Source organism: Pituophis catenifer, unplaced genomic scaffold (assembly GCF_029215685.1).
Source record: "Pituophis catenifer annectens isolate HBS135680 unplaced genomic scaffold, rPitCat1.0.hap2 SCAF_6, whole genome shotgun sequence".
NCBI lineage: Eukaryota > Metazoa > Chordata > Lepidosauria > Squamata > Colubridae > Pituophis > Pituophis catenifer.
In genome coordinates, this window is record NW_027256886.1 from 56,370,459 (window position 1) to 56,442,547 (window position 72,089).

Here is a 72,089-nt window from a genome sequence, read left to right on the forward strand (position 1 = left end):
TCCTATTTATGTTTATCTAAAAGCGCAGCCCACTGTAATTAACTGCATTGTTTCTCTTATAAACATTTCTGGAATTGTAAAAAAAATATACTTTTTATCTGGTTTTACTGCTTACATAGGGCTACCAGACCTGCCCTGTATTTATCATTTGGGGTTTTTTTGCAGTCCATTATAGAACTGTAAATTCCGAAATAAAACAATAAATCACTGGGACCGAACATTCTTTAGCAAATAAGTGGAAGCTCTTAGTAATCAACAGTTTATTCTGTGCAACTTTCTGGCAATGGTCATAAGATGACAAGAAGGGATTTTCTAATTAGAGCAATGCAATGAATGGGTCCTAGATCATGTAGTTCTTCTTTCAACCTTTTATTTTATTTTGAGTAACAGAAAATAACAAAATGACCCATAAGATCTTGAATCTAAGGTATCTTCCGTCATAGATGTATTCTAGCCATCATGGACTTTGGGAAATTATGAGTGTATTTAGAAGGCAGCAGGTGCAAAAGGTTGCTTTAGTGTTATATTTTATGGCATTCATGCCCAGGATCAATGGTCCACTGTATCATACTATAGTCTTCCTGCTTCTTCTGAATGAAATGGAGTATAAATCATGAAAACCTTAATTACCATATGGCTGATTATGTTGCTTAGGCATATTGGCCTTTATTCAGAGACCCATGGATTAAGCAGACCATAGCTAATAATTATGTGTGGTCCCAGTGTCAGTAGGAGTAGTTTTCATTTATTTTCAGTTAACCTTGGGTAATTCTCTAATCTAGTTGTTGGGATTGCCTGTGGATCTTTAGAGAGTTGCTACCCACTGATCCTTGAGTCACAGGAAAATTCTACTGGCATTACATTTACTCTGCCCACTGCCAATTTCTTCTCTGCCTTTATGCTTTTCTTTTCAGTCATTAATCATTTGTTCACCAATAACTCATAACATCTTGAGCCGCGGTGGCGCAGTGGTTAGAGTGCAGTACTGCAGGCTACTTCTAATGATCACCGGCTGCCAGCAGTTTGGCAGATTGAATCTCACCAGGATCAAGGTTGACTCAGCCTTCCATCCTTCCAAGGTGGGTAAAATGAGGACTCAGATTGGTGGGGGCAATATGCTGATTCTGTACACTGCTTAGTGAGGGATGTAAAGCACTGTGAAGCAGTATATAAGTCTAAGTGCTATTGCTATCTTTTGAAGTTATTCCACTATCACTCTACCAAGATAACAATAATGGGGACAGGATTTCTATTGTTTAATAATGGCTCGGGATGCTGTAAAGACACCATAATGTGACTACAGCCACTGTCAGTCTCATGATTTTGCTCCAAGGTACTGTGTAGCAATTCCTACATACCTCCAAGCTATTGGATGGTGTTAGAATAAAGAGGGAAATATTATATGGACAGCTAAAGTCAACTTAGGCTTAGAATGAAATGAAGGAAGTGTCACTGGGACAGAGCAGAAAAGAGATAATGCTAGGATTATGAGTGTGTCATAGTTATTTGTAAGTAATGATGCAGTCTGATTTCTAGGGCAAATGAAGTTGCTTAAATGCTGAGGCAAAACACAGCCATATCCTGTATGTCATGGCATCATTACACAAATAACAAGAATTGCATCATTTCTGCCTTTATGTGATGAAATTATAGCATACATGGCATCAATTATCCCTGTGTCCTTTCTGCACAAAACGAATGGCATCTTTTTCACAATTCAATCTAAACTGGATCCTCCTATTCAGGACTGTAAATAAAAAGTTGGTTTCATTCAAATTTTTATTCCATGTCATTTCTGGAATGCAAAGGTTTAGGATTAAAGCACACTAGCCAACCCTAAGAGGGAATTCAGGCTGATGGTTTCTAATTTGGTCAGTAGTAAGGTTAATTCAATTAATCGTGCTTAAGTTAATAAACTATATATAAACATATATTGCAAAAATAGCCACTTAATCTACCAGCTAATACAAACTGAAATGAAGAGTTGCCAATATATTGTCTTTCTAGACTTTTCTCTGCCCTTAAGGCTGAACTGATAACAAGAAATCATTATTACAACATAAGTAGGTTTACTTAAGAGATAGTTCTTCTGTATTTTAATGAATACCTTCCATAGAACTGGTCACACCTTCCTCGATCTGCCTCAGTTTTTGATAATACTTTCATAGAGAAGTTAAAGGGAAATATTTCTATTCCCCACCTATTTTTAGAGAGAAAGTGAACATTAGGTTAGACAAGGGGCACAACCACGAAACTTGAAATCCAAACCAAAGACTGGGTTTTTGGTTAAGGTTTTCGCAGAAGAATGCTCCACTCCCCTTATTAAAACACATCAAAGTTGGGATAGGAACTGTGATGGCTATTCAAGGATAAATAATTTTCTTTAACACAGGACACCGAACCTAAAAAAGCAGTAACTTCTTTGCTCGATGAGACGGAAAGCCCCTTTCTTCCACAGGCTTCGGAGGCAATCTAGGCCCAGCCTGCAGAGCGGAGTGAAGGACGATCCCTTACATTATGTTTCAATGCGAGGTCTTTCCGGGTTAATGAGCTGACATCATGATTAAAGCTGACCATTTGTAATGTGTCTGGAGCCTGTTGAAAAGCACTGAAAAGGTTAATGCGGTAAAACAGGACAGCACCTGCCCCGCACGAGGAGGGGAGGAGCCGGGCCACACTCCCTTGAATCAATTAGGGCCTTTAATGAGGCTCCTGCACAGCCAAGGAGTGAATGATCTCCCCGCCGTTGCTTCCACCGGGCGGCAGCTCGCTCCCCCTAATTATTTGATAAGCGCTTGATTCAATATGCCGGCCTTAATGTGGGGGAGGGGGAGGGGGGCTGGGAGTTAATGAAAATGTCTTGGGGAAGAATCTTGACATTTGTCTGTATTGATTGGGATCTTGCTTTTATCTCTTCTTATATATTTTGAGGAATGGGAGGGAGAATCACAACCCTTAAGAAAGCTCAGCTGAGTGAAAAATGGGTGGGACCAAAAGGAAAGAAGAACAGGAGTCCCTCCCTCCCCTCCTTCTCTCTTCTTGTCCAGGCTTCTTCCATCCCTGTGATTTGGGATGAAGAGAAGGGAGCTGGGTTGGGATGGAGGACATGCACTTATTAGTAAATGAACGCAGAACAGTACCCTTGGCCTGGTCATTCTTTGCCTGTTTAGTGTAACCACTCTGTAGTTTGTGCTGTCTGAACTGAGCTCCTTTCCTTTACCGATGGTTCCCTATATTCTGTTATCCCTGGCAATCCATGCAGCAATCAAGAGAAGCACCTTCTGCGAATCCTGGGTTGAAGCTCCGCTTGGAAATCACTGGGGTGTTGCAAGGCCATTTTCTATGAGAGAAAGAATGGCAGGAGTGACTAGGATCCTCCACACACACACACACACACACACACCCAAGCACTACATGTGAATGGGCTGGCAGAACACAGTAAGCATCCTGCAGTTGCTAGAAAGTCACGGGAGAGTCACCACAGTCTTTAGCTCAGGTTCAGAATCTGATCCCAGAAACTTCCAACAGATTCTGGATTAAAGTCTGGATTGTAATGCTTTGGAACGGATTTAAACATTGCAGAAGGGGAAAACACACCCTTGGAATTGGGAGAGGTAGGACATCCTAAGCCATAGATCCATTCTATCTCAAGAGATGTCACAATAATAAAAGCAGATGCTTTGGTTGAGTCTTGCACTTGAGCTCTGTGTGAATCATTCTCAGAACAAGCAATATTTTTTACAACTCTTTTCAAGATTGTACCAGGACACAATGCTTATCAGCCTTTAACACAGGGGTGAAATCCAGCAGGTTCTGACAGGTTCTGGAGAACCGGTAGTGGAAATTTTGAGTAGTTTGGAGAACCGGCAAATACCACTTCTGGCTGGCCCCAGAGTGGGGTAGGAATCGAGATTTGCAATATCCTTCCCCCAGGAGTGGGGAGGGAATGGGGATTTTGCAGTATCCTTTCCCTGCCATGCCCACCAAGCCATGCCCACCAAGCTACACCATGCCCACCAAGCCATGCCCACAGAACCGGTAGTAAAAAAAATTGGATTTCACCACTGCTTTAACATATACCATACTATGTTTGACTTCAGGGTACTATTAGTCCTGCCTTCACTCCAGACCATAAAATAGCTTTTTCCAAATCTAGGGATCTTTAAAAGAACTGAGCTAAATCTAGGGATCCACAAAAGGTTTGGAGTCCAGTGGAACATACTGTGAAGTTCTTGGTGCTTTCTGAATTGGTTGTTTGCTTGCAGCCATTTAGTTACCAGACTAGGTAACATCTTCAGTGCTAGAAGGGAGTGAGATATACTCTGTTTATAAATAGAGGTTTGCTTTCAGGTTTGCTCTCTCTGTAGAAACAGAGGGCAAATCCCACTTCCTTGTAGCACTGAAAATGTTACCTACTTGAATAGCTAAAAAAAAATAATAATCTGCATGCAAGCAACCAATATATGAGACCACTCAGGATTTCACAGTTCAAGTCTGAGCTACATATACTCTTCTTGTATTGGAATCTGTATTCTAACCCATAGGGAGATTTGCAGACTGCATACAGTTGTTAAGCAGCGAAAAGATCTTGACGATTACCAACAGTAATTCGATATAAAAGGGAATTTGCACCTGCCTGGAACCTTAAGTTTTGTTGTTTTGATTCATCCTGCAGTCCAGAATAGCTACCATAGAAAAGTCATTTGCCTTTCTTATGCCAGACAATATAAGAATTGGGGCATCTATGGATCTATTTATGACTTGTGAACTCCAACGGATAAATTTCAAGGAGGGTAACATTGCCTGTATCTGATTGAAGCTTAAAACAATCAAGTCTCTTAGCCTTTACAATTTAAATTGCACCATTCTGTATTGTAAGATGCAATTTCTAAGGCGATTTCAATGTCAAATCCATATAGCTTGCTTCAGTTGTATTTGAACGGTCTCTGATAGCATTTTCAAGCAATGAGTGCCCACACCCACAAGGAGACCATGAAGAAATAAGAATTATGCATCAACAAGCTTTTATTTCCAGGAGTATAAAATAAAAGCCAAGCTCCTTTATTTCTTATCCACCCCTGAGCATAGCCTCTGGTAAAGGAAATAAGCAGTCTGATAACACTGAGCATGCTCAATAGCCATGAGTTGTTGAATCGGTAGGAAAAAAAAAAGAAAATGTTCAGAAGAAAATGTTCAGAAGGTGAAATAGAATGGAGTGGTTCCTTGAGAATTGCTTGGTTGGTCATCTGAAACTAGGAATAAAAGGATTGGAATTGGTCTTTTTTGGGGTTAGGAATAGATTGCAACTCTTTTTGGTGAAGGCTGCTCTTTCGTTGGGTTTTTACTTTTTGATTTTATGGTGAAATCTTAGATGTCTTAGTCAGCAGTCCATCTAAAATTTGTTGGATTGCAACTCCCATCACCATGGCTGATAAGATCTGCCGTGCCAGTTGGGAAAGACTGATCCACGCTATCCAAATAATTAGTATTGGGGAAAATGATTTAGATATGTCTCCTATAGTTGTTAGAAACCAAGCACCCTTTTGCTCTGCAAATGTTATGAGAAAACATAACGACCTTTCTGATGCTTTTTTTTTTTTGTTAATTTGATTTATATGCCGCCCTTCTCCGGAGACTCAGGGCGGCTTACAATGCGTTAAGCAATAGCCTTCATACTTTTGTATATTTATACAAAGTCAGCTTATTGCCCCCACAAACTGGGTCCTCATTTAACCTACCTTAGAAAGGATGGAAGGCTGAGTCAACCTTGAGCCTTGGAGAGATTCGAACCAGCAGTAAATTGCAGGCAGCTGTGTTAATAACAGGGTGCGTAGACCACTGTACTATCAAGGCTCTTTTAGATGCAATCCTAAATTGCAGTAACAGAGGGATAGAATCAAGGTCACATGAAGTATTAGTACCACTTTATAAAGCCCTGGTAAGACCATACTTAGAATACTGCATCAAGTTTTGGTCATCATATTATAAGAAAAAAAAATTGTAGAGACTCTAGAAAGAGTGCAGAAAAGAGCAACGAAGATTAGGGGACTGGAAGAAAAACATATGAAGAACGGTTGCAGGAATTGGGTTGGTCTAGTCTAGTGAAAAAGACAAGAGGTGACATGATAGCAGTGTTCCAATATCCTAGGAGATGTCACAAAAAAGAGGGGGGGGAGTTTCCAATCAATTTTCCAAAGCATTGGAAGGCAAGGCAAGAAACAATGGATGGAAACTAATCAAGGAGAGAAACGTCCTAGAACTAAGAAGAAATTTCATAACAGTGAGGACAATTAACCAGTGGAATGGCTTTCCTTCAGAAGTTTGGGGTTGCTCAATCATTGGAGGCTTTTAAGAAGATCAGCCAGCACTTGTCTGGAATGGAACAGGGTGTCCTGTTTGTGCAGTGGGTTGGACTAGAAGACCTCCAAGGCCCCTTTCAACTCTGTTATTCTGTTCTTGCTGACCACGTGGCTCTGCTGAGGTTATATTTCATTATGCCATGCCAATCGGATACATATTACACACACACACACACACACACACACACACACACACACAATATCATTGATTGATTATACTAACGTGTACCAGTCTCACAATGCTTCTTCATCACTAAGTCAGTTTATCCAGGTGTGCATCTTCTGCCCTTCCTCCCCGCTCTCTAGAGAAAAGTTGCTGAAAACTTTTAGAAATCAAGATTTTCCCCTTTCTATCTCCCTCCCTCCCTCCCTTTTTACCCTGATCAAAGATGTACAAATCCGGAGGAAGCGGAGCGATAGTATTACAAGCGATGGAAAGAAGGTGTGTCAGTCCGAGTAGAAAGGCCATATAATTGCTTATTCTTAGATGGTCCTGATAACCATCCTCGTCCTGAACCCATCGGGAAAGATTACATCCCAAGGGGAAGGTTAGAGCTGGATCTGTCAGAGTTGGAGAAGAGAAGATAATTTCTCAGTTTGGGTTGCCAGCTAAGCCGCCGCCCCCCCCCCCGCCCCCCCCCGCCCCCATGCGTGCTCCTTGCCTAGGCATCTTGGCGCCAGGCAACTTGAATGCGCGTCGCCTGCAATCTCCCATCCGTGGAAAAGCAGTATCTTTGCCTGGCTCCCCCATCCCACCCCTCCACCCCCGTCCCTCCCTTGGCTCCCGAGGGACGGAGATGAGTGACGATCCCGCGCGCTTGAGGGTTTAACAGCGGGGTTCAAACGCTGACTTTCATTCACCGATGAAATCGTCGCGCTCCCGCCCCCCCCCCCCCCACTCCATCAGTTTTCAGCTAACCTTTTGGGAGTCGTGGGGGGGGGGGAAACGTTTTATTGCTACCATGCTATCTTGGTTTAAGCATTCATAGCAAGCTCTTCTCTTCGTTTAAATTATTGCAGCTCTATTCTGGAAATGAATTCAGAATAATTAAACGAGGCGCGAAGCGTGAGAAAATTTCTCTGCTCAAAATGAAAGTATAGAGCAGGGGTTACTAAAGCTTTTCTTTTCTTTTTCTTTTTTTTTTTATAAACACTGATAAAATGCAAAAACATCCCTGAATAGTTTCTGGAATCATCCGTAAACAACATGTACTTGGTAGTAAGCTTCCCTGGCGAGAGCTTCTTCGAGAGCAAGAAGGCAACCTCTGCGCTCCAGAAAACACCTATACCTGCCTGATATATGGGACTAAACCCTGGTTCTCGTTTACGGCAACCAAGATCTACGCGCTGCGAAGCGAGTTGGTCGTTCCAAGTTGGTCGTTCCAAATCGCTCCCATCTTTTAAACCAAAGAATTCAGGGCCATATAGATTCACTTAGATCACTTTATCCTAAATGGGTACAGGGCAGGCGCTGGAAAGGAAGAGGACGCGTCAAAGGGTTTGTTTATTTATTTATTTATTTATTTATTTATTTATTTATTTATTTATTTATTTATTTATTTATTTATTTACACACAAACGCTCGCTAAAAAGAAAAAAAAAAAAGCTTCTCACCGCTTCTAGTGGGTCGGTTTCAATGAGAAGGAGAGCTGGGTGTTCTGCGGTCAGCTGTCTGTCTCTGATCTAGAATTTTGAAACTTTCCGGGGCCGCTTGGCGGCTCGTGATTGGCCAAGGCGGAGGTAACCTCCATGCAAATGAAGCCCCGCCACCTCGCAGTCCGTAGATCAATAGAGATCCGAGAGAGAAAGGAGCATGCATTCAGACTCGGCAAGCTCAAGGAAAACCTGCCGAGGCACGCCAAAAAAGCCCCCCAAACCGGTCTCCCCAAAGCCAGGCTAGGCAGCTCAGCCCCTCCGGCAGCTCCCTCCGCTCAGACTTGACCCCTGCTCCCCAGAGCGCCTCTAACGCGAGCGGTGGACTTCTCTCGTTTCTTATGAGCCCAGGATGAGCAACAAAGAAGATGCCGGCAAAGGTTGTCCTGCGGCAGCTCCGGTCTCCAGTTTTACCATCCAGTCGATCTTAGGCAGCAGCACCTCGGGAGGAGGCAGAGAGCCCAGCTCCAAGCAGACCGCCTCCGCCTGGCCGAGCAGGAAGAGGAGCCTGTCGGTCTCTTCCGAAGAAGAAGAGCCGGACGAGAGCTGGAAACATCCCACTTGCTTCTGCCCCGACTCGCAGGCCCCTGAAGAAACGTGCCACAAGCATCAGCCTCTCGGTTTCACGTGTCTCAGTAAGTATTGGCCCGGGATGGCGGGGAATTGGGGAGTGGGGGTGGCGCAGAGAAGCACCCTTTGCTTCCTAATTAGGAAGAATGATCTCTAGGGGCATCTTATTTATAAAGGCGGTGAGTGTAATAACGAAAGCTCAGCCTGGGTTTTTTGTTTTTTACTTTGGGTGCACAGTTATCTACAAATCTGTTTTCTAATCTTCTTTTACTCTTCAGAGAAGGCGGTGGGTTAAATGAAGAGATCCGGGGGTGGGGGAATACAGTTTTGGGTCCCCCCCCCTCTCTCTCTGTGTGTGTGTGTGTGTGTGTGTGGAGACGATGCCTTCGTCGTGATAATTTCAATAATTGTCTCTGGTGTCTCCTCCCTTTTTAAAATAACGATTTAGGCAGAGCGATTTTTTTTTTTTAAAAAAAAGGTTACTGTATGTAATCATGCCGCCCCCATTTTTTTTGATCGATGTTTTTGGATTTTCTGGCATCTCCTAAAATAAGGGAGCGAGGAGCCTACAGACTGAGCTCCGAATATATATATATTTATTTTAAAGGGTGGTGTACTTTGTAAAAAGCAACACAACCGGCCCTCGTAATTAATTGGGAAAAGGAGAGTCTGAATAAATTCCACTCGATTTCCTTTTGTTCGCTTCTCTGAGCTCTGTAGCCATGGAAGGTTGGTAAGAATTGACCACAGCCCAGTGCAAGGCAGAACCTAGCGGAGAGCAAAGCCCAGCAACAGCGGTGGGACTTCCTGCCGAGAAAGCACGCCTGGGAGAAGGCTTGCGCGATCTAGAAAGTAGAAACGAATTTAAACAGGATGCGGCAACCGAGGAGACTCGGCTCGTGAGTCTAGAGCTGCACAATTGATCAGATCAGCTTCCCGGAAGAGCTACAAATAGGATCTGTACACAACCATAAAGAGATGAAGGAGTGGGGAGACCAATGCGCTCATCCCCCCCTTCTCTGAGGTGGATAGGTAGGTAAGTAGGTAGGTAGATAGACATAGATATAGACATATAGACATAGACAGACATGGATGGATGGATGGATGGATGGATGGATGGATGGATGGATGGATCACAACACAACACAACACAACACAATTTGTAAGGGTTAGGGTTTAAGCCCCAGAGGTTTACCCCCAGAGTGTGTTATTTGGGGTGGGCTATGGTGGGTTTCCCCTCTCCTCCGCCCAGGACAAATCGCAGTATCCATGCCCACTTCTTCTTCTCTTCCTCTTTACTCCAGGCAATTCCAAGGGGACCGGCGCGGCGCTCGGTTCCGACCGGACGCCCCCTTTCCTCTCTCCGTCCCAGCCGGATTTTAAGGAAGAGAAAGAGAAGCCGTTCGCTCCGAATTCGCCCGCCTGCTCGGCGGACCGGCCAAGGGACGGGGCGGAGAGGCAGGCCGGTTCGGCCAAGAAGAAGACGCGCACGGTCTTCTCGCGGAGCCAAGTCTACCAGCTGGAGTCGACCTTCGACATGAAGCGCTACCTGAGCAGCTCCGAGCGGGCCTGCCTGGCCTCCAGCTTGCAACTGACAGAGACTCAAGTCAAAACCTGGTTTCAGAACCGGCGGAACAAATGGAAGCGGCAGCTCTCGGCCGAACTGGAAGCGGCTAACATGGCCCACGCCTCGGCCCAGACTCTGGTGGGGATGCCGCTGGTTTTCAGAGACAATTCCGTCCTCAGGGTACCCGTGCCCAGGTCCATCGCCTTCCCGGCGCCCTTATACTACCCCGGCAGCAACCTGTCCGCCTTACCTCTTTACAACCTCTACAATAAGCTCGACTACTGAGACCGGACTCTGGACAGCCTTGGAGGCCAGGCGGCCCGACCCAGGACCCCCTCCCCCCCCGACCCTCGCGCCCTTTTCTTCACCCATCAGTCTGTTGTTGATCGGAAAGAAGAATCGTGCTTTTGGCATTGTTAAGAAATACACCATGTGTATTCATTGCTATTATATTATATTATATATATATATATATATTTAAAGTATTTATGGGAATCCTCTTTGGGGTGGTTTCTTTCGGTTTTGTAGGCTGGAGAAAGAATTATATGACTTCTGCCTTCTCTTGTTTGGTCTCGTTCCTGGTCCAGACGTACCTAAGCCAGCTTGTTGTTGCTGGGGGGCGGAGGGGGGGCTCCTCTTTCAACCCAAACGGGGGCCGTCTTGGTGCGTCGGTAGGCAAAGTCAGGGCGCTGGAAACCCTTTGCCGTTTCCCGAGGCTCTTCCCACCCTGCCGCTTCACCCCGAGCATTAATTATGCCTTGCGGGAAAGCAAGCAAAACAAAGGCTTTGGAGGGGAGGGGGGGCGCGCAAGAGAGAGGCATACTTCAGACCTGTACATATTTTTAAAGAAAAAAAATAAAAGAATTTTAAAGCGTCGTTGGCTAATTTGGGTTAGATTGCTTATGACGTAGCCTGCTTGGCTTTCTCTTGGCAAAACGCTTGGAACTTAGAGGTTGCCACGATTGGAGCAGCTCTGGGTTGGAAGCCCAAGTTTGGGCGCTGGGGAAAAGTTTTCTCTGAACATAAAGGGCTTCTTTTTTTGGGTGGGGGGGGGGAGAAGGTAGGGAGAGCAATCAGGGAATTTTGAGTAATCGTTGAGTAAAAAGCCCCGCAGCATTACTTGGAAATCAATAGTAGGCGGAGCATTGATCAAAACAAATGTGAAATATTAGTTATTTCGGAATTCACAGGGCCTACAACACAGCTTCCACAGACCCAGGTGAGGGTGGGGAGAGACAAGGAGAGGAAATTTGCCTCTTTCAGATTTCTTAGGTAACAATATTTAATTGTTTGGATCAATGAACTTGTCTTCTTGGAAGTGAATATCTCTGAGCTTAGCTTAGAGACCTACCTTATCTGACTCTTACAAAGTGTACTGTGTACGTCTAAGAAGTCTTACTTCTGAGTGGACATCTCCGTGACCAAATTGTTAGAATCCTTTTTATCATTTAAGCAAAGTGATGGATAAATACTGTATGCTCGCTCGATGGTTAAGGTTTGATATTTCACAATTAGGCGTTTTGGCTGGGTTACAAAAGATAGAGGGTTCTTCTAAAAACAATCTGTTTACATTTTGTGACTCAAGCTCCCTGATGGATTACATTAAGTTTAGAAGTCTTGTTTCTAACAATTTTGGCCGCATGCTCAGTTCATCACTCCTTCTTGAGTTTTAAATTCCCCAATCTATTCTATTCTATTCACCCAAATAGAATTTATTTGAAACTGGATCTTTTCTTTATTTATATGGTTTCCTTTCTTTCCATTTCACTTAGGTTAATTCCTTGATTTAGAGAAGTTATCATTTAAGCAATATAGTGCAACTTAATTTAGAGAATTCTGACGTGGATCATTTTCTGAAAAAATAAATAAATCTCAGGGCAGTGTAGATGTTGGACTAATATAAACCATTCAGTTGGAAGAGCTACCTTTTGAAATCAATAGGATGAACAGTTAAAGGTGACAGTTGATTTGAATGGCTTTAACCACATTCAGATGACTTAAACATGCTATTTTCAGCCAGTCGATTGATATTCACGATAGCATCTACGTCTATTTCTGTGCCCCTTTCCATAACCCCAGACGAAACTCTTGCTCATTTTCTGTTATTCTGTTATTATTAACAGCTATCGCCCCATTGAAATGTTCAGGAAAGTTCCATTGATAAACAGACGCGCAAATTTCAGCCGCCCCTGGATTGAAGCGGTTCCTGCTTTTCTTTATTTGAAAGGGGTGGGGTGGGGGGGAGATGTACCTTCTCTATTAAGTGATCCGAATTGACAAGTGTTTCCGGAAATGGGCTTTCTTCAGAATTTGAGCCGCATTCTGTTCAATGCCACGATCTCAGGTAAAGGACTTTCTCCAGGCCTTTTGAAACCAGAAAGTGACATTATAGCCCACCTGTGATTGATCTGAGCGTTCATTCAAGCGCTGAAAAACACCTGCAGCCTCGGATCTGCCGAAAGGAGACCGTTTAAGCCAAAAAAAAAAAAAAAAAAAAGTAAATGGTTCATCAAGTGTTATTTAAATCGTTACGTGGTTAATGCAGCCACCTGTTCCTTGGTTAGTTTCGGATTTTAAGAGGGAAGGCTATCTGAAAATGCAGCGAGTATCTCTGTTCTATCCAAAATTTACATTCGCGATGTTGTTTTTTTTTAAAAGGAGATGGGGGATTATTTAAAAAGTAGGAATCCAATCTCTCTTTGCTCAGATAAATAAAATATGCTAGTGAGATGCTTCATCTTAAATCCATGTATTCCCCTCCCCACAACAAATGGTAAATACTATATAGATTAGCTCTAAGTCTAGGTTTTCCAGTAGTAGCAATAAAATAAAATTAAAAAAAAAACATATTCATGTTTAGAGCCTGGGAAAATGTATTTTCCAGCCTCAGACTATCTTCAATAGATATAGGTGAAACATTGCTAGAAAGTTTGCTTTGAGGATAATTAAATATATAAATATGTAACGCTTCGGAAGGAATTCGTTTAAACTCCCCCACCTCCAGAAAAAGGATGTCCTATAGAACGGCTATTGATTCGTGAATATAACATGCTTCCAATATATGTGCTTAGTAGTAGGGTCTTAATGTTGACTCTCCTTCGCTTTCAGCCTTTTAAATAAAGGAATAGTGTATGTGTTTACTCATATGTCCCTCCCTTATCATCTAAAACAGAAGCCACAAAGTGGAGTTTTTATATAAATTGACTGCATTTTTATTGCATTTTAAATTGCCACTCCCCATTACTCACAGTACATATATTCCTTCTATCCCATGAATCAAGACACTAATTCTTGAATAGCAGAAAGATGTTTGTACATATATATACATATACATATACATATACGTATACGTATACATATACGTATACATATATACATATATACATATATACATATATACATATATACATATACATATACATATACATATACATATACATATACATACATACATACATATATATATATATGTATATGTACATGTACATGTACATGTACATGTACATGTACATGTACATGTACATGTACACACACACACACAGGGCTAGATCCACAATCTTCAGACCGAACCGTCTAAATCAAAACAAATATTGTTTCAGGTAAGGCAAGATGCTCATCTCTTGTCGCAACATCACATTGCAAATTAATCCCTCGCACTTTAAAAACTTGGGAGCTGATTGTGCTGGGTAGAACGGCCGAGATAAAGAATTAAACACTTTAGACCTAAAGCTTTTATGGAAATGACCAAAAGCTAAAGAAAACAGGAAAATACAGGGTCGCTTGCTTTGAATCAGTGACAAAACCAGTCTTTTGGGAGGAAGAACTATATAACTTTCTTTGTTAGGTGATGGATTTTTTCCCCATTAAAGAGCCTTTATAATTTATCTGTAAATGTGAAGTGTTCTGATTCATCCACAATCACAAAGACTCATTGAGCTGCCTTCTTTCCATGTGGAAAACTTTGTCTAAGTTTGTTTAAAATTAAATCAGGAGGGGGAAAAGCGCCTTTCCCGATATAAGGTATGAAACTTCTATTAATCAGTAGTTATTTCTCTTTAATTAGAGAACCATAGGTTTACGCAAAAGCCTCAAAACACGAATTTACAAAAACTACATTTTTATTATCAACGATAATAAAATTATTGTTTCACGTGGAGAAAAATGTGAAAATTCGGAGAAACAGAAGTAGCCCTTATTTATTTATTTATTTATTCGATTTATATATGCCGCCCTTCTCCGGAGACTCAGGGTGGCTTACAATGCGTTAAGCAATAGCCTTCATACTTTTGTATATACCTGCTTAGTAGGGCTTTTTGGCCCCCCCAAGTGGTGTTCTTTTTTATACAAAGTCAGCTTATTGCCCCCACAAACCGGGTCCTCATTTTACCTACCTCGAAAGGATGGAAGGCTGAGTCAACCTTGATCCTGGTAAGAATTTATTTAGGATTTATTAAGAATCTATACAGTAACCGCAGAAAAGAGGGATTAAAAAGTGTCTTTTTTGGAAGGCAAATTGACAAGTGTATTAATGGCCAATGAGATGTTTATTTTATACCCTGAAGACAATGAAAGAAAAAAGAAGAAAAAGTAGGATTTGCTTTGAAAAGATGTAATAGGAAATATGAATTCCTCGCGGAAAAGTCTGTGCCACTGTTATTTTCTTCTGCGCTGGAAGGCATATACTGTAGGCTTTACTGGAAATGCTGGGCTTCTCAAGACGAAAGGTGGCTTGAATGTGTGTTTTGCAGGAAGACATGGAAGAATAGAACTGGTTCTATTTGCCCATGAATTTTTAAACGACCTGATGGCAACGGGTAAAAAAGTCTACTCGTTCTTTTGAACCGAATTCTTACTAAAATCAAGGGAACCTCTGATCACAAGTTGGGGGTGAGGGTTAGGTCAGGCAGAAAGAGCTGCTTTATGTGAAATCTTCGCTCCCCAATGGGAGCATCCTGATAAAGTGTCTTTTATCTTGGTTAAAAGAAGAATATATTTTGCACCGGTGCTTCCCTTCCGTTTTCCAAGAGTCTGCTTCTCCGAATTAAGGAGGTTTGCAACCATGCTCCCCTTCTATGCGTCTGCCAATTAAGTAGATGGATGAGTGCACATTGGTTTGACATGTGGTTACCGGATTTCGGATTGAAAAAAATCGCAGCCAACACAGACACAACCTCTCTTTATTGCCGCCTAGCGATCCTTCGGATGTTTGCACTCGAGAGGCGCTACCACCACTTCATCTTTAGGCTTGAATGCCGTAAAGATCGTCCCGACGAAGGGGGGAAAAAAAAAACACCCGCAAACTTAAATCGGTGGTTCCTAAAAGTTCTCCCTCAGCTGCTTTTGTCCCGATGCTGACAGCGCCGCTTGAAACCACCGAGATCTTAGAAACGAGGCAACTGACATGGAAGGGAAACGCCTATTTCCCCGGCACCAAGCAAAGGCGGCCAACGAGAAGCTGGGGCGCAATGCATGCCGGTCGTTGTAGTCTTAGCTTCACGGAACGTGCCCATGCGTGCCGCTGAGTTATTCAAACCAGCCAATCCCGGCCAGGAGCTCGTTTGTCGGCGCTGAGGCTGCTGGGAGGGAGAATCGGTCCGGTGGATTTGCGCGCGCGCGTTTTGCCTTAACTCTACGTCTGGTGCGGAGCGGAAGGGTGGTTGGCGCGGGAGGCGTCGCTCGGAGTAACGCTGGAGGACAAAGTAAGCGGGAGGGGGAGAGGGGGAGAACCTCGTGGGGGGTAAGGGGCGAGGGGAGGGGGGAGTTCTCCCTATTAGTGCCTTCAAATCGAGAGAGCGCTCCATGAAAAACGAAGTAGGCCTTTTAATCCATCCCCACGTTACTGGAGTCGAGGGCCCCAGTTTCCTTTCCTTTTCCCTTTCCCTTTTCTTTCCATCCATCATTATTTCCTTCCTTTCTCCCTCATTTCCTTCCTCCCTTCCCTCCATCATGACTTCCTCCCTCCCTCCTTTCCTTCTTTCCTTCCTTCCTTCCTTCCTTTCTTCATGACTTCCTTCCTCCCTCATTTCCTCCCTCCCTCGTTTCCTTCCTTCCTTCCTTCCTTCCTTTCTTTCTTTCTTTCTTCCTTCCTTTCTTTCTTTCTTTCTTTCTTTCTTTCTTTCTTTCTTTCTTTCTTTCTTTCTTTCTTTCTTTCTTTCTTTCTTTCTTCATGACTTCCTTCCTCCCTCATTTCCTCCCTCCCTCATTTCCTTCCTTCCTTCCATCCGTCATGACTTCCTCCCTCCCTCCCTCCCTCTTTTCCTTCCTTCCTTCCTTCCTTCCTTCCTTCCTTCCTTCCTTCCTGACTTACTTCCTCCCTCATTTCCTCCCTCCCTCATTTCCTTCCTTCTTTCCTTCCATCCATCCATCCATCCATCCATCCATCCATCCATCATGACTTCCTCCCTCCCTCCCTCTTTTCCTTCTTTCCTTCCTCCATCCCTCCCTTCCCCTCCCCTCCCCTTACTTGCTTGTCTTTTCCTGCCTTCAAGGCTGCCTAAGTCAGGGCAGTCTTTGGGCTCTTTAAGTAAACATGGAGAGTATCCAACTGGCTGATTTTCTCCAATGGGGAAGGTAGGAAGGCCACCCAGGCATCCTACAGTGGATCACGGGCACTAAACGAGAAAGGTATACAGGTAGTCCTCAACTTCCAACAATCCATTTAATGACCATTCAAAGTTACAGTGGCACTGAAAAAAGTGATGTATGACCCTTTTTCACACGACTGTTGCAGCATTCCTGTGGTCACGTGATTTACATTCAGATGTTTGACAACTGGTTCATGTTAATGATGGTTGCAGTGTCTTGGGGTCATGTCATTAACTTTTGCAAACTTTTGACCAGCTAAGTCAATGGGAAGCCAGATTCCCTTAGCAACCATGTTACTAACTTAACAACTGCAATGATTCACTTAACAACAATGGCAATAAAAGTCAAAATGGGGCAAAACTCACTTAATAAATGTCTCACTTAACAATATAAAGTTTGGCCTCAATTGTGGTAAGTCGAAAACTATCAATTGTAAATCGAGGTCACTGTAATAAAAATGTTCATACTATGACAGATTTTCGTCATCTGAAGCCCTTTAGAAATTTTAGGGCTACCACTTCCAGAATCTTCATATTAGGAAAAAGTTTATCCAGAGTGATAAAAGACAGAATGAGTTTTAGAAGAAAAGGATTTGAATTTGAAGAGGTAAAGGGCTACTAGAGCTGGTTGTAAACATCTGGACAATTGGCAGATGGCCCCAGGCATTAAGGCTTTGCTGTTATTTATAGTAGGCCAGATTTAGTAGTAAATAATTCCACTACTAAAAGTATCAAAGACAAGACTTCTTGCTATGCATGTACATTTTTTGTTTTTTTTTTAAAATAAAGCCCAATTCTACTTGTTACTGTGGTTTTCTGTCCCCCCCTCCCCTTTTAATTCTTTTTATTTTAAGAGAATTAGTGGTATGACTAGTGGAATCACTTTGGTCTAGTGGTTGACTAGACTAGAAAGTGGAGACTGTGAGTTCTAGTTCCGCCTTAGTTATTGAAAGTCAGCTGGGTGATCTTGGGCCAGTCACACACACAGCCCAATTCACAGGGTTGTTGTGAGGACAAAAGAAGGCGAAAGGTGTGTTGGATATGTTTGCAGCCTTGAGTTATTCTTTAAAAATAAGGTGAGAGATAAAAAAAATGATTGCAGTGAATTTATTTGTGCTGATGTCAGGTAACCATGTGCAATATTGCCCACTTAAAGAGCAAGTTGGACAAGATATCTAAAGTAATTTGAGTGTTGAGTTTGATCTGGTGGTTTGAACAGTAAACCAACTGTATTTCCTTCTCTGACTGACAGCATTAAAGACCGCTTTGCAGGTTTGCTGTAAGATGCAAAATAACATTTCAGATGCTATTATTACAAGAGAGAATGCTCAGTGGTGGGTTCCACCCGGTTCCGTTGAGCCGGTAGCGGTGATGATATGACATCACCGAACCGGTTCTGCCCCCCTGCCCCCACCCCCCACCTTATTCTTACCTTTTATTTGGCCCCACCCCCAATCTATTGCTGCCTCCTGAGCCCCAGCTGATCGGCTAGAAGAAAAAAAACTGTTTAAACTCTTGCCAGGGGGTTTCAAAGGGCCGCCCTACAGCTGATCAGGGTTAAAAGGCAGTGTGCTGATAAACCAATGCCTCCAAAAACAAATGGGTAGACCGGTACAGCTCGGCAAGCAGTTAAAAGCCTGATAGACCAGTACCTCTGTTAAATCCTAAAGAATTGTCACATGACCATCAAGCCATGCCCACAAAATAAGCCATGCCCACAGAACCGGTAGTAAAAAATTTTAGAACCCACCCCTGAGAATGCTTTATAAAAAGATTTTATGTGTAGGACAGACCTGTCAAAATGGTGGCCCATGAGCCAAATATGGCCAATGCAGGCTATGCCCATTGCCGCTACGCAAAGGCAAAAAACATCCTGATACATCACGATACTGCCTGCAATGCAATTGGGTTTGACACCTCTGGTGTAGAATAATGCTGGATTCTTTTTATATAATTTTTTAGGTAAACGTAATTTCAATAATAACTTGTCTTTTTAATAATTGAAATAGTCTTTAGTAATATAAAAATGATCAATACATTTAAAAACTTTATGGCTAGAATGCTTTTTCTTTTTTTAGTTTAAATTATAACATAGTTTTTACAATATAAATGCCACACATATACCAATGGAGGAGAATATATGTAGCTCAGTGTTGAACTGTATGGAGTCCTTGGTGCTTTCTGAGCTTGGCTGTTTGTGTGCAGATATTTCATTATTCAACTAGATAACATCATCTGGGCCACTGGCATGCATATTAGTGACACTGATAATGTTACCTAGTTGGATAATTAAACGTCTGCCAGCAAACAACCTCAGAGAGCACCAATGACTCCACTGCCACAAATATGCATAACGTGAAATTGCACTCATAAAAATGAACAAGAAATATAATAATAATACTACAAAGTTCTTCAATTAAATTCATACTGTGCAGGTGCATGTTGTAATATACAGTTAAGAATTTTGTAATGAAATTACTAAATCAATAGTAATTGTACTTGGAAACATGTTTACCTAAAAATTTTAAGCAATAATTTTTTAAAGTATGCATCTAACTTTGCACAATCTTATCAGATGACTGGATCAAATGAATTTAAGCTGAATCAGCCTCCAGAAGATGGAATCTCATCAGTGAAATTCAATCCAAACACATCTCAGTTTTTGCTTGTTTCTTCCTGGGACACAACTGTTCGATTGTATGATGTTCCTGCTAACACCATGAGACTCAAGTATCAACACACTGGAGCAGTACTTGACTGTGCTTTTTATGTAAGTTTTTTCTTCTCATGTTTTGAAATTTGAAAATACCAGGAAAACACAAAGGAATTACTTAGTTCATCTAATAGGTGATCAGAACTTTGGGCTGGACAGTATTCTGAAATGTGTTAGCGTTTTGCACATATGTGGACTTTTTAGTTCTTCCTTTCTGGAAATAGTCTATATTATCATCAAAAATCTTTGCATTAACCTTAACCTTAGACTGGCTACTGTTGACCTCACCCCATTCCTAAGTGGTCTGTAAGGGGCGTGCATAAGAGTACCTGTGTGCCTACCGTCCCTGTCCTAATGTTCCCTTTAATTGTATTCATTTTATATATTCAATTCATGCTTATACTTATATATATTATCTAATACGTACTCAAATAAATAAATAAATAAAAATAAATTTCTACATGGGCTACTCTTTATTGCCTTCAATTCATTGGTGAAAATATGACCCAAGATAACAGTAAATTCTGGTGGTTCCTTAATAATAAAATAATAAAAGCAAACTTTTTTTTTTGTAATTTGGGGAATTGAAAAAAGGCAAGTTCCAGACTGATTATAAATAACAAAAGTGATCTTGTAAATTCAAAGATGGCAACTATCTAAGACATAAAGAAAAAGGATGAAAAGTTGGAGGAGAAAAACAAAGTTCTTCATACTAGTTGCCACAATGTTGAGCTGTAATTTTTTTCTTGTTTCATTCTTAAAGTCTAGATAGCAGGAAGAGTGAATGCCACAATTTAAAAAGGCTAAAAGCTGAAATCTAGATCTGTTCCTGACCTGCTTTTCAGCCTGGTGGAATTACTGTTAACTAATTGATAGTTGAGCAAGAACACAATGCAGATTATTTTTCAGAGGTGCTGGAATAATTTTCCCCTTGTTCTTTAATTGTGTAGCATGTTGGAATGGTTGTTGCTAGGTGACTGTTGAAGGATGATGAAAAGAGCTCATTTTAATAGGGGTGCTGGAATAACCTTATTTCCAATCTTCCCTTTTACTTTGCATCTTGAAGTGACTCCCAGATAATTGGCTTGTTGTATTGAAAATTTTGAAATAAGTCAGAATACAATATAGTAAATCAAAATAAAATTGAATTAACGACAGGTAACTTGTCAAAATTGGCCTGACCACAATTTTTAATGTACATTTAAGTCGGAAATAACTTTTTATGTTACTTTTCATAACTAATAATTTGTTCTTTCTCATATAATTGTTGGATCTTTGGTTAAGCTTATTTTTTGAATATGATAATCTTGGGAGAAAAACCTCTGAAATGTAGTTTTCTGATGATACTTTAGTAGAAGTAGCCCAAATTACATAAATAGTGGATAATTGTTTTAAGTTTTCCAGAACCTTTAATTGGGCAACGTGCTTTATCAGTAAGGGGAAGAAAAAGGCAAAACAGTTCAAAACTTTGGCAGAATCAAAGCCGTGAGATCTGTAGAGCAGTTAATTCTGAAATGATGACTCTTGACACAAAGAGGGTTAGATCTTAATCCAATTAATATTGTTGACAAATGTGTTGAATGAAACCTAACTTTTTAATCTTTATTTTTCAATGTGTTTGAGCCACTGATTGAAAGTAAACTCATCTCTAGTAAGTTGAACTACTATTCCTTCCTCATATAGTATGAGGGCCCTGTATAACTTTCCTGATGTTTTCTGCTTATGTGTCCTGTTGACATTACCATAAAATAACATGGGAACCCAATCACAATAATTAATAAGACAGCAACCTACTAATTTCACATGTATGCAACATTTATATGCTTTACAGATTTATATATATCATTGGAAGAAAAATGGCTTTTACTGTGTTTATTCTGTAACTATAGAACGTGTGAATAACTTCGTTTGTTTTGAAGGACCCAACACATGCCTGGAGTGGAGGATTAGATCGGCAGCTGAAAATGCATGACTTGAACACTGATCAAGGTAAACTCACCTGATAGTGTCATAGAGTCTGCAGTCAGAAAACAGAATATACTTGAAATGCTGAACCACAAGGGTACCAAACCATTACTTATTATCTGAGAATAAACTTCCATACAGTCCTTGGAACTTATTTCTGAGTCAAAATATGGAACTTCAATACAATTCAACAAAATAGAAAATTCTGGCCAAATTTCATACATTATTACTATAGATGTTTCTGAAAGAAAATGTTTTATTTTTTTTCTCTAAAACCAGCTGCAGTGTATTTTTTTTATTTAAACATCTTATTCATTTGTCTAACAAAACACGGGAAGTGACAATCAATATTATCTCTCATACTGTAGATAGTGATTGTTTCACTCATTCTCTCTTCTCTAAGTTGTATTCACAGCAATTTAATGTCATAGGCTTCTTTATCACAATATTCTATTTGCTGAGATTGTGGAAAATAGGCATTCATTCATCTATAAATTACTGAAATATCATGTCCGTGTGTATTTTCAGTATTTGACAGTTTCTTATTCCAAATTATGCTAAATTGTTCCTGAAACTTCTTTTAGTTAAAACAAAGAGAAACTTACAAATATTTTTTTAAAGTGAACTTTATATTTGGTTGACTTTTTCTTTGAAAAATTTTCATAAGAGATTTTCCTCATTTTTTTAAAAAAAATTGGAGGCTAATGGTGCAATCTGAAGAAAGCAGCTTATTAAATTTCTGATACATGACTATAGTATATAATTGCAAAATACGTAACTTGTTAAGAACGTATCTTGCAATGCCCATCCTCATTATTTTAAAAACTTTTATTTATTTAAATTTATTTTTACCTGTGTTATTGGGAACTATGATTAGACACTTAGATATTTGGAAGTAGACCAGCTGAATGAAATGACATAAATTAATAAAAACTTTCCATAGAATGTTTGCATATATTGAAGATGTTGGAAAGCTTGGCTGCAACTTTGAAGGAAAAAGCTATTTAAAGCAATAAAAGATTTTAAACTAAAAATTGTATTAAACACGGTAAAAGCTTCTAAACAATTTAATACTACTATGTTAATAAAATGAATAGTAATGTAGGAGAAGAGCTTATCGACAATAGTTTGTTGAAATTGTTTTGTATCTTAAATAGTGGCAAAGGCATGCACTAATGCTGTCGTGTCACATTCACCAATTATAAGCCGTTCATGTCTAGAATTTTCAGTTGTGTCTAGCAGTTAGGAGCGTAAATCTCTTTTATTCATTTGAAAATCTCTGCATGGGCACCAACTTCCCTGCTAAGCTTCTTTGAATAGTGAGTTGATACCTATTAGTCTACATTTAACACTTCAGGAGTGTATATCTGTTGCAAAGATTAGAGGATCAAGCATTCTTTAAAGGATGCCCCAGCATCTATATAGATTAATGAATGGCCTGTCAAACTTTGATACTTGTGTGTGAATATTGCCTTAATCCTTTCATTACATTTCACTATCCCTGAATCTAGTAAAGCTAAATGCATTGGTTTTTTTCCCCAAACAGAAAATCTTGTTGGCAGTCACGATGCGCCTATAAGATGTGTTGAATATTGTCCAGAAGTGAATGTAATGGTAACAGGAAGTTGGGATCAAACAGTCAAGTTATGGGATCCAAGAACACCTTGTAATGCGGGAACGTTTTCTCAGCCTGAAAAGGTTTGTTCTTAAATTATTTAGAGTTCTGTACATCATTTCAACATGGATTAATTCTACTGATTACCATAGATATCAAACGTATAATTACATAGTGAGTTAAAAATAACGAGTGCAATAGAGAGGTGCAAAACTTTTCTGTGAATGAAACATTTGTAGAACAACATAATTGGGTGTTCCAAACAAGTATGATCAAGAGGAAAAATAGAATGTTCAATATTGTCAAGAATGTTCACTTGGAACAGTTAAGTTTGCATACAACTAAAATGTTTTTGAGCAATTAAAATATTTCCCAGATTAGGCCCTTGTTTTGAGATTTTACATTGTGAAATTTTCTTTTCCTATTCAGGAGAAAATGGTGGGAGAAAACTGGAGATTTATCCTTGGCTAGAGTGCTTATTTGTTTGCATGTTTGTTTTGTCTTGTGAGTCAGAGTTGATCCCTGGTAAATGGGAAAAAAATCGATGCAGTTCTTTAGGTAGCACTTTGAGAAGTTGCTTGCCATCGCCTTCTTCCTAAGTCTTAAGAGAGAGAGAGAGAAAGACTGGTCTAAGATCACCCAGCTGGCTTTCACAATTTCCTTGCTGCTAGTCCAACATCTTAAATAAGTAGATCAAACTGGATTTCTTAAGGTGTATTGATTAGCTCTAAAATGCCAGACATAGAAGAAAATCGTGGTTTAAGCTACTTGATTTGCACATTAAATTTCCATTCCTGAGTTCTAAATTGTATTTTTTCTATTCTTAAAGAAATTAGTTTGTATAAACCAGTAATATAGTTAGTTAGCCAAGGTGTAATACTCAGCATAAAAGTATTCTTTAGATACAGTAGAAACTGTAACATTTTCCCTCAATCCCTTAGTTAAGTCTTTATCAGACTTTTGCCTATTTTGGGTCCATCTCTTGGATTCTTTTTTTTAAATATATTTTTTATTTTTTTATATAATACACACCATACATATTTTGTGGACAGTGTATTGACTGTCTTTTTTAAACAATGCTAATACAAATAAGTATGCATAATCCTGATCTTCCAACTTCAACAGTACCATTCTCTCTTTATAATTCTTTATCATTTTTTCCATTAATTCATTTAAACATAAAATTTCTTTGTGCCTACTTATTAACCCTTTCTCTTCATTATCTTTCTCTTTTTGCATCTCGTTTTGATTTTTCCTTCCACTGCTTCTAATTTTTTATCTATTTCCTGAATATCATGTTCATCTTTCCCCCCCCCAATTGTTGCGTGGCTTCTACACCCATTTCTTTATCTTTAGACAATCCCCTTGTCTCCTTATTGTTCTTTATAGTTTCATGCATGTTTTTGAGCATCAAAATTATTTCTTCATTTGCCTCTATTACCCCCTGTAGATCCATTTTGTAACAATTTAATAAAAATTCTTTAGGGGTTGGTTCTCTCACTCTTGTTTCACTTCCACATGAACCATTGAGAAAGATCATCTGTCCATTTTGGGTATCCTGTCATGAATATGACAGAGAGCCTTGATAGTACAAGGGTTTAGTGCACCCTGTTATTAACACAGCTGCCTGCAATTTCTGCTGGTTCAAATCTCTCCAAGGCTCAAGGTTGACTCAGCCTTCCATCCTTTCTAAGGTAGGTGAAATGAGGACCCAGTTTGTGGGGGCAATAAGCTGACTTTGTATAAAATATACAAAAGGATGAAGGCTATTGCTTAAAGCATTGTAAGCCGCCCTGAGTCTCCGGAGAAGGGCGGCATATAAATCAAATTAAAAAAAAAAATAAAAATATTAAAGGTGTGGTGGAATTTGAGATTGTATGAAAGGTTTTATATGTGACTTTGCAGTAATGAAATATCATTACCAAAGCTTGTTTAGCAATATAGTTTATTTTTTGACTCTACTATTAATTGGAACAAGTCTTAATTTGTTGCCTTTGGGAACTAGTATATGTATGTTATTGTATGAGATTAGGATTAGATATTTCATTTAAATAGATAAAATTAACTTGAACATTTCTGTGGTAGGATAAATTCCTTAGAATATCCTTGGCCAAAATTTATCTTTTATCTTAATGTTTATATTTTTTCTAGAATGAGATTCATGATTACAGGTAGTCCTCGACGTACAATAGTTCATTTAGTGACTGTTCAAAGTTACAATGGCACTGAAAAAAGGGACTTAAAACCATTTTTCACATGGCCGCTGCAGCATCCCCACAGTCGTGTTATAAAAATTTGGACTAGTTCATCTCTATGATGGTTGCAGTGTCCTGGGGTCGTGTGAGCACCTTTTGGGACTTTCTGATAAGCAAAGTCAATGGGGAAGCCAAATTCCCTTAACATGTTATTAACTTAACAAATGCAATGATTCACTTAACAACTGTGGCAAGAAAGGTCATAAAATGGGACAAAGCTCACTTAACAAATGTCTTACTTAGCAACATAAATTTTGGGCTCCATTGTGGTTGTAAATCGAGGACTGATATTTTCCTTTTTGGGCCTATTTGGAAAGCATATATGTAATATCTTTGAAATGCTGGCAAGGGTTTGATTCTTGGTATACCAAACTTTAGCAGCCCATATACTAACGCAATATTTTGCATCTTTTTTCAAGGTATATACATTGTCTGTATCTGGTGACAGATTGATAGTGGGAACAGCTGGTCGAAGAGTTCTGGTGTGGGACTTACGGAACATGGGCTATGTTCAGCAGAGAAGAGAATCAAGTCTTAAATATCAGACCCGTTGCATCAGGGCATTTCCCAACAAACAGGTATTTAACTTGTGTGGCAATGTTTCAGATTTAAGCTGGTGGAATGAAACATGCTGTTGTTACTTTAGCATCTCCTGTCTTAATGAAACCTCTGAATTTTGCTATTTTTCTTTGTGTTTGTATGTGTCTAGGCATGCCCAGAGTCGTTTTGAAGTTAGTCAATCAAATTTGATGAGTCAATTCTAGTGTATGGAAATTCAGTTCAATTAATGCACACAAATATTACAACAGTATCATGCTTAATATGGTTTTATTGTTCTAAAAGTTAGGCTTTCAGAAAATACATAAAACTACTTGCTTAGGAGCCCTTTCCAAATTGGCTTTTTCCTGGACCTGTCAACACTATGAAGAAAAGTAATTTTGAAACAAGAAAGTCTTTGTTTCGGTTACTGTACTATTATTTTTTATGGGATTCAGTGCAGCATTATTTTCTGTTTTTGTGGTAGAAGAAAAAAGAAGGAAACAAATTGTGCTCTTGATTAAAAAATAGTAAGGAGTCCTAGAAATAGATTTCTTTTTTAATGCAGTGAAGGAATTAATTTCATATATTACTTGTGGGCAAATATGTTCCCAATGAAATCTTTGAGATGGCTTTTCATTTCTGAAAAGGTGTTGGTATATATTTTTGTTCCTAAGATTTCTGAATTAATCTTTCTCAGTAGACATGAAGTAGGAAATTATTTCCAATTATCTTTGGAATCTTTTATTCCACAGTACATGATTCATTTTGAAGTGCACAAATGTAGAATGTGATAGAAGTATTTACACAAAAGAAAACACTACATAATTGTTTGTAATAACTGAAGGACCTTTGTACATTTGATAGGGTTATGTGTTGAGCTCCATAGAAGGTCGGGTTGCAGTTGAATATTTGGACCCAAGTTTGGAGGTTCAGAAGAAAAAATATGCTTTCAAATGCCACAGATTGAAGGAGAATAACATTGAGCAGATTTACCCTGTCAATGCCATCTCTTTTCATAATGTCCATAACACATTTGCTACAGGTAATTGTTTTCTTATTGTATCACTTGTAGTAGATATCAGAACTAATTTGAATGGGTAGTGATCTACCTATTCAAATGCAATATTTCATCCATTTTATTATTTATTTGGTAGCTAAGAAGCATACATGGGTTTCTATTTACGGTATTTTTCTTCCACAACAACTGCTCTGTTCAGCAACTTGACTTGTCCAGAGTTATGCAATGAGTTTCTGTGTCTGAGAGGTGGCTTGAAACTTGGATTTCTCCAGCAAGCCCTGAATCATTTTATGATCTTTTTATAGAAAATAGTCTTGGACCAGTGAAGTCTTGTGAAGTCTTGGACCAGTATTTAGCGCCTGAACTTATTTTAATTGGCCGTTCCTGAACATTTGCAGCATATTAAATTGAGGGGGGAAATGTACAGAGTGTAATGCCATTTAAAATTTATGATTGATTTGTACTGATTTCAGATTGGTGGGCTTGTTTCTTTTCTGGATTTTTGTTCTTTTATAAAGAAAATTAATAAAACTTTTTGCACTAACCTTACAAGTTTGCAATAATGTTACAAAAGAATGTATAATTAGTCCCTAATAGCTCTCTTCTTACACACCTATTTGTAGGTGGCTCTGATGGCTTTGTCAATATTTGGGATCCGTTCAACAAAAAAAGACTCTGCCAATTTCATCGGTACCCTACCAGTATAGCTTCACTAGCTTTCAGTAATGATGGGACTACTCTTGCAATAGCATCCTCATATATGTATGAAATGGATGACATTGAACATCCTGAAGATGGTATCTACATTCGCCAAGTGACTGATGCAGAGACAAAACCCAAGTAAGAATGCTTGATATCCAAAATAATGCCACCACTGGTAACACAGACAAAATGGAAAGGTGCACAAATTTTTATATGTACTCTCAAACTAAATATATTGTGACTTTTTTTGTCAGTGCTGTTCAATTATATTGTTTCTAGTGTATATTAAAATAAAAAAATGCATTACATATGCTTGTAAGGTTTGAAAATAGGATACTGATTGTTGTCATTAGCTCACAAGTATCTGACTCTCATTGGTATATGGGTCTTGTGGAAGAAAAGGTAAGGCAGGTACAATTGCCTAAATGTAAATCTCTTAATGTAAAAGGAAAGGTAAATCTCTTAATATAAAACCTGAACAGTCACATATTATATTAGAAAAACACTCAATTTAGAGTTAGACTGCATTTTGAGCTCTTGTGATTGGGAAAGCTTTGAGTCATCTTCCTAAATTTTGCATGTTAAAGAGACTTTGTGAATCACATTGTATCTTTGTATCATTAAAACTTGTAATTGGATTAAAAGTATCTCACAATATGAAATTTAACTTGATTACTGCATTTTGATACAGAATTTATGGAAGGCTATTTCCAAAGTCAGCCAGTTCAGTTAGAATGATGCAGAGCATTCAAGCAAAACAACTAGAATTATGAAGAATGTTTAGATTTCAAAGATTATTTATTTATTTGACTTAAAAAATGCATTACAGTATGTTTACCCAACCCTACCAGTAAAATAAAAATAATCCCAAACCCCATTTCTGAATGCAGTTTACAATAAAGGATTAAAGTGATGACATTTCCATAGGTTAATCTAAAACTGCATGCTGTCCTAGAATTCAGTACTGTGTACATTTTTTCCACTGAGCAGTATGATCTGCTTCAAGTATATATATAGGTAGCATTGCATTTCAAGTCACATTCTTCCAGAACTCTCTTAAAGCAGCACCACCACATGACCTTACAATGGAGCCAGTTAAATATAGCCCATAGTCCCAGCAAATGTTCATTACATTCTTAGTTAACATATTTAGGTATACCATCTTTGTAGAGAGAGACCCCAATAGAAAGTTTTAATATTTTAGTTAAGGGTAACATTGAATAATAATATGAGATTTTTTGTGTGAAAATTTTTTGTTGTGCTTGAATGTATTTTTTTTTAAAATATTGTCAGAAATGATAAGACACAGCCACAGCATTCCAAAACAGCACTGTAGCAATAGGACCTAGACTTACTGTATTTTATATATCAATCATAATAACTATATTTTACTTTTTTTAGTCAGTTTATTTTTGTGTATGATCTGTTATGCTTGGCATAAAGTGTAAAAATCAGCTTAGTGCAATTGTTTTCACTTATCATATCCTTTTTCTAATGGGCGTCTTCCTGTAAATTATTTGTATTGCGGGAATTTAACATGGGAAACTCTTAGTGGAGTGAAGACAACCATATGACTTTACATTCAGCTGTTTCGATACTTGTGCTTGCTAATTATAGAGATGCTTCATTCTGCTTTTCGAGGAGGTTAATCTGCAATTAAACAATATTTCCTCTTAGCTGTCCATTATTTTCTGAAACAGATGGTTCATCATTTCCTGGGCTGTTAAAAACAGCAAGGTTAAGGTTGGGCTCTTGGGAGTTGGTTAGTTTTGAATCTTATTACAGGATGTAGAAGCAAAACTAATAAGAATAGCACTTAATATCATTTTGTGGCTGCAAACAATTATTTATTAGTAAACAATTGATCCCAGAAGGGCAAATTGTTTGAATCGGTAATGAGCTGAGACAAGGCAGAACATTCTGTATCTGTTTATTTGCAAAATAATTGTAACATAATTGCAATGCATTTAGACAGGCATCTATTTGGACTTGTTTCTCTCTCTGTAAATGAATTTCTGAAAGTTTAATTTATTTTTCTACATGTTTATTCCTTTCTTCAGCCAGATGCGATAGAAATTTTATAGTGATCCAGTACAATAAACACATTTAATAATAAAAATGATAATAGCTCCTGACTTACTTTTTCTATTACCATTTCTAAAATTCTTGTAATGATTCTGTTTTGAAATACAAAGAAATGCTAAATTGTTTTGAGATTTTATAAGGATCTGCTGCTTTAGAAAATTAAAAATTCATTTTGAATATTACAGAAATGCAAATACCTGTCTAAAATCTCTTTCTTTGTTGCAGGTCAACTTAATCTTGATCAGAAACTTTTACTACTAGCAAAACAAACTAATCCTTGGATTAAATGTTGTTTTATGACAATGTTGTTGTCATAATGTTTTCATTGGGTATATTGTAAATCTTTTTTTAAAAAAAAGATTTAATAGACAAGAATTGTTAATTTTGTTCACCTGATTTTGAAATATTTCTGTAAGCTAGTTCATTCTTTTGAAATGTGTCAGTTCAATTTTTGTATAGATTAATGGTGGCCTAATTGTTTGAATAAATATTTGCAATCCAGTCTCTCTCTCTCCCCCCTTCTATCCCAAAAGCCATACTTTCAGCTGCAATGGCTGTAAATGTTAAGTCCTGAATTTAATAATGGCATCGTTTTTGATATACTGGGCTTGTACAGCAGCAACAATATGATGATGATTAAAACATTTTGACTTTTTTCAAGCAGCAAGCAACTTAAATTTAATTGATGTTAACTCTAACCCTTCCCTGTTTATTTTTTATTGTAATTAAATTCTGTGGTCAGCAGGTTTAGGAAAGTATGTCCTGCAGATTTAAGCAATTTACAGTTGAAGTTTTATGGTTGCTGTTAATGATCAATGTCTGCCTTTGAAAGTTGATTTCTTTTCTTGGAAAAAAGAATATTTTGTCTTTAAACAAGCACCCCAATTTCACAACATATATTTGTATCAGATAAAAATTGTTTCTACAAATGTGTTACTTGTAGGATATTAATTTGAAATATAATAAATTCAAGATTTGTATATTCTATATGGCTCAAATTTAGAATTTGTAAACTCTTAATTCTTGAAACAATTTTCATTTGCTAAGAATATTGATCCATAAAGTCCATGTGAAAATTTTGATGAATAATTATTTGTAGATCCCAAATTGTGCCATCTTCTTTGAAACTTTTCCTGAAATTATATTTTTCGGGAGGAAGCTTTAGATATTTTCTTTGTTACTTAAACTTTATTAATCTGATTTTAGGATGAATCTTTCAGTTTTTATTTCTCCCTTCAAAATGATTTAAGATTACACTAGTGGTTTTTAGAGAGGCATTTGTGGCGGGAAAGTTTTTTCACTCCTGTTCTAGAATTAGTGATAGTTTATATAGTTATAGAACACGTTTGGTATCGTAATATTTATTAGTAATCTTTACCACACCATCAGATCATCTAATAATCTTTCTGTAATTATCCCAATACCCTAATGGTTAGTTTCTGCCTTGGCTTTGTGATTCAGATGTCCCTGAAAATATATTTCAAGAATAAGTAGCTATCAACTATTCTGTTTCCATTAAAAAAAGTTATCAATGTATCATACTTCAGCCTTTATTCCGTTAAGTCACATTTAGCTTTGTACCAGCTATAGTCTGTCTAGATGGTCTTCAGATTAATGAAGTAGGAATGTATGGCTTCTGTACTTTCAGAACAATGAAATCTTAGTAGCAAGGGTTATTTTTGAAATGGAAAGCCTTTCTATTTTATTCCCTTATGAGTCATGAAAATTAATGCATTCCATTTCTTCAGCCATTTGCTATTGCCACAATTCGCAGCCTTTGAAAATGATTGTGAAACTGTCAACCGATCAATGTACTCTACTCTAATACTAAACTATAGCATTAGTACTACTAGATATTGTAGGAAGCTTATACATGGCCTGGTGCAATCTTTTATACCTTCACTAGAGGCATAACAGAAGGCCAAAATAAGAGTACGTGAGGCCAAGAATGAAATTCAAACAGAAAAAGTGATGCAAATATATTGGAGGATTTGAAGGTGCTGAGCCAATAAAATGCCAATGAAATTCAAATAGGAAAATTGGAAATAGGAGAATGTGAGTTAGACATTGATCTATATAACAGATGCCAATACACATAAATGGTCAGATTCCAAACCAAATAAGTGTTTTCAGTAGTTGGGGATTATTTCTGACTAGCATCCATATACTTATTTATTACAGGCTCAATAGTGGAGGTGTTATGCAAATGGAAATTCATAAGTACAGTACCATAGCAAAGAATTCTAGTAGGACTGATAAAACCTGGATAGATAGTAGTACTGTTAGAAGCTGTATACAGTTGCATATGCATATATGTATATGTGAGGCATTCCTTCTACGAAGGAGCAATACATCTTTTTATTCTCTGAACATATGGAGGCAAAATGTCACAAACGTTGAATAATACACAGTAAACTTGCTTTTTGCTGTATGAGATAAGGCAGAATGATTCCTGAACTCTGAAAAGCCTTTTTAAATGATAGCCTTTTGCTGAAGATTAGAGGGCTTTCCAGAATATAGAATCATACTGATCATTCTAATAATTCCTTCCATCATCTCAGGCTGCACACATTGTAAAAGCATTACAAGATGTCTCTCAAAAGCCTATAACATGGTCTTTATAGGCAAGGACATCTGTATCCCAAATGCTGTGCTGCCACATTTCAACAAATAATTCTGATGAATTAGGGTAATGTTAATATGTGTAAAATTTATACCTTAACCCACTGAATACAGTCTTCTAAAGAAAAAAGCTTAGGTTAACAATATAAACTGGTTCTTTTTTCTTGCAATGCTATGAATTTACATTTTGTATCCAGTCTCAAATACATTAATGGTCAAATTCTGTAGAACTTGGAAGCATATTTTAAAATAAATATTTGAATCTGTTTATTATAAAGCTGTGCTGAAAATGCAATGTGTTTTCAAAGACTTAGATTTTATGGAAAAAGCATGGGAACCAATGCAGATGCATTCATTTATCTAATTTATGTAGCTGCCCATCTCACAGGCAAGTGACTCTACTTTTATCTCGTACCTTTACTTTTATTTCAATTGCTCAGATTTTTTTTCTCCTATTCTTTTGTTTCACAAAATTTTAAATGATTTATAAATGAAGTTTGAATTTGGTGACTGCCGTTATTACATCAAGGATCAACCAAATTTTAGATTCTTGCCACTTACCAATCACTTAGAATCTTTGATATTCTCTCATGAGATCTTTTACAAGAACAGTGATCTCACAAGATTATAGCGATTCTTTAATATTTCCTCTACATTTCATTACCCCCCTCTCTCTCTTCCCCCCCTCTTCCCCCTCTTATCTGCCAATCAATGAATATGCAAATTTAAATTTTATTTTGTTGGTACAACCATAGCTCTCAGCAGTGCAGTTAGACTACTACTTTTGCCCTGTGTATACCATAGTTGTAATTTTGTATTTCTGTGGCATCCATTGTGCATAACAAAACCAAGAATTGTTCATTTTATGATTGGATTTTATTCTTAGGTGTTTTGCATGGATAAAAATCTTCCGTCCTTCTCAGTACTTTGCCGTTATGTTACAAATTAATGTTATTTGATCTGTCCACTGCCCTTGCCACAACAATCACTTAGCTTGCTAACTTCATTCCCTTTCCTTTGCTTCCTTAGTGGTAGGGTAACATTTCCTCTGAGATACTTTAGCTGATGTTCACATATGGTACATATGGTTTAATTATTTAATTGGTATGCACCTTAATGAGCTTTTGCAAAGCAAATAATTTATACTTAAGATGCATAATATAACTATCCAAATCTTAGGGAAGTGGGAAGACCTGATATTTAAACAATTTTTAAGGCCCAAGATTGTTTGAGAGCGCCATCTAGAGTTTTCTTAATAATAAAAAAAAAGATATCAACTGAAAAAGTAAAATAGTTCATCTACAATTTCCAAATTCTAACCCCGGCCTCCATAAATAATTATAAAAGAAGCTTTGCTTTCAGAACAAATACTATAAGATTTCAAAGAGCAGTTTTATACATAAGAAATGTAAATACGTATACATTTTTAGATTGGAGATATAAGCCATTTTAAAAGGACATGTGCTGCTGGTAATTTTAATTTATATTCAGTTATGTATCACGAAAATTAAATGTGCACCTACATGCATACATTAGCAGTTTCTCAGAATGCGTACATTGTTGCAAGCACATTTTCCCAACCTTATTATTGATGGTTGCCGTCATACTGTGTTTTCAAGTAATTCTTGATTCTATCTAGATTTTTTATTCGTGTGTCAGGTATCATGAGTAATTGGAAATGAACCGTATTCAATCCACCACCATGTCTTGTGGATGTACAATTCTCAATCTTGTGAGAAATACTATGCAGACATCCCTCATGTAGATAAGTCAAGTTCTCTTTTATGTCACCACTGAGATAACTGGAGAAGGATCTAAATTTTTTCTCCCAACCTTCACCAGTTATGATCTCTGCCATGTCTAGGAAGGAGAAAAAGGGATTGTCACTGCTTTGTAACTGCTGGCAGAGAACAAGAGCAAAGCGAAAGATTCAAGTCTTTTCCCCTCTACTACCATCTCTATAAGGATTGTTACCTGATCATTTTTTTTGTTCGCTGTCCAGTGGGTAGCTAAATCAATTGAATGGTGAGGAATTCTAGACAAAATAAATGTGGTTTTCCAGCAGGCTTGGGGATCTCATGGAGACAGAGAACCTGCAAGGTGATTGTATTATGTGTATAACATTGGCTCCTCCCAGAGTCTTATTTTTATTTATATGTATTATGTGTGTATTTAATTGTTTCGAATGGTTATTTTAGACTCGATTATTGTTTTATTGTAGAGCAGGCATATCAAACTGGCGGCACACGGGACAGATGTGTCACCTATAGGCCACACCTACCCTGGCTCTGCAAAGGCAAAAAAAGTCACAATATGTCACATGACATGATCAAGTTTGACACCCGTATTGTAGTCATGAGATGGGTGGCTATATAAATTTGATTGATTGATTTGTGGATTACCTATACCTGTTGAAAAGAAAAGAAAAAAAATTCTTACTACCTGATATAAAGTGGGTAAAACAAAAGAATTGAACAGAATAATCTATTTTATCAAAGCATTGGGGTATTTATTTTTTTCTTAACTATAGTTTTTAATTTCAAAAACAAAAGTGCACTAGAAGTTTCTGATTTGGACATAATTAAATCATTTCCCCAGCCCTCTAATGTCCTTAATCAACCCCAAAGAAGTATACATTATTAAACATCTTTTTGGGATTAAAATTTTATTCCTAATTATACACAAAAGATATATATCATAAAATATTCATCATATAATCGTGATTTAAAATGTACAGTCTCCCAAAAGATGTGATTAGCAATTTTAAACACCTCAAACTTAATTAAGTAGGTAATGGATGAGAACTGAGATTTTTAAGAGGGGGAAAATATTTAATTTTTTTTAAAAAAGGTTTTATCACTAGGTCTAGGATGGCAAGGGACTACCCAGTCAGCAATACAATCAAATTTAAGGTGGCATACATTGCTTTGGAATCCTGAAAAAAACCCATTGTATTAAAAATAACCTTTTCCTGTTGACAGATTTAATTTGTTTATATGAGTTTTTAAGAATAGGTTGTGTCGATCTTGTAAGAGTTTCCTTGGTATATAGCTATCTTCTCATGCTTTTCTCCATTTTCATGTCCCATTTTCTGTATGTCTCCTTATGTTTGCACCACAACAAAAGCGTAGTCTAGTTGAGCCACTCGGAATCTATGCAAATTTTCTTGTCCACATAATAACTGGAAAGTTCAAGATTCTCAGCCTAGTTCAACCATTAGAACTACTGGACCATCCATGTGTCAGTCAAAATAGTCAAGATGGCAGCCACAATCATGGAATCAAAGCCTTGCCTCCTTTCACACATCAGGATGCATGTTAAAAAGGGCAGGGCTTTGACTGCATGTTGTGACCACTATCTTGACATTTGCAAATACCCCTTGGAGTTACACAAATGCAACCTTGTCATAAAATTAGCAGTAATGCCAATCCAGTTAATAAAATAGGAGCAGTCATTGCTTGCTCAGCCACTGTTCAAGTTTACAGCAGTTCTGAACGACTTGTATGACCAGACCTCGTATTTATGGCTGCCTCAGCATTACCATGGTCACATGATTGTAGTTTGCTACTTTCCCGTCTGTGTTCCCCAAGCAAAGTCTGCAAGAAAGCCAGCAGGAAGTCAGAAGTCACAATCACGTGAGGTCCTTGCTTAACAATCTGTGCCGTCCTCTGTTAATAATGACAATTGGGACTGCTGGAACTGCCATCACTAGATGGTGCAGTCACATGATTCCGTCCCCCCCCCATGACCATGTTACTTAACCATGGAGTTTCTAGTCCCAATTAGTATCATTAAACGAGGATTACCTGTAATTATTCAATTACTGTAAAGCTTAGGGAAGATGGCAATTTAAGAGTTGCAATTGAAGCCCCACCACCCATGTTCATACACATCATGCACTTATAAAATGGGCAACCTTTTAGTCATTCCACCACTGCCGTCTTGCATGTTTACACTCCTCTTTGCACAGCTGTGCAACACACCCAGCGCAAGAAGCTACTACTACAATACAAAAAGCATTATACAGTAAAATCTTAAAACTTTACTCTTTCGTATTGCAAAAAGATATTGCTTTGCAGAATTTGCTTTACAGTAAATTCTGGTATTGCAACCTGATTTCGGTGCTTATATTCTAAGAGCTGAAGCTATACCAATTTTGTCCTTGATCGAGCAGTGCTTGAGAGATGATTACTTTGTCATTGCTTGTTCCCGAGTCCTGCTAAACAAATGGGCAGAGGCAGGGAGAATTAGCCACAGCCCTGCCTGTTTGTCCCTCTCAATGGAAGGCAAGCCAAAGGAAGCAGGCAAATAAACAGAGAGCAGGGCTGCCCATTTTTCCAAGCCACCCTCCTCCTCACGGAAATCATCTTGTCGAAGAACCTTCCAAAATCTGGAGGTGACTTTTACTTTTTTGCAATTAGCGCTTAATAGGTTTGTCCAATTTATTAAATGAGTCAAATCTTTACCTAATGCAAACACTCTTATCTTTTTACCCCTCCTCCAAAAAAAGAAATGAACAAACTGCGAAGCAAGGGGAAAATTGATTATTATACTGAATTATGTATAATTTTGCTTCTCTTTACTATCCAATTATTACTTTAAACAAACAGTAAATTCTGCTTATCCATGGTATATACATGTTCTGTAAAATTACAGGTAGTCCTCGATTTACAACCACAATGGAGCCCAAAATTTCTATTGTTAAGCAAAACATTTGTTAAGTGAGTTTGCCCCATTTTATGACCTTCCTTGCCACAGTTGTTAAGTGAATCACTGCAGCTGTTAAGTTAGGAACATGGTTGTTAAGTAAATCTGGTTTTCCCATTGACTTTGCTTTTTAGAAGGTTGCAAAAGGGGATTATGTGACTCCAGGACATTGCAACTGTCATAAACATGAATTAGTTGCCAAGCATCTGAATTTTGATCATGTGTTCACTAAGATGCTGCAATGGTCATAAGTGTGAAAAACAGTCATAACTTTTCAGTGCTGTTGTAACTTTGAACAGTCACTAAATTAACTGTACGTCAAGGAGTAACCTGTACTGCAAACATTGAATTAGAGAATACAGAACCATTTTTCAAAAAAATACAATTAGGTTCCTGTCACAATGTTTTTGTCAACTAATTAATAGATAACCTTGTGCTTGATGGGTGTTTCTGTTTAAGGATGCTTTATTTAATGTCCATATTTCTTACAAATAAAGTCCTGAAAAAGAATCATTAAAGATTAAGCATTTAAAAATAATACTTCTGATGGCCATTTTATCCAGCGAGATCACTGAGAGAAGGTGGACATGCACAGAATTGTGACTCAAAATTTCCACCAATTTGCACATGTCCACGAGTAACTGAAAAAATGTCAAGAGTATTGATTTGAGGATTACAAATAAATTTTAGTGAATAGACGAATTTGCAAATATAAATCCCACAAATAATGAGAATTGACTGTACTGTGTTAGGTTTTATGAGATTAATTCCCATAGGCTATTTTCTGCTACAGGTATATAAGGCAGTACAAGCTCCATAGGTTTCTAAGCATGAATTTTGAATTCCATTGAGGAAAGCTAATGGGAATGAAATCTGACCAAAGTATAGCTGAAAAACGAATACGGGTAGTCTTCACCTACCAACCATAACTGGGATGCCCAACTCCATTGTTAAATGGCACAGTTATTAAATGGTCATCATGTGACTGCACTGATTTAAGATGTTAGTTACTGGCCAACTGTAAACTGACTGCAGGACCGTTCACATTATAATTAAAATAGGCTTTTTGTTGCCTGTTTTAGCCTACTTTTTACTGACCTGCTTCACCTAAGCATGATACACAGAACACCAAATGTCAGCATCCTGTAACAAGTTACTCTGATGTTTGATACGGCTTTCTCAATTTTTTTAGAGAATAAATACGGTAGCTTTCCTGATAACTACAAAAAGCTACAGCCGACTGCTATATTTGATATATACAATGGGGCAACGGTTTTCTAGATATGCAGCCATCTTACTTTATAATCTCATTCCATCCATCAGCCTCATTTTAAGAAGATATGGAAAGATTTACTTTTCACTTCAAACTCCTTCCTTCCTAATTTGCAATACAAAATCACAAATACATTGCAGTCTCAAGTAAATACATTGCTTAAAAAAAATAGAAATCCCCCCACTCTCAAACTCCTAAGGTTTAATTTTCATGATTATGTTAGATTATGAGTCATTTTAAATTATGGTATCCAGTGGAGACTACTTCCACTCAGCGGCTCTTTTCAACAGTTGTTTGTGGTAGTTTCAGCCTCTCTGAGGCTCTTTATTTTTAAAGCAAGGCAGACAAGGCCTAAAATTATTCCATTAAAGAGGTGCAATTTTTGTAATGGGACTTAGAGTGCTCTGCAGAAGTGCAGGCAAGTTTCTTCAATATCCTGAGCATTATTCGCTCATTTAGTTAAATGATGTTTCTAATTCCCTGGTAATTACATGTAATGAGGCACTCTTTCTCTTCTTGATTAGACTTTAGCTTAATATGAGATGTCGTCTTTTTTTTTTTAAAGGATAATTACCCTTCCCAGGAATAGTGGAGTTTGTTGTGCAGAATATAGCAAATTATTTTATTTCCTGCCATCTTGACTGCCAGTAAATTATAAAATTAAGTTTCAGAGAAGCATTAGCACCATTTTGGAAAAAGGCTTGAGTTTTATTATTGCCCTCTTCCCATTCATCCATTGATGTTCTTTGGGACTGTTGGATTATTATTATTATTTAAAAAGATGCATTTCTGCTGGTCTTCATGATTTGGTGACTGCAGTAGTGGTTTTGTTTCAATTTTTGCCGGGGGAGTACAAAACTAACTTTTGTTATTAGGTTATTTTTTTATGGAGGGGGAACATCAGGTCTTTTATGAACTCATGAACTACTTTTTTTTTTAAAAAAAACCCTTCTGCTATCTTATCTAGTTGTACATAATTAGTTAATACTTTTTCTCCTAATATTTGAACAAGCTGGCAGAACAAAAGCTACAGATCTAATGCTAGTATTTCTGATTTATATTTAATCCATTCCCTAGCTGAAACAAAAAGATGGCAAAATTGGTTTAATTGCATAGATGGAAGATATTGCTTTTGAACATTTCTGTATGCTTATGAGGTACATAAGTGAGACAGCAATTATTTCAAAATTAGAAGTAATTTATAATTTTAGCTTCAGTTATAGAAAACATCAGCTTATTATTGTCTAATATATTACCAAATATTAGCCAAAAGATAATATGCATAGAATTTAAAATAAAAAATTAATGGACATCCTGTAGGGACACTTCAGCAGCTTTCTCCGAAAAAATAACAATAACGGCAAGTCTGTCTCCTTTGTAGAATCTACAATATATGGAATAAAGTACTGTTAGATAACTTATTTTGGACTGTTGTGATTATACAATTATTTATATATATCCTCATTTTATCCTCATCCATTTTTGTTTTTGTTTATTTTTTTTTTATGTTGGTTACCTACTTGTTATTTTGATAAGAAGTTATCAAAAGATAACAAGTTATCTTCATCATAAATTGATTCACCTGAAGAAGAGAGACACTGTCATCCGCATAGAGTTGTATTTGTAGATGACCTAGAAGCTTCAGCTGGTTTGGTTGAGAAGGCAGTGGTGTGTCAATGATGGGCATAACTTAGTACACCCATGTAACACCTCTGCTTTACCAGCTGCACTGGTTGTCACTTTGTTTCCAGGTGCAATTCAAGGTGCTGGTTATTACCTATAAGCCCTTCTTGACTTGGTTACTTGAAGGACTGCCTGTTCTTATAAGCTCTGTCTGGTCAATTTGCTCTGGCAGGGTTGGGTTGATCCAGGTTTTTTTGATTAAACAATGCTATCCAGCAGTAACACAGAGGACCACCACTTTTGTAGCAGTACCTGCCCTTTGGAACAAGATTCCCCCTTCCACCGGGGTTCCTAAGGGGCTTGAGGACCAGTGAGGATGGGTGAAGTCCTGTTGGACTGTGTTCCTTTTCTTTTTTCTCCTGCATCAATCCAGTTAATATTATTTTTGCTGTTTTTATTGTTTATTTTTGCTTCTTATTGTATTTTTTATTTTTTATTTTATTTTTGAGTCAATGGAAGTGTCATTTAAATCCAATCAATCAATCGGTCAATCAATCAACTGAGGCACTTGGATAGTACTTTCATTAAGTGTCAATTTTGTTTTATTTGATAATTTTGATAACACTGAGATGATTTGTGTTTCTTTCTCTCTTATACGCTGCATTAATATAAGCATGTGAGGGTCTCAGCAGGCAGCAACAACCTGGCCAATCTTAGCTGGGTTGATTAAGCCATGTTGGTCCTTGAATGGGTAACCATATGAGACACCCTGGATGAAACAATAATGAGTCAGGAAATATAAATCATCTCCAGAAAAGACAACACAAAGAACCACTTCTTGTATTGTTACTAAGAAAATGAATGTATGTGTCCCCATAGCCAGTAGGAGTTGAGCATGATTTGAAGCATTATTACTTTTTAGTACATATTTAAATGTCCTATGGCAATGTACCTACTACATGCTGTTTAAAATGAAATTATCATTGGGAGCTTGGGTTCAGGGTTGGGATTCAATAGAGAGCCTATTACAGCTAGTACATGCTTGACAGTGCATGTTTCTGGACCATCACAGTCTTGATCCAAATCCTAATAGCTCTAATTATTTCCTTAAAGACCTGAAGCAAAGTTGTCAAGAACAAAAAAGATTTCATTATCACCACTACATCGTGTTTTCAAATAATTATTGGCCTAACTGAACTAATTATTTCACTATCTTGCTCTAGGTATTTTATCAGACATAATGCCTGTATTGTGAAATGATTATACCACATGACAGAGATCATTCATAATGGAAGAAATTCTTCTCAACAACATTTCTGAGATTCCTGCAATTGAATTAATACATACCCAAAGCAGGGAATAAAATATAAAAAAATACCCTTGCTGGAAGAGATTGAAGAACTATTCAGTTCCTTCTGTTCCCATTATGATCAGGTTTCCCCAGAATGCTTATAAGAAATCCACAATAGCAGCCTTCTGTCTGCTTATAGCAAATTTATATTCTGAGTATCCATTTTTTGAATTACAATTTGAAAATCATTGCTTTTCCCCACTCTTCTGTCTATGCCAGATACAGTGGCTGCTAATACCTTATCCCAGATCTTTTTTCTGAAAGAATATATGACTAACCTAACCCCCACTTTGAAAGCATATGCTTTTGATATAATTTGGAAGTTTCCATGGATTGTCTGTGTGTGTGTGTGCGTACACACGTGGTATATTGTATGCATAAGACCATTAAACTCTTATTTTACATTTCTAATGCACTCGTGAAGATATTATGAACGGATGGTATACAAATAGTCGTCATCTCTCACCAAGTTATTCTAAATAACATTTACCTGAAGGACATATGCATTATTGTTTGATCTAGCTAAGGTAACTTGCTATCACTTGTAAATATTGCTGGAGTCAGCTGATTCCATTTCTAATAGAATAATATCACTTACTGATAATTTACTGCTAAGGAAGTGATGAACTGCTAGGGAACCTATGAATATTGTGAAGGTTGTTGAGAGTGTGGTGGCGTGGCAGCTTCCCCAGTACCTGGATGAAGCTGTCTATCTGGACCCGCTCCAGTCCGGCTTCTGGCCTGGGCACAGCACGGAAACGGCATTTGTCGCGTTGGTGGATGATCTCTGGAGGGCTCAGGATAGGGGTTGCTCCTCTATCCTGGTCCTGTTAGATCTCTCAGCGGCTTTTGATACCATCGACCATGGTATCATGTTGCACCGGTTGAAGGGGCTGGGGGTGGGGGGCACCGTTCTGCGGTGGTTCTCCTCCTACCTCTCTGACTGGTCGCAATCTGTGTTGATAGGCGGGCAGCGGTCGACCCCAAGGGACCTTGCTTGTGGGGTGCCACAAGGGTTGGTCCTCTCGCCCCTTCTGTTCAACATTTATGTGAAGCCGCTGGGCGAGATCATCCGTGGCTTTGGGGTGGAGTTCCATCAGTACGCTGACGACACTCAGCTGTACATCTCCACCCCAGGCCACCCCAACGATGCCCTTGAAGTGATGTCCCAGTGCCTGGAGGCCGTGCAGGCCTGGATGGGGAGAAACAGGCTCCGACTCAACCCTTCCAAGACTGAGTGGCTGTGGCTTCCGGCGTCCCGATATAGCCAGCTGGTGCCATCGCTGGCTATTGGGGGCGAATCATTGGCCCCCACGGAGAGGGCTCGCAACTTAGGCGTCCTCCTGGATGCACGGCTGTCTTTAGAAGAGCATATGACAGCCGTGGCCAGGGGGGCTTTCTATCAGGTTCGCCTGATACGCCAGTTGCGTCCCTTTCTGGATCGGGACTCCCTACGCACGGTCACTCAAGCACTCATCACTTCCCGCCTGGACTACTGCAATGCTCTCTACATGGGGCTCCCCTTGGGGTGCACCCGGAGGCTGCAGTTGGTCCAGAATGTGGCCGCGCGGGGGATTATGGGAGCGACAGGGTGCTCCCACGTGACACCTCTCCTGCGCGAGCTGCACTGGCTTCCTGTGGTCTTCTGGGTGTGCTTCAAGGTGTTGGTGATCACCTTTAAAGTGCTCCATGGCTTAGGGCCGGGGTATTTGCGAGACCGCCTTCTGCCGCCAATAGCCTCCCACCGGCCGGTTCGCTCGCACAGAGAGGGCCTCCTCAGGGTGCCGTCGGCCAGACAATGCCGGCTGGCGACCCCCAGGGGGAGAGCCTTCTCTGTGGCGGCACCAGCCCTCTGGAACAACCTACCCCCTGAGATACGTAAGATATCAGACCTCCAGACTTTTTGTCGGGCCCTAAAAACACACTTATTCCATCTAGCTGGGCTGGCTTGATCCCGTCCTCTCAGTTTTAATTGATTCGGTTTTAATTTGGGTTGTTTTAAATTATTTGGGCCAAAATTATTTAATTGTTTTTAAATTGTTTTTTAAATTTTGTATACGATGTTTTATTTTGGCTGTGCACGCCCTGAGTCCTGCGGGAGAAGGGCGGTATAGAAATAAAAATAAATAAATAAATAAATAAATAAATATTCATACCTTATTGTACTACAACTTTAAACAGTTGGGACAGTGGGATTTGAATGAATGCCAAGAATGGGTTTGAATGACTCATCATCTTCTCATCACTTTACATTAGAGTGCATTCAATGGGATACAAAGCTGACTATTGGGGTCAAGGTGAAGGACAGTTTACTACTTATATTTAGACAAGGCACAAATCTTGAGACTACTATTAGATTCCAGGAGAGACCTGGCCCAAAGAATCTCCAAGAATCAGACATGACATTGGACATCATCATCATTATCATCATCATCTTCCAGAGTTGAGCCTAAATTGTAAACCTATGAGTTTATATGTCCCTATTCAATTTATCAGAATAAATCAAATGCCAAGTTCCATCTGTTTGTTGTCCTACAGGTGGTCTTTGACTTATATTCAGATGTTTGACAACTGACTCACATTTATGACAGTTGTAGTGTCCCAAGGTCATGTGATCACCTTTTCCGACCTTCTGACAAGCAGAGTCAATGAGGAAACCAGATTCACTTAACAACTGTGTTACTAATTTAACAACTGCAATGATTCAGTTAACAAATGTGGCAAGAAAAGTCGTAAAATGGGGCAAAACTCAATAAATTTCTCACTTAGCAACATACATTTTGGGCTCAATTGTGGACGTAAGTCAAGGACTACCTGTATTTGGTGCTTTAAAGACATCAGTCAGTACAGTCCAATATTTAATTGCAACTTTTTTTGGTCTCCCTTGCACTTACTGTTCTATGCATGCAAATATTCTATTGAAGCATTATGAATGCCTTTATCCTGTCTCATTGACATTTTAAACAAACGGTGATATATTTAGTACAATAATTACAGTTATTTGATTACTTTTCTCATAGCCTGAAGTAGAATGCAACTGACATGTGTATGCCCCTGAGACTAATACACTGTAATAAACCAACATTATTTATTACAAGATGCATTTTATTAATAAAAATTGGCAGTAATTAATTCACTCAAGTTGATGTTATTAATGATTACATGTAATTCATGAAATATTTATGCAAGAAGATGGTGGATGAACATGTTACAAAGGTCGCTCAGTTAATTAGTTAAATATCTATAACACTTCAATACTTTTACTTTCAGCTCAATTTGAATAATATGGTAATGAAACCAAGGAGAGAGACTCCCTAAAGAAAAACAAAATTATATAGACTTTTATGATTGGGTTGAATGAATGCTTGGACTGTTTTCTGTTCTTAATTCATTTTTCTTTCTCATAAATTTACTTCCTTCTGAGCGAAAGATCTTATTTGGAGATAGAACTGCTTCAATCTAATTTAGGTTATCAGTTGCTGGTGTGTCTCCCAGTTAAAGAATAAGTTAATATATCTTTGTCTATTTAAGTTGCTCCTGTGGCTTTTCCTTGAATCAAATAATGACTGTCCAAATTAATAGCAGGCATCTGAACCGGAAAGAAGCTGGACTGAAGTTGCTGCCATCAGTGTCCGTATCAAAACTGTTACTGGCATCAGCAAATACAGGGTTGAACTTTTATGACTATTGATTTGGCTTTTATCCAGGGCTTCAGTGATATTGCTTTTTAAAAGATAGGCTTTTGTCATGAAAAAGGTCAAGGATATATGACAAATCAACCCAGAGCTTTACCTTTGCCATGTAAAGGGCAAACCATGTCAGGGTGATGGCTGCTCTGGATTGTAATCTGGCCTGGAAGTTTCTATGGTAACCACTTTGAAACTCTCTGTTTCTGTATCAGGAGGAATCTTTGGCCTGTATAAAATGGTGGCCCTTGATCTATTGGTTCCCAGATGCTGAGGAAAATGAATAATTGGTACACTGAAAAACTATAAACAGTGGTAGGGAAGCCTAAATGTAAATAGGTTTAAGAACTGGTGTGTATGCATGTTCAATAATAGACAGAATATTGTTGGAAATGTATTTCTTGCTTTCTCACACGATGACTATAGATATGTATATATATCTGCATCAGATTCCTATGGATAGTAGATAGTAGATAGTTTCTTTGCCCACAGAGATGTGAGAATGGCCTATTCTAGTGTAAGGTTTTTGAGTGCAGCTCAGAATCTGATAAATCCAATGAAACTCTGAACACGAAGCAACTGATAATCAGTTTTATTTTTGATCAAAAGCAAGCAGGCGCGCTCGCTAACTGAAACTTTATTCTTTTTATAGTCTATGCATATTACTTGCATAGGTCGTCATTGCTATAGAAACATTATTTCATATCCATGGTTCATGCAAACCTCATGATTTTCTCAGCGCTCTGAAAACAATGGAAAAGAATACATTTTCTGGCATATAGCCCAGAGCTTTGTTAGGGGCTGCTATCTCACAGGCGAAGGTTGTTGAGACTGTGGTGGCGCGACAGCTCCCTCAATACCTGGATGAAGCTGTCTATCTAGATCTGTGCCATCGGGCTTCAGGACAGGATACAGCACGGAAACGGCATTGATCGCATTGGTCAATGATCTCTGGAGGGCTCGGGACAGGGGTTGTTCCTCAGTCCTGGTCCTCCTCGATCTCTCAGCGGCCTTTGATACCATCGATCATGGTATCATGCTGCATCGGTTGGGGGGACTGGGAGTGGAGGCACCATGATGCGGTGGGTCTCCTCCTTTCTCTCTGACCATATGCAGTCTGTGTTGATGGGGGGGACAGAGGTCGACCTCGAGGCACCTTACTTGTGGGGTGCCGCAAGGGTCAGTCCTCTCGCCCCTCCTGTTCAACATTTATGTGAAGCCGCTGAGTGAGATCATCCGAGGTTTTGGGGTGGAGTGTCAACTGTATGCAGATGACACGCAGCTGTACATTTTATTTATTTATTTATTATTTAAATTTGTATTCCGCCCTTCTCCCGAAGGACTCAGGACAGTGAACAGCCAAAATTAAAATACATACAATATAAATTTAAAATAATTTAAAAGCAGAATTAAATCGAATTGGCTTCCCAAAAATTAAAACCCATTACCCTTAAAATAACCCATTAAAATTTCAAGCCAGCCCAGCTTGCTGAAATAGGAAGGTCTTCAAAGCTCGATGGAAGGTCCGGAGGTCCGGGATTAGTCGTATTCCTGGGGGTAGCTCGTTCCAGAGGGCGGGCGCCCCCACAGAGAAGGCTCTCCCCCTGGGGGTCATCAGTTTCTACCCCAGACCGCCCCAATGATGCCCTTGACGTGATATCCCATTGCCCGGAGGCCGTGTGAATCTGGATGGGGAGGAACAGGCTCAGACTCAACCCCTCCAAGACCAAGTGGCTGTGGTTTCCGGCGCCCCGATATAGCCAACTGATACCATCACTGGCTATTGGGGAGAAGATCTTGTCTCCCTCAGAGAGGGTTCGCAACTTGGGCGTCCTCCTGGACACACGGCTGTCTTTAGACTATCATATGGTGGCCGTGGCCAGGGGGGCTTTCTATCAGGTTTACCTGATTTCCCAGTTGTGTCCCTTTCTGGATTGGGACGCCTTACACACGGTCACTCACGCCCTTATCACTTCCCATCTGGACTACTGTAACACTCTCTACATGGGGCTCCCCTTGAGGAGCACCCGGAGGCTCCAACTGGTCCAGAATGCGGCCGCGCGAGTGGTTATGGGAGCGACTCGTCGCTCCCGGGTAACACCTCTCTTGCGCGAGCTGCACTGGCTCCCAGTGGTCTTCTGGGTGTGTTTCAAGGTGCTTGTCACCATCTTCAAAGCGCTCCATGGCTTAGGACCGGGATACTTACAGGACCGCCTTCTACCACCGAATGCCTCCCACCATCCAATACGCTCTCACAGAAAGGGCCTCCTCAGGGTGCCGTCGGCCAAGCAATGTCAGCTGGTGATCCCCAGGGGGAGAGCCTTCTCTGTGGGGGCTCCTGCCCTATGGAATGAGCTGCTCCCAGATATAAGAAGGGTCCCCGACCTCCGCGCCTTTCGTCGTGCTCTGAAGATTCTATTGTTCAATCAAGCCAGCCTGACCAACTAAATTTATGTTAATGGGTTTTAATTGGTTTTAAAGGGGTTTTAGCTAAGGATTTTAATAACGGCCAAATTGCTTTAATTATTTTAACAGTTTTTAATTTTTGTGATGGGTTTGTTTTAATATGGCTGTACACCGCCCTGAGTCCTTCGAGAGAAGGGCGGTATAGAAATGTAATAAAATAAATAAATAAATAAATGTTACAGCAAACAGGCAGAATTCACATTTTGCTTTTCACAACAACTTGCTTCGCTAGGCTACTTGGCAGCCTGGAGGCTTTATCTAGGCAGATAGAGCATTAGGTCACAATGGAGATTCTCTCAGCAGCAAGGAATATCAAACGTTGAGTTAGATACACTCTGTACATGCTCTAATCCTTTCACTAGATTGTACAATTCCTAATTAGTTCTTGTGTGCAATTGGTAGTGGGTGGAAGCACTCTTTAGCTGAGTTTAGACATGCCCATACTGGAAGGGGATGATGGTATTGTAGACTAGTGATCCTCAATTTTTTCTTCACGGATACCCCCCCTCCTTTAAATACCCTTTGTGGTCAAGGACATGGCCATGGGCCACCAAGACCCAAAATTTAGGTCATAATATTTCTTCATGTCTTTGCTGACCACTGGTGATGACAGCGCAGCCCACCCAGGGGTCCACGGACCACAGGTTGAGAACCACTGTTGTAAACCATTACTATTCAGTCCCAAAGGTGCTTTTTCAAGAGGCAATTGGACTTTCTGGTTTTTTTTTGAAGGCGTTTCACTTCTCATCCAAGAAGCCTCTTCAGCTCTTGAAGCTACTTGGATGAGAAGTAAAACATCTTCAAAGAAAAACTTTATTGGATGAGAAGTGAAATGTCTTCAAAGAAAAAAACCCAGAAAGTCCAGTTGCCTCTTGAAAATGCACCTTTGGGACAACCATGACCTGGATGACAGAATCTCCATACATATTACTATCCAGGTTCCCAAGATAAGGAACAACAGTTATTGCTACCTGCAAAAACAAAGCATTTTATTAATTCACACAACTTGCCAGCAAGAGAGTGAGTCTATTTCACACACATATGTTTTAAACACATGTATAGATATATACACGATCACCTGTGTAATGTATGTTCTCAAAGAACCAATAGGACAACTTCCCCTAAAAGGTGTGCAATGAAAAATAGGCATGGATAATACGTATTTCATTTACACATCCTTTGGCTTAGTTAGAATAAGTATCTGGATTCAGCAGATGATCTAAAGTTTTCTCAAGAAAGGTTGGTTTTGAGAACAGATTCAAAATAGGCTATTTTATGAAGGCCAAAAAGAGACAGAAGGCCAAAAACAAACAGAAAAAGAGGGGCAAAGATGGAAAGCTCTAATAATAAGGATAACTCATTTGAACATGATCCAGAAATGGATATAAAGCTAAATGACTTAAGCCAAGAGAGAGGAGTTATTTTGTCAGAAGAATGCCAGTTAAGTCAAATGGCTTTTGCAAATCCATACACAATGCATATTATTTCTTAAAAAGTAGGAAGCATAAATCTTACAACTATGCAAAAAAAGAAAAAGAAAAAAGAAAAAGAAAAAGAAACGGAAAGGAAAGGAAAGGAAAGAAAGACATGGTACAACAGAAGACTTTTGCTGCATCTACCGATTGGAAAAAATATTCATCTGGTTCAGTTCCAAGCTGGGAGAAAGACACTGAAAACATGGAGGCAGATTGGAGAGAAAGTTTAATGATGAACAGAACCAACAGCAGTCCTGGGTCAGCTGACCAATTGGTTTGATGAGTACATGGATTTTTATAAGTTTCAGAGATGCTGCTAGGGGAGTCGTGCAATGTCTGAAGTGCCCTTAGAAGATTGTGCAATGTAGTGAGCTCTGTGTCTTCTGCTAAATGGTAGTGGGTTAATCCTATTTTGTCCTGAAGGATCATGTCTTGTTCTTAACCCCATCACCCTGAAGCTGAAGGTCTTTTGTTTTGTACATAGGATGACCCAATCTTTCTTAATAGGCACAAAATATCTGCTGGGGCTATTAAGAAAGACTGAATCTGCTTTCTGTCTTAAGAGCATGTTTCTCTATTTCTCTCTTTGGGGAAATATAATATTCTGCCTTTTCAATATTTCCCAAAATATTTCATCCTTCTGGGTGGGGGGTGGGAGTTGTTGTGTTCTCACATACCTAATAGTGACAAAAAGGCCAAAAGTTAAAAGACAGTAAAATGAACTTCACAAAAATGCACATATAGTTTGATGGACAAATAAATTCCATCTTTCAATAGCAGCTTATGCTATAACAAATAATTTTTTTAGACTATACTTCAGTTACAGTCTTCAAGGTGGACAATTGGCTTTTAAAATTGAAGAGTTTTGAAATGCCTCAAATAAGCTTCATAACCAGTAATTGGCTCTGATGGAACAAATTTAAAGTGATTGCTTCTATCTCCTGTTGACATTTTTTGAAAGGGGAACTAGCTCAAATCAAATGGTTTTAGAGCAGACAGTGTATCTGTTTTAGTGGGCCAAGAATGTTACTTGATATGATATTCAAAATGGACATTAATTATAAGTTTAACAAAACAGGGAAATAGAATGATCACTAGGATACAGTTAAAAATAGACATTGGCATTTTTTTTTTGCTATCTGCAACGACTAAACAATTTATAGATAATTATATTGTTTTTATATAGCATTTTAAGCCACAGCTAATAATTGACCAAAAAATGTTAGTGGGATTCTGTGAATTAAATTTGAATATAACCAGCTAGAGACTATACTGAAGAATGACTTGCATATGTAACTATTTTTTTAATCATATGCTTTTTTTTTGGAATCTAGTGATTCTTAGTATCATGTTTAAAAATCAATGAATGTGGTCTAGCCCAAATTAAGCACATATTAGCTACCAGTTCTTGTTCTTTTGGTAAGGAGGATGGCAGAGATGAGAAAGGAACTATCACTAAAACCTATTACACTGGTGTCACAATGCATGTTAGAAGGCTAAATAGTATGATTTCTTCTGATTATCACTTTAATATCTTATAGAAATATATTTGTATTTAAAATTCTGTTACTGAAAAAGCAAGCTTTTTGGAGTAAGTCTATTAATTTTAATACAGTACTATATGATCTGTACTGAAATTGCTTATATATTGCCTCCAGCAGGATGTATAATAATTAATAACAATTATTAGAGACCCATTCATTTAAAATACTGCACAATTTATGTAGCACATGGATCCAATTATTATAACTGAGGATTTTAAGATAAAGTTAGTTGAAAGGTATCAAGTTGTGTATTATTATTTTTTAAGGGGAAGTATTATGCAAGACATCCACAAGAGTGCTTGATTTCATATCCATCTCCTCAATTTTCTATTTGTTTGCATTCACCCTCCTTTTTATTGATTCCTTCCTTCCTTCCTTCCTTCCTTCCTTCCTTCCTTCCTTCCTTCCTTCCTTCCTTATTTTCTTATTTCCTTCCTTCCTTCCTTCTAATATATTGTTCAACAGTCATTACTTTAGTCCTTTTTAGAAAGAGTTATATTATACTTATATTTCTCCCATCTTTGATGGATATTCTTCATGCAAATCTTGAGTGTTTTTGTTAAATGTGGTACCTCTTATTTATTTTTAATTATCAATATATTTTAAAATATTCTTATATAATTAAAAAGAGATATTTAATCTATGTAAAAAGCTGTCTTCATGGGATGTATTTTTTAACTTCACACTATCACCAGTTCTGGATGGTTTTTAATATCTCACACCTTCCTGATGGTTTGTACGCAGCTTTAAATCAAAACAAAGATAACTTTCCATCTTGTTGTAAAAATGCCACAGGAAGATTAAGGTTGCTTCAGATACCGTTTTCCTTACTTTTATGTGTTTTGATCTTGTAGGAAATGGAAGTAAAAACACCTCCTCCATTTGAAATCTTTTTCAAGAACCCAACTTTTTTTTTTTTTAAAAAAGAAAAGAAATAGAGCTGTGTTTTTCCAAGAAGCTCGAAATGATGCATATCAGGTATTTCCTATCAAGTCAAAACATACTTTCAAAAGACTGGAAGTGCAGTAAATCTACACCTGCTATTAAAAACACAATAGAAAAATAGCAGGTGTGCGCAATTTGGACCTTGGAGTCATGTGCATGCCTATTTGCTCTCTATGATATCATTATGCCAGAGTCCATTTAATGGTAGGACACGGAAATGGCAGCTGGTAGTAACATAGCAGTGACTGTCTTTTTCTTTAGTTGGGAAGAAATATATACAATATGATATATATGTGCAGTGTGTAATTTCTTCAGTTTTAGTCTTTTTAGCTAAATCCACGAGTGAACAGGATTTGGGAGAAGGAAAGATTAAAGCCATTTTCTTTCTTTTTCTGATATAGAGTAAGATTGGGTTAATTTAGAACATGCCCATTATTACGGACATAGAATTATGGGAACCTAGTTCCAGTACATAAGAAAGGCACAGGCCAAGAAAGCTTGCCTTAGACCAGGGTTGTCAAACTTGTGGCATGCGGACCGGATGTATCACGCATTGGCCATGCCTATCCCCAGTTTTGCGAAGGAGAAAAAAATTGTGATACGTCATGTAATGACAACATGACGCCGCGAGTTTGCCACCTCTGATTATTCTATTCTTCTTGTTGTTCTCACTAAAGGTTTATGGAGATTCTCATTTATCCAGGTCATGGTTGTCCCAAAAGTGCTTTTTCAAAAGGCAACTGGACTTCCTTGATATTTTTTCCTTGAAAGCATTTTGCTTCTCATCCAGGAAGCTTTTTCAGTTCTGCTTAAATTCTGGCACATTTCCATGTGTGTGACTTCTGAATAAAGAGAAGTCACTAAGGATTCCACTGATACCCATGAGAATTATATTAATAAAACCATGTGTTAAGTGACCTGTAATGAGTTTTTCGGTGTTTCTGAGTTCAAGGAGGTGGCTGCAATAACTCCTATGGCCCATTAAGACTTGTCGCGACATGTCGCGAAGAGGGGGTTGAGGGGTTTTTTATATAAAGTTTTAGCAAATGTCTTAAGGGATTCCGGGGGGCGGAGGGTTGGATCAGAAGTAAGGCCGTGGGTATGGGGGATAACCCACTAAGGGGAGGGCCAGGTAAGGCTGTGGAGCACGGCATGGGTGGGGGGCCCGGGGTCAAGAGGGGGGATAAAGTTCATCCAGATAAGGTTTTTACCATCAGTACTGTGGGTGGGAGGGGTAGATATGGTGGGAGCAGGGGGCCATATCGTGTTAGGGGAGCGCGCGCCCGCTATCTTCGAGCAGTGGCGCGCTCCGGCCCCCAAAGCTCCACTCGTTTTCCAGGTGGCGCAGATCCTCAGGGCCCTGGCCTCCGTCTGATGTTATGCAATGCCAGGTCTGTAGTAAATAAAGCCCCCCTCATTTGTGATCTTGTTCAGGAGGGGGGAGCGGACCTGGCAGGTATTACGGAAACCTGGTTGGGCCAAGAGGGGGGGGGTCCCTCTTTTTAAATGTGCCCACCAGGTTTCCGTGCATTCCATCAGCCGAGGTTGCAGGATAGGGGCGGGGGGGGTAGCGGTTATTATTAACGAAGGTCTGAGACCGAGGGAGGCCACTGTTCCTCAGACGGCCGGCTGTGAATCCCTCCTTGTGAAATGGGGCCACGGGGTTCAGATGGGTTTGCTGATCACATACCTGGCTCCCTGCCATGTGGCAGCAGCCCTGCCCGAGCTACTCAGTGTCATTGCCACGGTGGCGGTTGAGACCCCTAGGCTTATGGTCATGGGGGATTTCAACTTGCCGTCCATTGGTGAGGCATCTGAGGTGGCTCGGGAGTTCATGGCTTCCATGACAGCCATGGACCTGACCCAGTTAATTCATGGCCCTACCCACACGGGGGGAAACACGCTGGATCTGGTTTTTGTCTCTGGACAGTGGTTGAGTGATCTCGAGATAGGGGATATAGTCACCGAGCCCTTGTCATGGTCTGATCACTCTCTCCTTCATCTCGACCTTCGAACCGCTACACCCCGCCGCAGGGAGGCGGAGCCGGTAAGATGGTTCCGCCCCAGGCGCCTGATGGAACCGGATAGGTTCCAGATGGCGCTTGGGCCATTCCCTGAGGCTCTGGCACACGCCTCGACTGGAGACCTAGTGGCTGCCTGGGATAGGGCGGCCGCTGGAGCTCTGGATCGGGTCGTGCCTTTGCGGCCTCTGACCCGGCGCCGATCTCATTTAGTTCCTTGGTTCACTGAGGAGCTGAGGGAGTTGAAGCGCCGGAAAAGACGCCTAGAGAGTAGTTGGAGGGCCAGTCTTTCTGAATCTGACCGGACACTGGTAAGAGCTCATATTAGGAATTACCTAGTGGCGATAAAAGCAGCGAAATGTAGCTATTTTGCTGCTCTTATTGCGTCATCAGATAATCGCCCGGCCGCCCTGTTTGGGGTGACCCGCTCCCTGCTCCACCAGGAAGCGCGGGAGGACCCCTTGGAGGGTAGAGCGGAGGATTTTGTTCAATATCTGTATGACAAAATCGCTCAGATTCGGGAAGATCTGGACTCCGACTGGATAGTCTCAGAGGGAGCGACTGGGGCAGGTCTTGAGAATGTTATCTGGGATGAGTTTGATCCTGTGACCCCTGAGGACGTGGACAGGATTCTGGGTAGACTGAACGCGACCACTTGTTTATTGGACCCGTGTCCCTCCTGGTTAGTGCTGGCTTCTCGGGAGGTGACATGAGGCTGGTTCCAGGGGATTATAAATGCTTCATTGGGTGAGGGTGTCTTTCCTGCCGCCTTGAAAGAGGAGGTGGTGAGGCCTCTCCTCAAGAAGCCTTCCCTGGACCCGGCAATGTTGGTAAATTATCGTCCGGTCTCCAACCTTCGTTTTGTGGTGAAGGTTGTTGAGAGTGTGGTTGCGCAACAGCTCCCCCAGCACCTGGATGAAACGACGTATCTGGATCCGTTCCAGTCGGGCTTCAGGCCCGGGTACAGCACGGAAACGGCATTGGTTGCGTTGGTTGATGATCTCTGGAGGGCTCGGGACAGGGGGTGCTCCTCTGTCCTGGTCCTGTTAGATCTCTCAGCGGCTTTTGATACCATCGACCATGGTATCATGCTGCACCGGTTGGAAGAGTTAGGGGTGGGAGGCACTGTGTTGCGGTGGTTCTCCTCCTTTCTCTCTGACCGGTCGCAGTCTGTGTTGACAGGGGGACAGAGGTCGACCCCGAGGCCCCTCATATGTGGGGTGCCGCAAGGGTCGGTCCTCTCACCTCTCCTGTTCAACATTTATGTGAAGCCGCTGGGCGAGATCATCCGTGGTTTCGGGGTGGAGTACCATCAGTACCCTGATGACACCCAGCTGTACATCTCCACCCCGGATCACCCCAACGATGCCCTTGAAGTGATGTCCCGGTGCCTGGAGGCCGTACGGATCTGGATGGGGAGGAACAGGCTCAGACTCAACCCATCCAAGACTGAGTGGCTGTGGTTTCCGACGTCCCGATATAGCCAGTTGACGCCATCACTGACTATTGGGGGCGAATCATTGGCCCCCACGGAGAGGGCTCGCAACTTGGGCGTCCTCCTGGATTCACGGCTGTCTTTAGAAGAGCACTTGACGGCCGTGACCGGGAGGATTTTTTATCAGGTCCGCCTGATTCGCCAGTTGCGTCCCTTTCTGGATTGGGACTCGTTACGCATGGTCATTCATGCCCTCGTCACCTCCCGCCTGGACTATTGTAATGCTCTCTACATGGGGCTCCCCTTGAGGAGCACCCGGAGGCTCCAACTGGCGCAGAGTGCGGCCGCGCGGGTGGTAATGGGAGCGACATGGCGCTCCCATGTAACACCTCTCCTGCGCGAGCTGCACTGGCTCCCGGTGGTCTTCCGGGTGCGCTTCAAGGTTTTGGTTACCACCTTTAAAGCGCTCCATGGCTTAGGGCCTGGTTATTTACGGGACCGCCTACTACCACCAATAGCCTCCCACCGGCCAGTACGCTCTCATAGAGAGGGACTCCTCCGGGTGCCGTCAGCCAAACAGTGTCGACTGGCGGCCCCTAGGGGGAGAGCCTTCTCTGTGGGGGCACCTACCATCTGGAATGAGCTCCCCCCGGAGATACGGAGGATCCCGGATCTGCGCTCCTTCTGCCGTGCTGTGAAGACCTTTTTATTCCATCAAGCGGGCTTGGCCTGATCTCTTCCCTTTTTAAATATGTAAATTTTAATCTGTTTTTAAATTATTGGAGTATTTTAATTTGTCTGGGCCAAAAAGTTTAATTTGATTTTATCGGGTTTTTAAATTTTGTGTATTTATGTATTTTATTGTTGGCTGTTCACCGCCCTGAGTCCTTCGGGAGTAGGGCGGAATACAAATCAAATAAAAGATAAAGATAAAAGAAAAGAAAGACTTCAAAGCTATATTTAATTGTAGCACAAAAATATAATCTCATTAACAGGAAAATCTTTATAAATAAATAAAAACCAACTTCCAGCCCACCCAAAGATTCTTAGATATTGAAGAAAGGAACATTTATTAAAAATCCTCTCCTCCTCCTCCAATTTTTGGTAATAATTATTTTGCTACTATTTAATTGAGATGAAATCTGTTTTAGTTTTTTAGTTCTACATTCAAATGGAGGGTACATACATACTACACACACACACACACACACACACACACATTAGAAAGTCATGCCTACCTTAAGCTCCTTTTTCCATCAGGTTTGATGGAAAAGGTTCCACCTGTCATTGCTGAGTTTATTACAATCTATTTTTTTGAAATAGATGCATTTGATTAGACTCAGTTTTAACTTCCTTTAACATGATGATCTCCAGTATTATACAGAATCTCCCGTTTCCAAGTTTCTAGCTACTTCAACTTCCTCAACAAAATACCTCTTACCTGACTCTTCTGAACTTTCCTCCCCACTCTGAAGATAGGCCATTTCCATTCTTTGTCATTGTGTTCCTTGTCTTCTGTCTCTGTGTATGTGGTTGTCCAAAATAATGGTTCCAAATCTTTATGGAACTTGGGAAGGTAGGTAAATGAAAGCACGCCACCTGATTTCATAGGAGAAGAGATGGTGATATGAGTACATGTGGGGCGTTTCATGATCATGAGTCGGTGGTGGCACAATGTTAGAATGCACCTGCATTCTGCAGGCTATTTCTGCTGACTTAAGGCATTTTGGCAGTTCAATTCTCACCAGCTGAAGGTTGACTCAGCCTTCCATCCTTCCGAAGTTGGTAAGATGAGGACCCAGATTGTTGGAAGCAATAGGCTGACTCTGTAAACTGCTTAGAGAGGGCTGTAAATTACTGTGAAGCGGTATATAAATCGGATGCTATTGCTATTCTTCTTCTTCTTGGTTTCATGTATGGATGATATGAAACCTTGCTAACAGTATATTTCTAATTTGTGGATTCTGTGGTGTTTCCAGGAATGCTTAGATAATCTGCATTGTGATTTTTCTTTCCCATTTTGGGCCAAACATCTGTAAAATATGGTTGCAATGACATATTTCTCCCTCCATTGCCCTAATTCCTATACAGGATCATTCTGCCTAAGGAAAAAATATACTTTTTTTGGCTTGAAACTAAATATCATTAGTTTCTAAATATTAAGGTTCATTTTTGCAATTGCTAATTCTTGTGTTTCTGATCTTATATGGAAATGTTTTCTAGAACAATCTTTACTTTTTTTATGCTATACTGGGTAGATCAGAGATAAGAACCTGATTTCGCTTCAAGTTTACCTTGTTCTGTAATTAGCAATTCCCAGTCTACCTGTCAAAATACTTTGAAGAAAAATATGTGCATGGAGATTTTTTAAACTCTTACAATTTGCTTTCCATTTAGGAAATGTCTGCATTTCTTTAAGGTCTGAAGAGGTTGCAGACCATGGAATAGATGAAGCCATTATTAAAATGAAACAAACACATATAAAAGAGTGAAGCAAGCAAATAATCTACATTATTGTGCAGCAGTACGTTCAACATTTTCAACTGTATAATTATTACATTGGAAAGGTTAAAAGCACTTTGATCCTTTCAAAAAAGGTAATTGCATTTGGATTACTGTGCATGAGACTGGAAAAGACCAATTATGTCTTCATGAAAAGAGTTCAGTTATCTTGCTTAAAGCTCCTTCCTTCCTTCCTTCCTTCCTTCCTTCCTTCCTTCCTTCCTTCCTTCCTTCCTTCCTTCCTTCCTTCTGGATTTTTTATCCATTTAAATAAAAATATACTTTGTCAAACTGAATCAACAAACATTATCAACAGTTGTAACAGTTATAAGTAACACAAGCAGAAAAATAGGCTTTAGAGAAGATCCAAATACTGTCATTTAAGATTACCTAAATTAAAATAAGGTTTTAAGAACTGAAAGGTTTTATTTGATCAGCTGATTTGGCTGCAAATTTGAAGGGATAGAGATTAAAACAAATCAAATTTGTACTGGGAATATTTCCTGTGAAAATACCTCCATTTTTTTACTAACTTGTATTCGCATTATAAAGAAAGAGTTTTTCAGATGTTTTCCAATTTTTTTTGTTTAAAAATACATAAATAACAATAGATAGGCACATGGGTTTTTTTTAATACAAAAGCTGGATTGCCAGAAGGTAGAAAAATTGCCTTCCTTATCTAACCCTAACCCTTACCAGTTCATGCTGACTAATGATCAGAATTGCCTGCATGAACATTGAGAGGAAGATGTGGAACAGCAGATGTGCACGTTCAAATTTTACATAGATAATCTGTGTTCAATTCTGGGCTGCTTAAAATATATTTCTACTGTTATTTTGAAAATTAACTTTCTCTATATTCAAGAGTTGTGTTTAATTTGCTCTAAATCTGACTTCAGATGAAATTAATCTTCCCAGTAGAAGGGCATTCTCAAATATTGTTGCAGAATGTTAGGGGAAACGATGGTGGTGGTGTACAAGCTAGAAGCTAATTAAATTAAAGTGACTTAGAGAAAGTTACTTTCTAAATGCTTGTTTGTTAGTGCACTAGAGATATAGATTATGAAGCATTATTGTTAAATGTTATGCAATTATCAAACAGAAGTTCAATGGTCTAACTCTTATAACTCTGTCAGCATAATTTTCCCTAAATTGAGGAACTGGATTAGAAGTATAATAAGTATAATATATTCTGCAGATGGTCCACTGGGTTGGATATTACTTTGGACATAATTAGAAGAAATTCTTCAGATGGTCCCTTGCTTTAAACTAGAGCAAATTTTTTAGGCACAGAACCAGAGATACTGAACAAGTCTCATGTCAGAGATTGTGCTGTACCTGAAGGATGGTGCTTGTTTTTACTGTATAAAGCTCTGAGGCTCAATAAGAAAATGCCCTCTTTCCAACTCTGGATCTATCCTAATACTTTTAAGTTGACTAGATCCATTTATTCAGCAGTCAGACATTCTTTCCAAGGTCAAGCTTTTAAAAAAAGTGAAATGCTATAGAAAATTCCTTATTTTGGGATGTGATTAGTTATTCAATGTATGATTAGGTTGCCTTATTACCGTGCCCCCTCTCTCCCAAAGAAAAATGCTGGTCCAATCAGTATCTGTAACCAACAATGAGAAAAAAATAAGGGGCATAACATGGAAGAGGTAGATTTAATCATTTGTACGCAGTAGACACTTTGCATTTCTCCCATAGCAATCCACAATAAAATACTTAGGATTTAGAAAACATCATTTAGTACTAACCCTGATTTGTGAAACAAGCACTAATGTGCTATGAGAGCTGAGAAAACCCAACTGTAGCATCACTAAATATGCAGATAACATGAGTTTAACCATGTGCAGGATAGCGTGAATGTTTTGTGTATAAATATGGGTTTTCTGATCATGAGCCAAATTTCATTATGTGTTGGATGCTGTCCAAACACAGTGAGGTGCCTCCATCCCATCCTGGGCAATACTACAAAATGTGAATTAATTAACGATCATAGGCTCTTTATGGTAGCCAAGAGGATCTGTAAATACCAGAAGTAGGAAGAAATTCTGGATGCAGCAACAAAAATTATCCTGAATCCAGGGCTCTTCTGAAAACTTTCCAACTTTTCATTCTGTTCACCATCTGTGCATCAGGCAAAGGCACAGATGCCCATATTACCATATAATTTTATGCCGAGCCTGCACTGCTTAAAGGAGCATATATGAGTTTCAGAAATCTTTGTGGGATTTGGCTATGCTCCTAAAACAGAAAGCAGTTCTAAATTTGAAGGTGGAAATTTTCTTTACAGGGGTAGCCCAGTTGGAGAAGATCTCTAGGGGCTTTTAGTATAAAAAGTCCAAAACCAGACAGAAGGCTCTTGCATGGGATTATACTGTAGAGTTAGAAGGGGCCTTGGAAGTAATCTAATCTAATTGCTTGGTTGGTGCAGAATTTTCTTGAGCATCTCAGTCAGATGACCATCCACCTTCAGTTTAAAGTCCTTTAGCAAAGGAAAGCTTACTACTTTATTGGTGGGCAGCCTGGTTCAGTGGGCATCAGTTCATATATTCCAGAAGTCCCATCTGGCATTTAACCTAAACTTACTTCATTGTAGTTCTACATATTAATTCTGGACCTACTTTTCAACCAATAGAGAATAAGTCCACTCTCTAAGGCATCCACACGATCTTACTCCTTTTGCCAGAATGAAAGAGCGGTTCTATCATCATCTCTATCACCATCTCTATTTGTTGTGTCAGTACTTTGGGATGTAATCCACTCAGTTTGAGACTAGCATTAATTAATGAATTAAATAAGTTCAGTCTTAGCCTTTCTTTATACATTTTAAATGGCAGTTCCCTCATACACCCAGAGACGATTTCATGTCAAACCATGGGTTTTTTCCCCCTGATTAAGACAAGAAAGTTACAAAATAGGGGTTAAATTCTGCACTATCACCTTCACTCATTTCTATTGTGTCATTATTTTAAAGAATTTTGTTTATTTTAATTACTTTAAAATAACAAGTGAACAAGTTTTGATTCTTGTTCACCACCAAGAGTTGTTTCTAATAGATTTTTGTCACTGTCCCAAAAACTTTTTAAAGCTTCGCTATATAAATGTAGTAGGTGAAGCAATTTGCATTATGCTTAGAGGACTTGTGAAATGAACTGTCCAGGTCCAGTTACAACCTCACATATTGCTCTTTTCCCCCCAGCTGTTATGAGTGTAGGCTCAAGTATTTATGATGCCCCATATCTTATACCTAGAGTACGTTTTAACTCCATAGTGGTGCTGCTCTTTAATTCCATGGAAGTTATATCAAGAGCAGTTTCCAACATAATCACTGTTTGTTCTTCTTGAACATGTCAAGGAAATAATTTAGCACATTGGGGTGTGAGTGCGTGCATATGCATGTGCATGCATGTCCACACACTCTTCGAAAGAGCTGTTTTTTTTCTGATATGTTGACTTCCATATCCATGTCAGCTGTCATTATTTGGATCTTCCAGGTCCCCTTGTTTCATTTGCCCTGTGCTACATCTAAAAGTAGGGTCTGCATTGTTGGTAGTTTAGGTATTAAGCCAGAAGTAATTCTCTGATACAGGGATGAGTTGGTGGCTTTGTTTATTTTGTAAATATCACACTCATGGTTCCACCTGTTTTCACTTTGGTACTGTCAAAACTGAAATCAAGTGAACTGAAATCAACTGAAAAACCAAGCCTTGGTGGCACAGCAGACTAAAGTGCTGTTAAATAGCACCAGCTGCCTGCAATTACTGCAAGTTCGAATCTCACCAGGCTCAAGGTTGACTCAGCCTTCTATCCTTCCAAGGTAGGTAAAATGAGAACCCGGATTGTGGGGGCAATGACTTTGTATAAAAAAGAACACTGCTTGGGGGGGGGCGAAAGCCCTACTAAGCAGGTATATACAAAAGTTTGAAGGCTATTGCTTAATACATTGTAAGCCGCCCTGAGTGTCCGGAGAAGGGCGGCATATAAATCAAACTAATAAATAAATAAATAAATAAATAAATAAATAAATAAATAAATAAATAAATAAATAAATAAATAAATAAATGCAGCAATTAAAATCTTTACCAGAGATGGATTATAAAAGTTCCTTTGCAGTTGATATAAATAATAAATAAATCGTATACAAGCCCTGTAATTCTAATTCCTAGATGTTGTCAGAGACATAAATTTTGTATTTTAGTGGGTTTTAATAAAAACTATTAGCTTCAGAGTATTACTTAAACAAACTTCGGTGAAGACAGTCATATTTAAGACTATCTTGCTGTTGGTTCTATATATTTGATTTCTCTTGAAACTCTTTATATTAAGACTATCATATAATGCAGATTATTGAGAAAAATTCTTATGAAATTCATTAGCCTTTACTTCCCAGTAGACATGTATGGGATTTCATGGTAAAGGCCTTAACCTCTTAATTTTCAGTAAGATTCTTTTACCCTCATTTTAGCAATAGTATACCTCATTGTTTGCAACAGTCCTATGGATCTTTTTTGTCTTCCTGTCCTCGTCTGTGGGGGTGGGAGGGAGGAGGGCAGTGCATTCTTGTGGCAATTAGTATTTATGGTTCACTAAGCAGAACTAATGCGGCAAATCTTGCTTGTTTTTCCACTGAAAATTGCCAAAGGTTATGTTACCTAGCTCTTTTTTTTTTAGCACGACCTAAAGAATCTTTACTTACAAATTATATCTATGTGTGGGTATATATGTATATGTATATAACACAAACATACAAATACAAACTCACATATACTTTCTTATACACACACACACACATTTTTTTTTTTAATTTGATTTATATGCCACCCTTCTTCCGAGACTCAGGGTGGCTTACAATGCGTTAAGCAACATACACTTATCTCTTGCTTCCTTTTGAATTTAATATGCCTATCTGGACAGTCCAAGTCTTTTCTTATTTTTACTGTGGTCCTAACTTGGAAAAGTACATCAGTTTTGATGGATAACTATAGAAGAGCAAAAAAATATCCTTTCCTTCCCTTCCTTCCCCTCCCCTCCCCGTCTTCTTTTTGAAATGGAAGAAGGAAATCCAGATAAAATGATGGAGGAAAAAGGATGAAGTATCATATATCACAGGTAACTGGCTTTCTTTTCCAGGATCCTCAAAAGTTAAAAAGTTTGGATTAAATATATGGAAATTAGAAATGGGAGGGGTTAAGGACAGCATTGAATTTTCTATGGAAAATACTAAATGTCCAAGTCGTTATAATTTTCCCCCCAAATTTCACTAAAAATGCTTTGATTTGACTTTTAAAAAATCAAATATGTAGTGAAAAAAAAGAGAAAAGCCTTCAACTCTTTCTCATGTATAACAAACTAGTTGATATCCATACTCTGCTACGAAACTATGTGATTGGGCTTTGATAAATTGACACATCTTGAAAATTAATGTGTAGTTACGATCGACCTCTCCTTTCCCCTTCTGTCCCTCAGCCTTGCCCTACAAAAACATCTCCTATCCTATCCACTTCTCTCCCTCAGGCTTGCCCCAAATAATCTTCCTCTATCCAACCCCCTTCTGTCCCTCAGGCTTGCCCCACAGAAGCCTCCCCTATCCTATCCCCTTCTCTCCCTCAGCCTTGCCCCACAGAAGCCTTCCCTATCCTATCCCCTTCTCTCCCTCAAGGTTCCCACACAGAAGCCTCTCCTATCCTATTCCGTTCTCTCCAGAGTTATTTTCAGGTTGGGAGGGAGAGTAGAACGTCTTAACTAATTAGCATCAGAGATGTTAATAATAATATAGGAAATACTAATGCTCTGATGGTCATTTCGAAAAATCCTTTCTTAGTGAGCACCTGGAAGCCAAGAGGAACATATGTGGCAAATTTCAAGTTTGTATGCTTTACGGTTCTGGAGATTTCGTGATTACGACGTGAGTGGTTTTCGCTCTTATATATATAGATGTTTGAATCTGAGGGGAAAATATTCTTTTTCCCCTCAGATTCACTGCATAGCTGTTTGCCATTTTTTAAAAATGTAGAATATAAAACAAACCTAAATCCTTTCTAAGAAGTAGTAGAAGAGACATCCATCCTTCTGAAAGATGGTATTTACCCTTCTATTTTGTACTTTTTTTCTATAACATTCAAGGTTGGTAAATGAAATGGAATGAGATTCACTTTCACACCCCAATGCTCTACAAAACTAGATTAACCTACTCTTTGAAACTTGCAAATTTCCCTCCCCCCCCATTCTTCATCTTTTCTGTCTCCACAATTAAAATAAGTATATTTCCCCACAAAAATCAGCTCTTGGCTAATTCATAGTGACAATCTGTGAGCTGCCTATGAAAAGGAGAAGGAATAACACTTAGAGATAGGGACCAATCACTGTGTTCAAAGTGAGTAGCCCTGTGGAAAAAATACACAGTTTAAAGGTGTGTTAGTGACTAATGTGGCAATGTTTTGTGCAAACACAATAGTGGATAGTGTGTTAACAATGAGACAATGGCCTATTAATGTACATTTTGTGCATTATTGCATTGAAATAGTAGCTGATGAACAGTCTTACTGTTTTAAATGTTTAGTTTTTTATTCTCTGCACTCCATTTATTTACAATTAGTAATTTCAAAGATATGAAAAGTTTTACTTTTTAAAAAACAGTTACTTGTTCCCAGGCCATTTGAACATAATCTCTATAAGTGATTGTAATTGGTCAGACTGCAGCTGAATATTATTAGTTATAAAATGCATACATAGTTATATGTCCCACAGAGCTAGCGAACAACAGAAATGTAGTTGTATCCAAGAGAAAATAATTATAGCAATAATCACTGTAATTCATGATAATGGCTGAATTGAATTTCACACCATAGCTCCAAGCAGTTACATTTAATTAATGTAGTTTGTGCTTGTTTACTTAAAAGGGTTTTTAGCAGAAAATCGATAATGTAACTTCAGTGTTTCTAATTGCAAATGCAATTATTTTTGTTAAATAGCCATTCAATAAAGATTTTGTTGAAAAAATTAAAGTATGTAAATGTGGCAAATATAATGCTTGTATTTTTTAGGCTACCTGTACATTAATAGCATGGTTGTTTAATATGTATCATTAGGCACTGATGCAGTTGATTTATATTCGGTTTCCAATGGATGAAGCATTGCAATTTTGGAGGGCAAGTCCCAACTACAATTGAACCCATCATTCATTATTCGTAAAGTCTTCATAAATAGAAGTTTCAGGATTATGAAAAATATTATACAGGTAGTCCTCGACTTACAACAGTTCATTTAATGACTGTTCAAAATTACAACAGCACTGAAAAAAATGACTTATGACCATTTGCAGTATCCCCAGAATCATGTGATCAAAATTCAGATGCTTGGCAATTGGTTCATAATTATGACCGTTGCTATGTCCCAAGGTCATGTGATCAACTTTTGTGACCTTCTGACAAGCAAAGTCAATGGGGAAGAAAGATTCACTCAACAACCAGGTTACTAACATATCAAATGCAGTGATTTCATTTACCAATTGTGACAAGAAGAATTGTAAAATGGGAAAAAATTCACTTAACAAATATCTCACTTAACAAGAGAAATTTTGGGCTCCATTGCAGTCATAAATTGAGGAGTACCTGTAATGGGAACAAGAAACTTAGAAGTTATGCCTTTTGAAAGTAGTTGGCAGAATGCTCCCTTTTTGTGAATAAACACCATAATCAGAAAATAATATGCTAATGTATTTGACATTGAAAATTATACTTTCTTCATATATAGATAGTCCACAACTTACCACCGTTTGTTTAATGAATGTTCAAAGTAACCACAGCTCAAACTTATGACATTGCAGTATCCCCATAGTCACATGATCAAACTTTAAATGCTTGGCAACCAGTATGTGTTTACAATGGTGGCAACATCCTGGGATTGTCATTTGTAACTTTTTTAGGGAGTTTCTGACAAGCACAGTCAATGGGAGTAGCCAGATGCACTTAACAACTGCATGGTTCACTTAACAACTGTAACCATTTGCTTGACAACCTTGGTAAAAAGGTCATAAAATGAAGCATGACTCGCTTAACAACGGCCTCAGCTTAGCCACAAAAATGTTGGGCTCAGTTGTGGTTTTAAGTCAAGGACTATCTATATTTACATATGCTTTTATTTCTGTTTAACTTCTTTTGGTACTGGACAAAACATGCTGATTTTTGAATCTCAAAGTGTTTGCAAGCTCATCTTAATAGACTTAATGGACTGAAGTCTTGGCAGCTGTATCCAGATAATTTTATGTAGAAATACTTCCTAATTTCATGGGAGTCAGCATTTCAACTGCCTCCTGAGAGCTATATTTTGGAGACCTCATGTTTTTTATTGGATGGAAAATCTAAAAGCCCCATCTTATTTATGTCCTAGTGCTAAACTGGTACTTTGTAAGTAGAGAAGTTACTGCTTCAGGAAAGAGTTCAGCATACAAAAAATACAGTAGTACAGAGGGTTAATCAATTTTATGGTGCAATCAGATCCCAGGGCCACATGTACCCTTCCAAAGGTTTGGAGACCTTCCAGAAGTAGCCATCAAAGTGTAAATTTAAAATGCCAGAAGGAACTAACTATTGCATAGATGGGTAGTTATCATGTCAACTTATTTAATTAACTTTAATTAAATTCAACTTAAGTCAAATTTGGCTTTGGCCAGTCCTACTTGTATAGAACCTAATACACCACTCAAATTCTAAATGTAACTCTTGATGAATAAAGAGTTCACATTTCCTGTTTTCTGGACACAGATAAAATTAAAAAAAAAACAGTTTTGTCACCTTGTTCTTGTTGAGCTAGTAGCTGCAATAACACTTTTATTATCTATAGATGGTTGTGGTTTTGAAGCAAAGCAGAGAGAGAAGTCTATTGCTATGTCTTAAGAACCCAGGAATCTACTTTATATCAACTATGATTTGAATTGTTCATCCAACTCAATGCTGTCTACTATAATTTGGGCTTAGCTGACATCTTCTAACTAAAAGTTTTGCTCAGGACAAATTGTGGAATATTTTACATATATAGCACATGTTCAAACACATATGGTCTTTTTTTTTTCATATGAACTGTTCTTTGAGTATCTGTCAGGCACTGTGGAATGGGCTTTTCTGAGCTATATTTGGCTCTCAACTTTTAGAAAATGTGACACAATGCATCTTTTTAATTTGATCTCTTAAGCAACTTTCATTTTTTAAAAAATAACATTGATTTCCTGTAAAAATGGAATAAATTGCTAGCAGAACATAAAGAGGACTACAACATACAAAACATGCTTTTTATTTGTCTGCTAATCTCAGGTAAGCATTTTTAATATGCGATATCTAGCAACTTTCAAAAATTCAAAATCTTCAAATATAACACTTGCCTGGTGAAAGCATAAAGACAAAACATGAAGTGATGATTGTAAAAACATGAAATAAAAGAAATATAGAGCCAGTAATAAATAAAAAATGGTAATTACGATTACATTACCAGTATCCTTCCTACAGATTCAGCAACTCTTAAAGAACACAAATGGAAAGTTTACTTGCAACTCTGTGCATTCATTTTGTGAGAAGGAAGATTAAATGAACAATTTCTGGTTATAGTTACTGTATATTGAATGGCGTATGTTTCCCTTTCTTTGCTGTTAATATATTTACAAAGTTTTTTTTTTACTTAAATGAAGTATATAAAATGGAAAATTATATTTAGTTAGTATAATTCAATTCATATTTGCATATTAGTCAACCTGTAAAGCATTTTGACTAGGGACGGCCTTTGTTCTTTCTTTTAAAAATAACAGTTTGTAATTTGCATTTATAGAAGATAAACTATAAATCAAGAAAAGTGGAGCTTGGGCTCTTTAAATGGTGATGCAGCTCGTATCATTTCTGCATATTTATATAATCTTGGGATTTCAGTAGGTGAAAAACAGTAAAACATGTATAAATTCTTCCTGGTTTTGCACTGAGTTCTCTTAAAATATGAGAAGGCATATCTGAGGTTATATTGGAAGAAGAATAAACATCATCAAGGATTGGGACCAGTGATGGTATTCAGCCAGTTTTATCCGGTTCAGGAGAACCGGTAGCGCCAGCTGTGGGAGGCTCAGTCCACCCACCCGGATGTCATCACATTCTGTTTTTGACCCTCTGCTCATGGCGGGAGGGTCTGTGCATGTGGGAGGTGGTGTGTGTGCATTTGCAAACTGGTAGCAAAGGTAAGTGAATACCACCCCTGATTGGGACATTTAGTTTATTATATTTTACTCCTATGAGGTAATTATTTGTGAGTCATTTTGCTAATCTGATATTATGGCCAAGATTCCAAAGACTAAAATGTATAATTCCAGATTGCTTTTCTGTATAAAAATCTCAATACTGAAATGCTGATCATAACTATTGGCAATGAAGGAGGCTTTTTATCAGTTCTGGTAAAGCAAAAGTAGAAAGAATTTATCCTACCCAATGTATGGCCTTTAGCATAATAATCCTGGCTTCTTTTGGGAATATTTCTCACTGATTAGAACATCAAATAGAACATCGAACCATAGAGTTGGAAGAGAGCTTGGAGGTCTTCTAGTCCAACCCCCTGCTGAAACAGGAGACCTATACCATATCAGAAAAATGGTTGTTCAGTCTCTTTTTGAAAGCCTCCAGTGATGGAGCACCCACAACTTCTGAAAGCAAGAGGTTCCATTGGTTGATTGATCTCACTATTAGGAAATTTCTCCTTAGTTCTAGGTTGTTTCTCTCTTTGATTCATTTCCATCCATTGTTTCTCGTCTTGCCTTTTGGAGCTTTGGAGAATAGTTTTACCTCCTTGTCTTTGTAGGAGTCCCTCAAATATTGGAACACTGCTATCGTATCTCCTCTAGTCTGAGTCCTAGTCTAAGGTAATGAAAAATACTGTGCTGAATTGCATGAACTTGTCAAAAGAGCAGCAATTTTATGCATTGCCAACACTTCTTCCCAGTACTAGATTAACTCTTTTTTTTTGACAGTATAAATAGTCCTTACTTAATAACTAGAATTGGGACTGTCAATTCCAGTGCTAAAGAATGCAGTCAAGTAACACATCACATGATCACAATGGACCTCACTTTGCCATGATTGTTAAATGAGACGCCCCATGAGTGCAACTTGCAATTTTACTGTGGGCTTCTCATTGACTCTACTTGTTGGAAGCCAGCTGTGAAGATCGCAAATGGCAATCACATGGTTTCAAGCAGGAGTGCTATTCACTTACCTTTGCTACCGGTTCGTGAGCACACGTGCATGCGCAGAGCGTCAAAAACAGGATGTGATGGCATCTGGGCGGGTGGACAGAGCCTCCTGCAGCTGCCGCTACTGGTTCTCCCAAACCGGATAGAACTGTCCGAATACCAGCACTAGTTGCAAGACTCTGCAATGGTTGTAAACATCCACCTATTGTGAAGTACCCAAATGTCAATTATGTGTCTGTCGGGACACTGCAATGGTCATTAGTGTGAAGAATGATCATAAAGTTACTTTTTCAGTGACGTTGTAACTTTGAAGAGTACTAAACAAAGCAGTTGCTAAGCAAGGACTACGTGTATAAAAAATACGGAATTTCATTGTAACTAATACAGATATTTCTCCACCCACTTATTTTGACTATACATTCTGGCAATTAATCCAGTTTGATCCCTCTATCTCAGTTTTCTTTCAGCTTTCAATGCTACTTAGAAAAGCTTTGTTACATAGGTTTCATGTACTGAGGACAAGTAACATAGAACTTCTTGCTCGTCATAAAAAAGAGGTGAGTCACAAAGATGCAAAATTCAGTATAATCTTGATCAGATTTAGGAGTACTTAGAAAAAGGGAGCAAAGTAATCCTGCTACCTGTTAGCTGTGCCTTATAATATAAATGTACTATATATTTTTCTCTTTTTTCCAGCCTCTTCTATTGTTTATAACGCTCCCTTTCATTTCTTCATGTTTCTTTTTTATTGTTGAGGACAGAGTGGCTCAAGGTTGGTTAAAAAACTATAGGTGATCAAAGGGGTGGTTTATTACAGTATATTGGACCTATGTATTTCAAGCATGATAGAACTGTTGCCTTATTGCAGTGATGATGAACCTTTTCGGCACCAAGTGCCGAAAAGGGAGTGCGCAGTCACACGGGCGGCACCAAGTGCCGAAAAGGGAGCATTTCACGCATGCTCATCAGGACCGAGACCAGGGGGAGGAGCTGCCCAGGGGGCATGCGCACACCGGATAAAGTACTTCCGGTTTCCAGCACACAGGTGCGTGCCAGCCAGCAAATCTTCTGGTTACTGCTGCGCATGTGAATGCGCCAATCAACTGGCTGGCGCACATTCTCATACTGGAAAACTGAAGACCAGCTCTTCCAGTTTCCGGCACTGCCATATGTACAAAGGCCAGCATGCATGCCAGAAACCCGGAACAGGAATGGGCAACGCTGTGCGTGCCAGGCAACATGGCTCCGCATGCCACTTCGGGCACACTTGTCATAGGTTCGCCATCAGGGCCTTATTGTATTGCCATGTTGAAAATCAATGCAATATGCAAACAGGAAAGAAAGAAACAGCGTTTCCAAATGGAAAAGGATGAATTTATCTTTTGTAGACTAATGAAAAACTAAAGGAGGAGGACCGTTTTAGGGACAGAAAGGTGGATATGTTTTTATTCTTGCTGGTGAAATTTATTTTGCTAGGCAAACACTGCTGACAAGAAAAAGGCAAGCTAAAATTTAGCAAAACAGCCATCCTCCCTGGCTTCCCATTGAACTACATACCAATATGACTTTCCATTCCTTGAGAGTGATGTGCGATCCATTAATCTCCATGACATCTTCTGGATCTTTACAGTCTGTCTATATTTTCATATACTATAAGCTGTCCGGAGGCAATGGAGTGAGTGGAGAATAAATTACTGCCTTGATCATTATTAATAAAATAGTGATTGTGAATTCATCAACCTCCCCGCACAGATGTGGGGGACAAATTAAGTTATTTCATAGACGGTAGATTAAGACACAAAAGGTTTTCTTTTAAACGAAATAAAAGGAGGAAATAGTTCAGGATTTTGTGAAGATTATTTTCTATGGTTATCTGCCCTTTCTATTAGAACCAGTGTAGCATTTTCTGGCAGGTTCAGAAAGGCATTTTACTCTACAAAAACAACTAGCTCTTTTCCTGTCTCTGATTACGTGTAATTATGCTTTCCCTGCTATTATTCTAATAGGCTGTCAGGCAGCACAGAGCAGGCGTTTGGAATATAAGGCTGCTTTTATGGATGGACTGCTGGAACACTTTATAGCTCTATCTTTGAATTATCAGATTCTATCCGTTTGAAGTCTGTGTTAGTGGAACTCCTATTTATGAGATGAGCTGTGCTTAAAGGTTTGCTATTGATGAAGAGGTCCAACAGAGACCTTTATTATAAGTACCATAGCATTCTGCCTGAGAAATAAATAGCCTTGCTAAAAGGGATGCTGTGTACCGAGGTTGCAAATTACCAGCCAAGCACTTTATAACTGTATACTTCAAAAATACTACAAGGCTTCTTGCTTATTTCCCCTGTTCTGCAAAATGAACAATATTTTTAAAGACAAAAGAAATCTGTTTTTCCACCAAGGTAAATTTGATACATCTGTACTGACTGGGTAATTGCCACACTTTTTTTTTTTTTCAAAGGGCTTGTCGATTCATTTATGTATGATCTGCTCTATAAAATTTCCAGTTAATCTATGTCAGACTGACTGCTCTCTAATACTTTTGTCTCGTCCTTTTAAATAATATTTAGTTATTTTGACTCGATTCAAAGACAGAAGTCTTTGCTTTCTTTGAATTTTCACCAGTCAGTACTAGATAAAAGAAAGAAGAACACAAAGAGCAAAACAACTTCTTGATTACAAAATAGAATTTATTAGTTTTAAAGCGTGAGGAAGGGTCCATGAAGCAGTGCTTGGTTCAAATAATTTTGGGCACCTTCTCCTCATTTCCATTGGAAACAATCCAATAAACAAATTCTTTAGCTGCAAAATTCCATTGGTAGAAATCCCAAAAACTAAGGTCTACCATTACAAAACTATTTAACACCAGGGATAAGAAGCTTGCCTGAAGTCCTTTAAAATGTTGCTAAATATCACTCTTGCATCATCAGTTGCTGGGATGGTAATTATGGATCAGCAACACCTACAAGGCTACAGATTCTCTCTTTTGCCTCTGCTTTCTAACTGGCTTTAAAGTTTGCCTGAGACAATGAAGGAAGCTTACAAACCATTATTTCATCATGGCTTTGACCTGATAAGAAAGGTCAGTAGCTTCAGTGCCTTGAAATCAATGGAAGTGGAAGTGTGGAACTAGTGGAAGTGCGAACTGGTTGCCCAATTCTTCTTTAAGAAATGTAGTCCTCAACTTACAACAGTTCATTTAATGACCTTTCAAAGTTACAATGGCAGTAAAAAACATGACTTATAACCATTTTTCACACTTGCAACCATTGGAGCAAACCCACGGTCACGTGATCAAAATTCAGACACTTGGCAACTGATTCATATTTACGACGGTTGCAGTGTTCTAGGGTAACATGATGCAACATTCTGATAAGCAAAGGCAATGGGAAGCCAAATTCACCTAACAACCATGTTACTAACTTAACATCTGCAGTGATTCACTTAACAACTGTGGCAACCTTGTGAACTCTCAAGTTTCCTCTTTCCGTTAGGTATTCAAAATGGAGAGTGATTAATATTTGTATATGTGTGTGTGTGTGTGTGTGTGTGTGTGTGTGTGTGTGTGTATGTATATGTACTGTATATAGCA

General features: G+C 38.8%; 2 protein-coding genes across 3 annotated transcripts; both read left to right on the top strand.

Moving 5' to 3' along the window:
- Positions 1 to 8,364: 8,364 nt before the first annotated feature.
- Positions 8,365 to 10,434, top strand: HMX2 (H6 family homeobox 2). Its single transcript, XM_070945979.1, has 2 exons — positions 8,365 to 8,647; positions 9,887 to 10,434. Exons 1-2 carry the CDS (start codon positions 8,365 to 8,367, stop codon positions 10,432 to 10,434), a joined length of 831 nt encoding a protein of 276 aa, XP_070802080.1.
- A 5,323-nt stretch (positions 10,435 to 15,757) lies between these two features.
- Positions 15,758 to 31,179, top strand: BUB3 (BUB3 mitotic checkpoint protein). 2 transcript variants are annotated; one of them, XM_070945142.1, is made up of 8 exons: positions 15,758 to 15,848; positions 19,309 to 19,503; positions 21,366 to 21,435; positions 22,958 to 23,109; positions 25,701 to 25,859; positions 26,686 to 26,863; positions 27,463 to 27,738; positions 29,852 to 31,179. In XM_070945142.1, the coding sequence occupies exons 2-7, from the start codon at positions 19,309 to 19,311 to the stop codon at positions 27,681 to 27,683; spliced, it is 975 nt and encodes a 324-aa protein (XP_070801243.1). In that variant the 5' UTR covers positions 15,758 to 15,848; the 3' UTR covers positions 27,684 to 27,738; positions 29,852 to 31,179. The 2 variants fall into 2 exon arrangements, with proteins under 2 accessions (XP_070801243.1, XP_070801242.1); XM_070945141.1 differs by having other exon boundaries at positions 27,463 to 27,679; positions 29,852 to 31,176.
- The last annotated feature ends 40,910 nt before the right edge of the window (positions 31,180 to 72,089 follow it).

Coding starts and splice junctions, on each gene's coding strand:
- HMX2 (XM_070945979.1), top strand. CDS start 8,365: ATGAGCAACAAAGAAGATGCCGGCAAAGGTTGTCCTGCGGCAGCTCCG. Junction 8,648..9,886: donor TCTCGGTTTCACGTGTCTCA/GTAAGTATTGGC, acceptor TCTTTACTCCAG/GCAATTCCAAGGGGACCGGC.
- BUB3 (XM_070945141.1), top strand. CDS start 19,309: ATGACTGGATCAAATGAATTTAAGCTGAATCAGCCTCCAGAAGATGGA. Junction 19,504..21,365: donor TACTTGACTGTGCTTTTTAT/GTAAGTTTTTTC, acceptor TTTGTTTTGAAG/GACCCAACACATGCCTGGAG. Junction 23,110..25,700: donor CGTTTTCTCAGCCTGAAAAG/GTTTGTTCTTAA, acceptor TCTTTTTTCAAG/GTATATACATTGTCTGTATC.